This window comes from Hordeum vulgare, chromosome 5H, assembly GCF_904849725.1.
Source record: "Hordeum vulgare subsp. vulgare chromosome 5H, MorexV3_pseudomolecules_assembly, whole genome shotgun sequence".
Taxonomy (NCBI): Eukaryota; Viridiplantae; Streptophyta; class Magnoliopsida; order Poales; family Poaceae; genus Hordeum; species Hordeum vulgare.
In genome coordinates this window covers 301,026,646-301,098,734 of record NC_058522.1, presented here as the reverse complement: position 1 = coordinate 301,098,734, position 72,089 = coordinate 301,026,646, and the positions used below count along the sequence as shown (strand labels likewise).

Genomic DNA, 72,089 nt, shown 5'->3' with positions numbered 1-72,089 from the left:
GTAGATTGATACGGTGCCAAAATAGAAACTTTGATGTCCAGTGCAGATGTTTTTTATTTTACTGGAATATATTTTTAATATAATTTTTTACATATAATTAATATACAAATTCCCTAGGACTTCCTAATTTTTCAGAATTGTTTGAGTTACATAAGTATGGAGTTTGCGTTGATCATTGCAGAATGTTCTGTTTTAGACAAATTCTGTTTTTGCTTGCATAGTTTGCTTGTTTTGATGATGCTATAGATTTTATCGGGGGTATAATCCATGGACAAGTTATAATACAATATCTTATGAAATAATTAAATACAAATCAATTAATAACAGTACCTAAAGTTTATGATTTGCCCATTATACTAACAGATATCATGAGGTTTCTATTAAGTTTTGTGTGATTGAAGTTTTCAAGTTTTCGGTGAGATACCGATATGAGGAGAATAAGGAGAATCAAGACCCTAAGCTTGTATATTTCCAAGGAAATCACAAGACAATATCCAAGGAATACTCAAGCGTCTAAGCTTGGGGATGCCCCGGATGGCATCCTCTCTTTCGTCTTTAACACTATCGGTATATCTTACTTGGAGCTATATTTTTATTCGCCAAATAATATTTGTTTTTCTTGGAGATTAATTTTACTTTGCTAGTATTTTATTAATGTAATTTATAATATTGTATTTAAATATATTTTTTTTCCAAGAATTGCCTTTAGAATTCTTGAATTGCATGTGGGAGGTGTGTTGTATAAACAGAAACTTTTCCTGTACTATTTGAATTATGTCATTTTACTGGAACGTGGAAAGTTTCTGAAGTTTTTACATGGTACTACCATACAAATTGTTTAGATTTTTCTAAATTTTAAGAATTTCTGGAGGTACAGAAGTACATTGTTTAAGTGAATTTCTACAAACAGTTCTGTTTGGACAGATTGCTAGCATAGTTTTGTTATCTACTTATGTTAGAGTTTTCATGGCTTGTATTGGTAGGTATAAATTGTGGAAATGATAGTATACGGTACCTAATATTTTTAAATTATTATTTTACTTATCTTGGCAGTACATGATGTGTAGATTTATTCTTATGTGTATTAACCTATCTCATGAGTTCTTTTCAAGTTTTATGTGGATGAAGTGCTTGAGACTTAGGTGAAATCGTGATATGAGAGGTTTGAACATGATACAAAATCTCAGCTTGGGAATTCTCAAGGCACCCCAAGTAAATATTACAACAGTTTTGAAGCATCTAAGCTTGGGGATGCTAGCCCAAAAATCCGCACTAAGTAGAGATAGTACTTGTGCATCCATAACCATTAAACCTAGTTTCTTGCCATAAGAGTCCACAATACCTACCTATGGATTGAATAAGATCCTTAAAGTAAGTTGTCATCGGTGCATAAAGCAATAAAAATTGCTCCTAAACATGTATGATCTTTTATTGTAAGGCAAAATAAGCTTTGTATGATCTGGTGATGGCAAATAAATAAAAGTGATGGACTGCATAATAAAGTTTGCTATTACAAGGGGCAATATAAAGTGACGTTCCTTTTCATTAAGAAATTGCACATCCAAAAATAAAAAGTGCATGACAACCTTTGCTTCCCTTTGCGAAGGGCTTATCTTTTAATTTTATATTATTACTTTTATGCAAGAGTTAATAATGTTGATCCCTATTCCAATCTATTAATTCAATAGTTGGCAAGCATCATGAGATGGGCAAAGATCTAGGCACGTATATCGAGTTGGATATAGGTGATCACAATTCATTATTATTGACATTATCCCTGAGATAAACAAGTTGGGAGGCGGAACATTAAGCTCCTATCTTCCAATGTGTTTGACTAAAACTTCTTATTCTAAAAATATGCCTTGAGTGTGAGCAATCATGGAAGACTAAATCATAGTTGAGTACGTGGAATTTGCTAAATCAAATCTCTTACATAGACCCTTCGTGAAAATAAGATGGATTGTAATTGTTTCATGACTGAAAACATAGTTTGCTAGTTTTCAAGAAGGTTTATTGTCTATACTTTAACATGTGAACAATTTGTTACTTAATCATGAGATGTTCTATCATAAAAGAGTTGTTGTTTCATGATGCTAGAAAAAGTGAATGGAAGTAACATTGATTAAACTTATATACTATGCTAGCATTCACACTTCATAAATTATTTCTTTTGTCATTTACCTACTCGAGGTCGAGTAGGAATTAAGCTTGGGGATGCTGATACGTCTCCAACGTATCTATTATTTATAAAGTATACATGCCAATATTATTTTTTGGGACTAACTTACTTACCTAGTGCCTAGTGCCAGTTCATGTTTTTTATTTGTCTTTTGTTTCGCACAAATTCCCTATCAAACAAAATCCAAACGCGATAAAATTTGTGGAGATTTTTTTGGAATATGTTTGAGTTTTTGGAAGCACAATCAACGCAATACGGTGCCCGAGGGAAGTACAAGACAACAGGGCGCGACCAGGGGGGTTGGACGCCCCCTGATAGCTTGTGTCTCGCCCTTAAGTAGGTTGGGAGCCTTCTTTCACCGCAAGAAAGCCTAGCTCACTTGGCTAGTGGATTGGATGTACAACCGAGCCACCAAGGTTCAAGTCCCCACGGACGCAAATTTGGGTTCTTATTATTTAAAAAAACTAGTTGTGGGGGTTTCCCTTATAGTTTTCCTTCGAAAAAAATTATATTTTCCTGATAAAAAACCCCTCAAAATTTCAGCCCGATCGGAGTTACGGATCTCCGGATATTGAAGAATCGGTGAAGGGATAGAAAACAGAGTGAAAAAAGGAGAAAAACACAGAGAGAGATCCAATCTCGGAGGGGCTCTCGCCCCTTCGAGAGCCATGGCGGCCAAGGACCAGAGGGGAGAAACTCTCCCCATCTAGGGACATGCCATGGAGGAGGAAGCCTAAGGGGGGAGACTCTCCCCCCCTCTCTACTGGTGGCGCCGGAGTGCCGCCGGAGGAGCCATCGCCATGGTGATCGTCTTTATCAACATCACTGTCTCCATCACCTAACTCATCTCTTTTCAGCGGTCCACTCTCCCGTACCCCATTGTAATCCCCTACTTGAACATGGTTTTTCATGCCACATATTATTAATCAATGATGTGTTGTCATAGTATGATGTTTTAGTAGATTTATGTTATCCTTTGGATTGATTGATGATCTTGATTGATTTGAGTGTATGTTTTATTTTGGTGTTGTCCTATGGTGCTCTTAGTGCCGCGCACATGTGAGGGAATTCTCACTGTAGGGTTTGCAATATGTTCATGATTCATTTATAGTGGGTGGCTAGAGCGAGAGAAGCTTATACCCGAGTAAGGAATTTGTTTGCGCATGGGAGTAAAGGAGACTCGATGTTTAATTCCATGGTGGGGTTTACCTTAATGATTTGTAGTAGTTGTGGGTGCTTTCTAGAGATCCAATCATGAGTTCATAAGATCCAAGTACGAGAAGTATGTTAGCTCATGCCTCTCCCTCATATAAAATTGCAATAATGATTACTGATCTTGTTATCAATTCCCTAGGATGATTCCGCACACCATAATCATTATTCCACACTCGTTGTTTATAATATATTGTAATATATTCTAACTTTATTTAGGAAGCTATTATTTTCATATTTTTTTTTCAATTTCATGCAAAGCTATCCTCTTTATACCCACGACACAATTTTATTTCTCGTTACTAGATAGAAGCAAATGTTTGGTGTCTGTAGAGTTGTATCTGTGGCAGATGGGACTTGAGAGAATATTGTTCTTACCTTTATATCCTTGTGGGTTCGACACCCCATACTTATCACCTCCATCTTTGGAAAGTGCTAAGATGATTCTTTGCACTTGGGGGTTATTAAGCTCTTTTCTCGCACTGTTGCAGCGGCACCCACACCGTCCTCTGCGACTAGAAGGACGCGACACGTGCCCTCGCACACGCCTATATGGCGGTGTTGGAAATATGCCTAGAGGAAATGATAAATTAGTTATTATTATATTTCCTTGTTCATGATAATCATTTATTATCCATGCTATAATTGTATTGATTGGAAACTCAAGTACATGTGTGGGTACATAGACAACACACTGTCCCTAGTGAGCCTCTAAGGACTAGCTCGTTGATTAAAGATGGTCAAGGTTTCCTAACCATAGACATGAGTTGTCATTTGATAACGGGATCACATCATTAGGAGAATGATGTCATGGACAAGACCCAAACTATGAACGTAGCATGTGATCGTGTCAGTTGATTGCTACTGTTTTTTGCATGTCAAGTATGTGTTTCTATGACCATGAGATCATGCAACTCCAGGGAACCAGAGGAGTGCCTTATGTGTATCAAACATCATAACATAACTGGCTGGCTATAAAGATGCTCTACAGGTATCTCCGAAGGTGTCTATTGGGTTGGCGTGAATCAAGACTGGGATTTGTCACTCCGTATGACGGAGAGGTATCTCTAGGGCCCACTCGATAATACAACATCATAATGAGCTTGCAAGAAATGTGACTAAGGAGTTAGTCACGGGATCTTGTATTACAAAATGACCAAAGATACTTGACGGTAACGAGATTGAACTAGGTATGGAGATACCGACGATCAAATCTCGGGCTAGTGACATACCGGTGGACAAAGGGAACATTATACAGGATTGATTGAATACTTGACATTGTGGTTCGACCAATAAAGATCTTCATAGAATTTGTAAGAGCCAATACGGGCATCCAAGTCCCAATATTGATTATTGACCGGAGAGTGTCTCACGTCATGTCTACATAGTTCTCGAACCCGCAGGGTCTGCACACTTAAGGTTCCGTGACATTTCGATATAGTTGAGTTATAGGTGTTATGATATGCCCCTAATTGTATTTTGGTGTTAATGACAACACATACATAGGAAACTAATCATATTTGTTGATTGTATCTCAGGACGTCAAGTACTTTAGTAGATTAAGATTTATGTGCCAAAGGTTGCCTGAAAAGATTGGTGAGTTATATTTCGAGAAGACTCGGGATTAAGAAGAGATGCTGTAGAATAGTATTTTGAGTTTACTGATATTGAGTATAGGGATCCCGAACTATTAAGAGGGGATCACAGGCTTTGCGAGAAACTTGCTCATACCACATCTCTACAACCATATCAAACATCACATATTGTCCACTCTCTACAATTCAACATATGTCCAATCTCCTCGGACATCCGGCTCCCTCCGGACGTCCGAGGGCCGGACGTCCGGCTAGCTTCGAAAATCCGCAGCCAGACACCAGTAGTTTGAAGGAACTATATCTCGGAAATCTGGCTCCCTCCGGACGTCCGAGGGCCGGACGTCCGGCCAAGCTCCGGAAATCCGGAGGTCAACACCAGTAGTTTGTGTGCACTATATCTCGGAGATCCGGCTCCCTCCGGACGTCGGAGCACCGGATATCCGACACCCATCGGAAATCCGGAAGCCACCACCAGTAGAAAATGTGTTGTATAACACGGACTTCCGGGCCACTCCGGACGTCCGTATGATGATGTATTCAAACATGTTCAGGCACATCTACAGGCCTCGGACGACCGACCCCTGTCGGACGTCCGGCCGCTGACAAATTCAGAAGAGTTCCAGTCATGCCTACAGGTCTCGGACGTCCGACCCCCGTCGGACGTCCGGTCCCTCACGGACGCCCGGACTTCCGACAAGTGTCGGACGTTCGGACCCTGTGTGACTTATTGCACCTCCAACGGCTGGATTTCACTCCACACTATAAATACTCTTCTCCCACCTCGTGAAAGGTTGTTCAACACTGCCAAGATACATCCAAGAACACCTTTCCTCTCACTCACTCTTGTCTACACTAAATCCTAGATCCCAAGAGCATTTGTGAGTCCTTTAGAGTGTTGTTCCAATCAAAAGATAGATCGTCTCCCTCTCCTCCTTCCCACCAAAGTGATTTGTGATTTGAGCAAGTTTTGAGCAATCCCCGTGATCTTGTTACTCTTGGAGGTTGGAGACTCCTAGGCGGTAGGAGTCTTCGGAGAGGAATCAAACCATTGTGATATCCCCAGGAAAGTTTGTGAAGGTTTGGAAGCCACCTCAAGGCTTACCACTAGTGGTTGAGAAACGCCTTCGTGGAGTTATCTCAAAGGGAGAATAGGGTGAGCCTTCGTGGCGTTGGTGTGCCTTCGTGGTAACATCCGCCCCTCTAACGACGACGTAGCTTCCCTCCAAGGAAGTGAACATCGGGATACATCCTTGTCTCTCTCGGAGTTTCGGTTATTCCTAACCCTATCTCTCTACTTGTGTTAATCCTCATTACATACTTGTATTTTCTTATTGTTTACCACTTGCCTTGATTCACTCCTAATAGCTTACTCTTTGTCATAGAAATTATTAGGCTTACACTTATATTCCGCACTTTAGCCTAAAATTGCTAAGTAATTGTTAAAATTTGGATTTGTACCTATTCACCCCCCCCCCTCTAGGTCCATCTCGATCCTTTTCAATTGGTATCAGAGCCTCGTGCTCCATTTGTGTGGCTTAACCGCCCTAGAGCGAGATGGACATGGATCCAGCTGTAGTAGCTCCAGTGCAGAGGGACGGGACTTCCGCGGAAGTCAAGTCTTTCACCTCTGAGGACCTGGAACGGGCCCTTGCCAAGCAAAAAGAGGAGCATGATGCTTATCTTGAGTCCATAATTCAAATGAGACTAGCAGCACTAACCACGGGGACAACCACGTCCCCGAGGGCCTCAAGGCCCCACGTGCACGGTACTTCATTTGGCCAACCTCCTCCGGAGAGGAACCAAACCAGTGTTCCATGGCTTTATGCTAAGTATCAAATTGAGAAACCTAAGTACAATCCTGGAGGAAAGCCTCCCTTGCTTGATGACAATTCCGATTTTGCTTTGTGGAGAGTTGGTATGCAGGATCATCTTAGGTACGCCAATGATGAGATGTTGGACATCCTCGAGCATGGGTACAATCCTGTTGATCCAAGATGCCTCACGCCCAGAGAAACTTATGACAAGCATCTCAATGACACTGCGATCATGTGCATAAGAAAGGGGATGAATGACAAGCAACAAAGACCTTACATTCACATCACAAGTGCCAAGGAATTGTGGGACAGCATCATAAGGACCAAGACCGGTACCTCCACTCTTCAGCTTGCTCAATATGAAATTGCCAAGGGGCAATTACAGAATTTCTGTATGGAAAAGGGTGAATCTCCCAAGCAACTACTAGAACGGCTCATGACTCTCACCGCAGACATTGAGTCATGTGATTGTGACAAGACGCAAGATGGTTTCAATCTGACCAAAAGATTTCTTGTGGACAAGTTACTTCACGCTCTTGCTCCATATCACCATCAAATGGTATGGGACATGAGGCAGCATCATGCTTTCAAAGAAATGACTCCAGATGACATCATCTCCACTTTCCAATTATTTGAAGAGTCAAAGGCTAATGCAACAAAGCACCTAGCCATGCATGGCAGTTCAACATCAAAGATCAATCTTGCTTTGAAAGCCAAGCATGAGTATGACGAAGAAGAAAGTGAGGAAGAAGAAGGTGATGATGACTGTCAAGATGGTGATGATGTTGACTCTGATGAAAGCCCATCGTTTGAGGACATTGCCCTCTTTGTGAAGAAGTTCAGTGCAGGGAAGTTCAAGGGAAGATTTCCAAAGAAGAAGGTAAGGAAATGCTATAACTGTGAGGAAACCAACCACTTCTCCAACGACTGCCCTTATGAGAAGAGAGAAGACAAACCAAGGTTTCCAAAGACCTTCGTAAAGAAGAAGTTACCAAACCCTATGAACTCCAAGTCCAAGAGGACAGATGGAAGAGCAATGGTTGCTCAAGAAGAATCAGATCCAGAAGATGTTGGTGGAGTTGCCGGAGTAGCTCAAGATAGACAGAGTACCTTGAGGCTAGTCAACAAAAGTGGTGATGTTGTTCACTACAACTATATGAAGGACTACAAGGGCAACGCTCACAAGTGTCTGATGGCAAAGACTGCCATGGGAGATGGGGAAGCCCAAAGCTCCCATGATAAGGTTAAGGTAACTCCACGGTTAAACTCTTTCAGTCTAGCTTCTACCCCTTCTGATGAGTATCTTGATGCAGAAGATCATTATGAGGATAATGATTTAGATCATCCCATGTTTGCTAAAATGAACAAATTTATGTGCTCTCTTAAAGGAAAGAAGCTCACTATGTTTCGCATACTTATGGAAATGGTGAGTAAGCACACCAATACCACCAAGGAACTCGAAACCCTCGTCACTGAGGAGAAGGAGATAAATGAACTCCTTGAGAAGAAAGTCCTTTATGAGGAAGCGCAAAATGATGCATTATGTTCAAAAGTAGGTGAAAACCTTGATAAAGATGCTAATGATCTTGCCTCCTTGAAAAAGGCAGAAAATGTGTGTAGAGAATTACTAAATGATAAAGATCGACTTGTGAACTCTCATGCTTCTCTTTCTAAGGACTATGAGCGTCTATCCTTGTCCCTCAAAGACAGGGAAGAGAAACTCACTGTTCTTACAAAGAGCTTTGAGGCACTTAAGGTCACTTATCTTGACACTCTAGCTAAGGCCTACTCCTCACCTATTATCAATGTTGATACCTGCACTACTAACCCTAGTAGTGAACTAACATCTATTCTTGAGGAAAACTATTCGTTAAGGGCACAGCTAGACAGAGGTCTCATGACATGTGCGCAAGGACAAAAGACTCTTAATGAGATCTTAAGTCGACACAATGGAGGTGTTGCCAAGGAAGGACTTGGGTTCGACCCAAGCACTGCCAAGAAAAGTGCATCTCCTCTGAAGTGTACCACTCCTCTTAAGGAAATATTTGTACGAGAGGGACACACGGAGAAAGGTAAGGTTGTGAGTGGATCGGCCACTAGGGGTCCGTCTATTCACAACAAGACAACCGAATTCATGCCGCCATCCTATGTACTACGCAAATCAAAGGAAGGAGGGGGTCTATGCTAAATTCATTGGTCCCCGTAATGCATTTAGATTCTATGCTATCTGGGTCCCTAAGACTCTTGTAACTAATGTGAAAGGCCCCATGACAAAATGGGTACCTCAAACCAAGTCTTAATTCTTTACAGGCTATTTTCTCCGGTGGAGCAAAATGGGTGATCGGCAGTGGATGCACCAATCATATGACCGGAGATAGTAACTTGCTCTATGACTTCATGCAAGCCATTCGACCATACATGAGCATTGTATTTGGTGGAGGGTCGAAAGGGCAGGTAATTGGGTTGGGCAAGGTGGCAATCACTAATGACATGTCTATTGCAAATGTCATGCTTGTCCAATCCCTTCAATATCATTTACTTTCAGTTCGCCAACTGGCTTCCGTCGGTTATGACACACTATTTGGACTAACGGATGTGAAAGTCTTTAAGAGAGACACTCTTGAAGTGGCTTTTGTTGGAGAGTTGGATGGCAACCTTTACACGGTTGATTTCTCGAAAGAGAGCACTTTCCATACAACTTGTCTAATGGCCAAGGCCGACATGGAATGGCTGTGGCATCGCCGGCTCGCCCATGTTGGCATGAAAAATCTTCAAAATCTCTTAAACGGTAATCACACTCTTGGACTAACAAATGTATCTTTTAAGAACGATCGTGTGTGCAGTGCATGCATAGCTGGGAAGCAACATCAATCAAGACATTCACCCAAGAACGTCGTATCCACTTCGAGGCCGTTAGAGCTCCTTCATGTGGATCTATGTGGGCCTCCTTCATGGGCAAGTCTTGGAGGGAAAAAGTATGGCCTAGTCATTGTTGATGATTACTCAAGATATACATGGGTGTTCTTCCTCAAGTCCAAGGACGAGACAAAGGTCACTTTCATTGATTTTGCCAAACAAGCCCAGCGGAAGTTTGACAAGGACATTAAGGCAGTAAGAAGTGATAATGGCTCTGAGTTCAAGAACTACACCCTAGAAGAATTTCTGAGTGATGAGGGGATTGAACATCAGTACTCCGCACCTTACACTCCCCAACAAAATGGTGTGGCAGAAAGGAAGAACCGGACACTTGTGGAAATGGCGAGGTCCATGTTAGATGAATACAAGTCGCCACATAGCTTTTGGGCTGAGGCCGTCAACACAGCATGTCATGCATCAAACCGGATCTTCCTTCGATCAATACTGGAGAAAACTCCATATGAGCTCCTAACTGGGAACAAGCCCAATGTTAAGTAATTTCGTGTGTTTGGATGCAAATGCTTCATCCTCAACAAACGGGAACGGTTAGGGAAATTTCAATCCAAAACAACTGAGGGGATTTTTGTTGGCTATGGGTCAAACTCTCACGCTTACAGAGTCTACAACAAATCCACTGGATGTGTTATAGAAACCTGTGACGTGACATTTGATGAATTTAACCGCTCCCATGGGGAGCAAGTTGATCTAAATGATGCAGGTGAAGAAGACTCCCCACAAGATATCTTAAACATGGGTGTAGGTGCACTTCTGCCTATGGAACAAAGACCCCATGATGATGATGAAGATGATGAGAACATCTCGCATCCTCAAGACGGTTCACTACCCGTGCCTCCACAAGATACTAGCACACCCATCATGCCAGTTGTTGAGGATCAAGTGGGAGATGACACTCAAGAAAAAGTTGATCCTCAAGAGGTAGACCAAAGTATGGGTATGCTTGATGATGAACCTCAACAGGTGCAACGCGAAGAGGAATATCTTCCTCTGCACATAAATGATCCATATGTTGAGGACATTGATGATGGAAACGAAGTTGAACCTCGTGAAACCTTGACCTCCATCATGCCCGTGTGGCCGGTCGTGTTGATATTGATCAAATCCTCACAGGCGTATGGGAAGGTAGAGTGACTCGTAAACAATTAACAAACTTTTGTGCTCACTTTTCGTTTGTCTCTAGTACCGTGCCACACAGGGTTCAGGATGCGTTATGTGACAACAACTGGCTACTTGCTATGCAAGAGGAGCTAAACAGTTTCACACGCGACGAAGTATGGTCATTGGTAGAACGACCAACTGAGGAACATAATGTTATTGGAACTAAATGGATTTTCAAGAACAAGGAAGACGAGAACGGGACTGTTCTACGCAACAAGGCAAGGTTAGTAGCACAGGGCTACTCCCAAGTTGAAGGTTTGGACTTTGGTGAAACTTTCGCCCCTGTTGCTCGTCTTGAGTCCATTCGCATTTTATTGGCCTATGCTGCTTTCAATGGTTTTACCTTGCATCAAATAGATGTGAAAAGTGCTTTTCTTAACGGTCCTCTACAAGAAGAGGTATATGTATCACAACCACCTAGGTTTGTTGACCCTCATCACAAAGACCATGTATATAAACTTCACAAGGCACTTTATGGTCTTAAACAAGCACCCCGTGCTTGGTACGATCATCTTAAGAAGTTCCTACTCGATGATGGCTTTGTGGTGGGGGTGATCGATCCCACTCTTTTTACTAAGAGGGAAAATGGTGATTTGATCTTATGCCAAATCTATGTAGATGACATCATTTTTGGTTCTCCTAACATCCATTTGTGCAAGAAGTTTGCGGCCTCCATGACCAAGACCTTTGAGATGTCACTCAACACGGACTTGAAGTTCTTTCTTGGTTTTCAAACACAACAATTTCAAGAAGGGATTTTCTTGTCTCAAACTAAGTACCTCAAGGACATTCTTGAGAAATTTGATATGACAAATGCTAAACCAATGAAGACACCCATGGCCACCGATGTAGTTCTAAATGAAGACTCAAACGGTATTCCTTTTGACCCATCTACTTATCGCTCCATGATTGGTTCGCTGCTTTACCTTTGCGCATCTAGACCGGACATCATGTTAAGTGTAGGAATATGTGCTAGATTTCAAGCTTCCACTATGGAAAGCCATCACACGGCGGTTAAGCACATTCTTAGATACCTTGTTCACACCCCAAAGTTAGGCTTATGGTACCCTAAGGATGCAAAGTTTGATCTTATTGGGTATTCTGATGCGGATTGGGCCGGTGATAAAGTGGGACGGAAATCCACTTCCGGTGCATGTCAGTTTCTTGGACGCTCGTTGGTAAGTTGGTCCTCGAAGAAGCAGAACTGTGTTTCTCTCTCCACGGCCGAGGCCGAATATATTGCAACCACAAGATGTGCTACTCAATTGCTATGGATGAGGCAAACACTGAAGGATTATGGTATCATGTATCGACACGTTCCTCTTCTCTGTGATAATGAAAGTGCCATAAAGATCTCCGTAAACCCCATTGATCACCCTCGCACAAAACATATTGATATTAGGTATCATTTCTTGAGAGACCATGTGCAAAACGGTGACATTGATATTACCCATGTGGGTACCGACATGCAGTTAGCCGAAATTTTCACCAAGCCACTTAGCGTAGCTAGGTTCTGTCAACTTAGGCGTGAACTTGGTATCTTGGAGCTTGACAATATATCTTGAAATCTTGCACACATACATACACTCACATTATGGTTGTGTCTTGATGTGCGCATATATTTAGGGGGAGTGCGTAGTAATTCTATGTGTTTTAAGCTTACAACATACGCACAGATCATTTCATGCATGTAATGCTTCTAGGAAAATAGTGCTCATAGCTTGTTCTATATATATTTAAACCATGCAAGTCATCATCATCAAAACACCCCTCTCCTCCCTCTCTCTCTCGGACGTCCGGCTCATCTCGGACGTCCGGCGCCAGAACATCCTCCGGACGTCCGACGCCTCGGGGCCCCTATATAAAGCTGGGCGCGGGGCTGGGCCTTTTGCCCTAATCCCCTGCGCTCCCTTTTTCCCCCAGCCGCCGCTGCCAGCCCTGGGAGCTGCTCGAGGAGCACCTCCCCAGCGCCGCCACCCCCGAGATCAAGCCGATCTCCTCCGCGGATCCCCTACTTCTCCGTCCGTACTCTTCACGAGATCCATCTCAGGTTGCTCCTCCGTCTTTTCTCGCGTGGATTTGATTTATCCCATGTCTCTCCTTGTTCGTTCCTCATTTGGGGATTCTTCATCCGCGTAGGGCTCCATGGGCAAGACCAAGCACACCGCTCGGAAGACCGTGGCCGGCTCATCCTCTCGCATCCCTATGAACACGGGGTCGGAATCGGATGAGCCACACCGTCCCTTCAAACGGGCTGCCCGGCGTTCTCCGCCCCGGCGGTCGCCGTCTCCATCACCGTCTGATGATGCTGACCCCGACTTTGAGGAGGAGCTTGCTGCCGAGGAACTTCCTCAACCCGTCGCTCGAAGGTCCAAGCTCGGGTCTCGCAGGGCATCCTACATGCCACAACCGCCTCCTGCCCAGCCTGAAGGTGAAGCTCGCCGCATCTCCTTAGAGCCTCCCGCCACGTTAGGTCGTAATATCACAAACTTTACCACACTTGGGGCAGCTTCCTATCTTACTTTCCGCCGCGACGTAAATCAATAAGCGGTCGGCAGTGATTCTACGGATTCGCGTCTTCGCACAAACGTTCAGGCGGACGTCTTTTCCACGGTCATAGTTCCTAAGGGCTTATCTAATCATCTTTACATTGATATTGAGCATATTCGCAAGCACCCGGCGAAATATCCGGGTGCCATTGAGCTTATTGAGTCTTCGGGGCTTGCCGCCCCGTTTGCTTTTCATTGCGACTATAATGCTGCTGCCATCCACCAATTATATGCCACATGTCACTTTGGCTCCGACAACACTGTCACCTGGATGACCTCTGACGTTCGTTTCAAAGCCACTTATGCTACTTTTGTTGCCGCTTTGGGTTTTCCCCATTCCGGTCATAAAATACATAAGGATGATCCTAACCATGCGCCTAAGAATATTGACGTGTGTGGACACCTCCTCAAACCACTACGTGAGCTAGATGAGGATGAGCACCAGAAGGACCTTAACCAGGTATCCATCTGGCGCTCACCCTACTTCATTATCTTTCAGTGTGTCATCCGCACCATCTATCCCAAGATGGGTGATAAGGGTTCTTGCAGTGGCTATTGTATCGACATCATGTACCACTTGTTCGAGAACCCCAAGACCAAAATCAATGTGCCCCATTTCCTATGGCATGAGATTCGGCTTGCTAGCTTTCAGTTCAAGCGAGCCTTTCCTCATGCTCCTTTCATCCAGGCGCTTATTAACCACGTTGTTGATTTCTCTGTGGCTACCACTCACATCCATCGCAAGTGGTCCATTCCCGCTCACATGGCGAATGATTTTGCTCCCAAGAACGCCCCTTCTTCCTCTACTACCACTCGCCGCACTGCTGCACGGGCCGCCACTCCTTCATCTAGCTCCGCGTCTCTCGTCGCATTGCCAAATTCCTTGGCAAAGCTCACTCTGCGTTGATGAAGGTTGTCTCATTTCAGTGTGGTCAAACCCATGATGTGGTTTCCCGCTTAGTTTCCTCCCAGAATGCCCTCAAGGCTCGTCTGAGAGCCTCGGATGCTCTTGATGTGAGTGATGATGAGGCCCCTCCTGCTGCTCCTTCCATTGATTTTGGCTTCCCTTCTGGTCCTGAGTGGTCTGAGTTCTTTGACGAGGCTGGGGGCAGTGGTTTGGCTGATGATGCTGATGATGATGGTGATGAGCTCTGAGTTTGTTGGTGTTATTGATGGCTCCCTTTTTGGTACTTGGTGCCAAAGGGGGAGTAATGTATCGTAGTTAAATTTTTTATTCTTGTCATTTTTAGTCTTTGGAGATTTAATGTAATGGATAAAACTCATGTATGGCTACTTATGAATGGTTGTGATTTGCTATGATATCATCATAGACTACTATGTCTTGCTCCTTTATTTCTATGATGATCTATTATTCTTCCATGTTGATCCATTTGGAGCTTCGATTTCTTTATCATGCATATCCTAAGGGGGAGCTCCATACTAAATATCTCCTAGACTATAATGTATGGTTAATATTTTTGAGACCTATGTATATGTTGTCATCAACTACCAAAAAGGGGGAGATTGAAAGTGCATGATATGCCCCTAATTGTCTTTTGGTGTTAATGACAACACATACATAGGAAACTAATCCTATTTGTTGAGTGTATCTCAGGACGGCAAGTACTTTAGTAGATTAAGATTTATGTGCCAAAGGTTGCCTGAAAAGATTGGTGAGTTATATTTCGAGAAGACTCGAGATTAAGAAGAGATGTTGTAGAATAGTCTTTTGAGTTTACTGATATTGAGTATAGGGATCCCGCACTAGAGGGGATCACAGGCTTTGCGAGAAACTTTCTCATGCCACATCTCTACAACCATATCAAACATCACATACTGTCCACTCTCTACAATTCAACATATGTCCAATCTCCTCGGACATCCGGCTCCCTCCGGACGTTCAAGGGCCGGACGTCCGGCTGGCTTCAGAAATCCACAGCCAGACACCAGTAGTTTGAAGGAACTATATCTCGGAAATCCGGCTCCCTTCGGACGTCCGAGGGCCGGACGTCCGGCCAAGCTCCGGAAATCCGGAGGTCAACACCAGTAGTTTGTGTGCACTATATCTCGGAGATCCGGCTCCCTCCGGACGTCCGAGCGCCGGATGTCCGACACCCATCAGAAATCCGGAAGCCACCACTAGTAGAAAATGTGTTGTATAACACGGACTTCCGGGCCACTGCGGACGTCCGTATGCTGATGTATTCAAACATGTTCAGGCACATCTACAGGCCTCGGACGACCGACCCCTGTCGGACGTCCGGCCGCTGATAAATTCAGAAGAGTTCCAGTCATGCCTACAGGTCTCGGACGTCCGACCCCCGTCGGATGTCCGGTCCCTCACGGACGCCCGGACTTCCGACAAGTGTCGGACGTCCGGACCCTGTGTGACTTATTGCACCTCCAACGGCTGGATTTCACTCCACACTATAAATACTCTTCTCCCACCTCGTGAAAGGTTGTTCAACACTGCCAAGATACATCCAAGAACACCTTTCCTCTCACTCACTCTTGTCTACACTAAATCCTAGATCCCAAGAGCATTTGTGAGTCCTTTAGAGTGTTGTTCCAATCAAAAGATAGATCGTCTCCCTCTCCTCCTTCCCACCAAAGTGATTTGTGATTTGAGCAAGTTTTGAGCAATCCCCGTGATTTTGTTACTCTTGGAGGTTGGAGACTCCTAGGCGGTAGGAGTCTTCGGAGAGGAATCAAACCGTTGTGATATCCCCAGGAAAGTTTGTGAAGGTTTGGAAGCCACCTCAAGGATTACCACTAGTGGTTGAGAAATGCCTTCGTGGAGTTATCTCAAAGGGAGAATAGGGTGAGCCTTCGTGGCGTTGGTGTGCCTTCGTGGTAACATCCGCCCCTCTAACGGTGACGTAGCTTCCCTCCAAGGAAGTGAACATCGGGATACATCCTTGTCTCTCTCGGAGTTTCGGTTATTCCTAACCCTAACTCTCTACTTGTGTTAATCCTTATTACATACTTGTATTTGCTTATTGTTTACCGCTTGCCTTGCTTCACTCCTAATAGCTTACTCTTTGTCATAGCAATTATTAGGCTTACACTTATATTCCGCACTTTAGCCTAAAATTGCTAAGTAATTGTTAAAATTTGGATTTGTACCTATTCACCTCGATCCTTTTCAGATGTTCCAAATACTTGTATTTGGATTTGGATCTGTACCTATTCACCTCTAGGTCCATCTCGATCCTTTTCAGATGTTCCACTACATCAACCGCGTTATATACGCTTCCGCTTAGCGATCTACAAGGGCATGTAGATTCATTCTCCCCTCTCATAGATGATCATCACCATGGATAGGTATTGCGTGTGTGTAGGAATTTTTTTGTTTCCATGCTACGTTCCCCAACAACAAGATCTCGGGTGGGTTCACCATCCTCATTGGTGCTCCTCCCATGATGTGTGAGTAGTTCATATCAGACCTACCGGTCCGTAGGCAGTAGCTAGATGGCTTTCTCTCTCGTTTTGTTTCTCAATACAATGGTATCTTGGAGATCCATATGATGTAATTCTTTCTTTTACGGTGTGTTTGTTGGGATCCGATGAATTGTGAGTTTATGATCAGATCTATGAAAACATATTCATTCGTGATTATTATAGCCTCACAATTCTTCTCCTATATTTGTTTTTTGTCTGGCCAACTTGATCTTTTGTCTTGCAATGGGAATAGGTGCTTCGTGATGGGTTCGATCTTGCGGTGCTCAATCTCAGTGACAGAAAGAGACATGACATGCATGTATTGTTGCCATTAAGGATAAAACGATGGGGTCTATTCCTGCATGAATAGATCTTGTCTACATCATGTCATCGTTCTTAAGGCATTACTCTGTTTCTCAATGAACTCAATACACTAGATGCATGCTGGATAGCGGTCGATGTGTGGAGTAATAGAAGTAGATGCAGCAGAAGTCGGTCTACTTATCTTGGACGTGATGCATATATACATGATCATTGTTCTTGAATATCATCATAATTATTTGCTTTTCTATCAATTGCCCAACAGTAATTTGTCTACCCACCGCTTGCTATTTTCTCAAGAGAATCCACTAGTGAAACCTACAGCCCTCGGGTCTACTTCACATCACCTATTTGCAATCTCTACTTTGCTATTTGCGTTTCTACTTTATTTTCTCTTTTGTTTTCAGATCTATGTGATCAAAAAAAACACCTTGCTGCGTTCTATTTGCTATCACTCTTATTTGCATCTATCAATCTATCCTTACCTTACCCACGAGGGATTGAAAACCCCTTCATGCATTGGGTTGCGAGGATTTGTTATTTGTGTGCAGGTGCTACTTACATAGTCTTGTGGATCTTCCTACTGGATTGATACCTTGGTTTCTTAATTGAGGGAAATACTTGTCATCGCTATGCTACATCACCCTTTAATCTTGGAGGGAAACCAACGCACCTGGGAGGAGTCAGCCGACTCCTGCCTACACCTATTACTATTACTCTACTCATCAACCGCTATCCAGCATGCATTTAGAGTATTAAGTAAAACAGAGTAATGCATGGAGAACGATGACATGATGTAATCAAAGTAAACTCAAGCAATATGAATAAACCCCATCACGTTATACTTAGCAGTAGCAACGCAAAGACACATCTTGTCCCCTTCTGCCACTAGGATACTACAATGCACCCCTCTCACCGAAGAAATATCAATCTAGTTGGCCACACTATTTCAATAGATCGGAGAGAATTACGAAGCTATCATAATCATGCACATAAGAACCATATTAGTATTCAGAGAAGACTCAAATATTTATCATGAATAATCTAAACATAAACCCACAATTCATCAGATCCCAACAGACGCACCGCACAAAAGGATTACATCATATGGATCAAAGCAAAGATGCGATGTCATTGTATTGAAGATCAAGAGAGAGAGAGATTGCCATCTAGGTACTAGCTATGGCCCCGTATGTATGTGGTGAACTACTCACACTTATCATGAGGGCAACAAGGTTGATGAAGAGGCCCTCCGTTACTGATCCCCCTCCAGCACGATGTCAGGAAGGAGCTCCAGATGGCCCCCCATCGGAACAGAGACTTGCGATGGCGTAAAAAGTGTTTCGGGATAGCCTTTAGGCTTTCTAGGATATATGAGAATTTATAAGACAGAGAATGCAGTCTGGTTGGCCTCGAGGGGCCCACAAGCCATCACGGCGCCCCCAAGCCGCGTCGTGTTGGCTCATGTCTACTACACAACTTGTTCTTGTAGACTCTTGTTGGGCCTCCAAGTGCAGAGTTTTGTAGGACATTAGCAAATTTCCCTCAAGTGGATGACCTAAGGTTTATCAATTCGTGTGAGGCTTAGGATGAAGATGGTCTCTCAAACAACCGTGCAACCAAATAATAAAAAGTCTCTTGTGTTCCCAACACACCAAATACAATGGTAATTTGTATAGGTGCACTAGTTCGACGAAGAGAGGTGATACAAGTGTAGTAATGATAGTAGATATAGTTTTTTATAATCTGAAAATATAAAAACAGCTAGGTATCAAGTGACAAAAGTGAGCATAAATGGTATTGCAATGCTTGAAAATGAGGCCTAGGGTCCGTACTTTCGCTAGTGCAATCTCTCAACAATGCTAACATAGTTAGATCATATAACAATCCCTCAACGTGCGACAAAGAATCACTCCAAAGTTCCTATCTAGCGGAGAACATAAGAAGAAATTGCTTGTAGGGTACAAAACCACCTCAAAGTTATTCTTTCCGATCAACCTTTCCAAGAGTTCGTACTAAGATAACAAGTTATCCTTTCTGATTGATCTATCAAGAGTTCGTACTGAAATAAAAGCATAACAAATTTAGATTCATAATATTCAATCCAACACAAAGAACTTCAGGGAGCACACCAATATTTCTATCGGGGAACATAGTATGAAAACATGTAATCAACCCGTATGCCTAGATTACCCCATTGTCACCCCAGGAATCCGCGAGTTGATGCCACAACATATATCAAGTGAATCACTTGAATACCCCAATGTCACTATGATTATCCTCGTGCAAGACATATATTATGTGCTCTCAAACCTGAATATTCAATCCTACATAACTAGATCTTAAAATGAAAGACTCAATTCATGACAACAATAACACGGGACAAACACCATATGATCCAACTATATTAACAAGGCCCATCATATATCAAGATCATGACATCTCAAGAACACGAGAGAGAGAGAGAGAGAGAGAGAGAGAGAGAGAGAGAGATTAAACACATAGCTACTGGTACAAACCTGTTGGAATTATGCCCTAGAGGCAATAATAAATATAGTTATTATTATAATTCCTGTATCAAGATAATAGTTTATTATCCATGTTATAATTGTATTGAATGAAGACTCATTTACATGTGTGGATACATAGACAAAACACCGTCCCTAGCATGCCTCTAGTTGGCTAGCCAGTTGATCAATGATAGTCAGTGTCTTCTGATTATGAACAAGGTATTGTTGCTTGATAACTGGATCACGTCATTGGGAGAACCACGTGATGGACTAGACCCAAACTAATAGATGTAGCATGTTGATCGTGTCATTTTGTTGCTACTGTTTTCTGCGTGTCAAGTATTTATTCCTATGACCATGAGATCATATAACTCACTGACACCGGAGGAATGCTTTGTGTGTATCAAACGTCGCAACGTAACTGGGTGACTATAAAGATGCTCTACAGGTATCTCCGAAGGTGTTAGTTGAGTTAGTATGGATCAAGACTGGGATTTGTCACTCCGTGTGACGGAGAGGTATCTCGGGGCCCACTCGGTAATACAACATCACACACAAGCCTTGCAAGCAATGTAACTTAGTGTAAGTTGCGGGATCTTGTATTACGGAACGAGTAAAGAGACTTGCCGGTAAACGAGATTGAAATAGGTATGCGGATACTGACGATCGAATCTCGAGCAAGTAACATACCGAAGGACAAAGGGAATGACATACGGGATTATACGAATCCTTGGCACTGAGGTTCAAACGATAAGATCTTCATAGAATATGTAGGATCCAATATGGGCATCCAGGTCCCGCTATTGGATATTGACCGAGGAGTCTCTCGGGTCATGTCTACATAGTTCTCGAACCCGCAGGGTCTGCACACTTAAGGTTCAACGTTGTTTTATGCGTATTTGAGTTATATGGTTGGTTACCGAATGTTGTTCGGAGTCCCGGATGAGATCACGGACGTCACGAGGGTTTCCGGAATGGTCCGGAAATGAAGATTGATATATAGGATGACCTCATTTGATTACCAGAAGGTTTTCGGAGTTACCGGGAATGTACCGGGAATGACGAATGGGTTCCGGGAGTTCACCGGGGGGGCAACCCACCCCGGGGAAGCCCATAGGCATTGGGGGAGCCACACAAGCCCTTAGTGGGCTGGTGGGACAGCCCACAAGTGCCCAATGCGCCAAGAGAAGAAAAAATCAAGAGGAAAGAAAAAAAAAAGGAAGGAGATGGGAAGGAAGGGGGACTCCTCCCACCAAACCAAGTCCAACTCGGTTTGGGGGGGGAGTCCTCCCCCCCTTGGCTCGGCCGACTCCTTGGGGGTCCTTGGACCCCAAGGCAAGGCCCCCCTCCTTCCCACCTATATATACGGAGGTTTTAGGGCAGATTTGAGACGACTTTCCCACGGCTGCCCGACCACATACCTCCATAGTTTTTCCTCTAGATCGCGTTTCTGCGGAGCTCGGGCGGAGCCCTGCTGAGACAAGATCATCACCAACCTCCGGAGCGCCGTCACGCTGCCGGAGAACTCTTCTACCTCTCCATCTCTCTTGCTGGATCAAGAAGGCCGAGATCATCGTCGAGCTGTACGTGTGCTGAACGCGGAGGTGCCGTCCGTTTCGGTACTAGATCGTGGGACTGATCGCGGGATTGTTCGCGGGGCGGATCAAGGGACGTGAGGACGTTCCACTACATCAACCGCGTTCTCTAACGCTTCTGCTGTACGGTCTACGAGGGTACGTAGATCACTCATCCCCTCTCGTAGATGGACATCACCATGATAGGTCTCCGTGCGCGTAGGAAATTTTTTGTTTCCCATGCGACGTTCCCCAACAGTGGCATCATGAGCTAGGTTCATGCGTAGATGTCTTCTCGAGTAGAACACAAAAGTTTTTGTGGGCGGTGATGTGCGTTTTGCTGCCCTCCTTAGTCTTTTCTTGATTCCGCGGTATTGTTGGATTGAAGCGGCTTGGACCGACATTACTCGTACGCTTACGAGAGACTGGTTTCATCGTTACGAGTAACCCCCTTTGCTCAAAGATGACTGGCAAGTGTCGGTTTCTCCAACTTTAGTTGAATCGGATTTGACCGAGGAGGTCCTTGGATGAGGTTAAATAGCAACTCATATATCTCCGTTGTGGTGTTTGCGTAAGTAAGATGCGATCCTACTAGATACCCTTGGTCACCACGTAAAACATGCAACAACAAAATTAGAGGACGTCTAACTTGTTTTTGCAGGGTATGATTGTGATGTGATATGGCCAACGATGTGATGTGATATATTGGATGTATGAGATGATCATGTTGTAATAGAAGTATCGACTTGCACGTCGATGGTACGACAACCGGCAGGAGCCATAGGGTTGTCTTTATACTAACGTTTGTGCTTGCAAATGCGTTTACTATTTTGCTAGGATGTAGCTTTAGTAGTAATAGCATAAGTAGCACGACAACTCCGATGGCAACACGTTGATGGATGATCATGGTGTGGCGCCGGTGACAAGTAGATCGTGCCGGTGCTTTGGTGATGGAGATCAAGAAGCACGTGATGATGGCCATATCATGTCACTTATGAATTGCATGTGATGTTAATCCTTTTATGCACCTTATTTTGCTTAGAACGACGGTAGCATTATTAGGTGATCTCTCACTAAAATTTCAAGACGAAATTGTGTTCTCCCCGACTGTGCACCGTTGCTACAGTTCGTCATTTCGAGACACCACGTGATGATCGGGTGTGATAGACTCAACGTTCACATACAACGGGTGCAAAACAGTTGCGCACGCGGAACACTCGGGTTAAGCTTGACGAGCCTAGCATGTGCAGACATGGCCTCGGAACACATGAGACCAAAAGGTCGATCATGAATCATATAGTTGATATGATTAGCATAGGGATGCTTACCACTGAAACTATACTCAACTCACGTGATGATCGGACTTGGGATAGTGTAAGTGGATCATGAACCACTCAAATGACTAGAGAGATGTACTTTTTGAGTGGGAGTTTAGCATGTAATTTGATTAAGTTGAACTCTAATTATCTTGAACATAGTCTAAGTCCACTTTGAATATATTTGTGTTGTAGATCATGGCTCACGCAACAGTCATCCTGAATTTTAATACGTTCCTAGAGAAAGCTAAGTTGAAAGATGATGGAAGCAACTTTGTAGACTGGGCTCGTAATCTTAAGCTAATCTTACAAGCTGGGAAGAAGGATTATGTCCTTAATGCTGCGCTAGGAGATGAACCACCCGCTACGGCTGATCAGGATGTTAAGAACGCTTGGTTAGCACGTAAGGAGGACTACTCAATAGTTCAATGTGCAGTATTGTATGGCTTAGAACCGGGACTTCAACGTCGCTTTGAGCGTCATGGAGCATTTGAGATGTTCCAGGAGTTGGAGTTTATCTTTCAGAAGAACGCCCGGATCGAGAGGTATGAGACCTCCGATAAATTCTATGCTTGCAAGATGGAGGAAAACTCGTCTGTCAGTGAACATGTGCTCAAAATGTCTGGGTACTCAAACCGTCTAGCTGAGATGGGGATTGAACTCCCGCAAGAAGCTATCACTGACAAAATTCTTCAATCACTGCCGCCAAGCTATAAAGGCTTTGTGTTGAACTACAACATGCAAGGGATGAACAAGTCTCCCGGCAAGTTGTTTGCGATGCTGAAAGTCGCAGAGTCTGAACTCCGTAAAGAGCATCAAGTGTTGATGGTGAGCAAGACCACTAGTTTCAAGAGAAACGGCAAAGGCAAGAAGGGCAATTCGAAGAAGAGCGGCAAGCCTGTTGCCAATCCGCCGAAGAAACCCAAGGCTGGACCTAAGCCTGAAACAGAGTGCTTCTATTGCAAGGGTATGGGTCACTGGAAGCGCAGTTGCCCCAAGTATCTGGCAGATAAGAAGGCGGGCAAAGAAAAATCAGGTATATTTGATATACATGTTATTGATGTGTACTTAACCGGCTCTCGTAGTAGTGCCTGGGTATTTGATACCGGTTCTGTTGCTCACATTTGCAACTCGAAGCAGGAACTGCGGAATAGACGAAGGCTGGCGAAGGACGAAGTGACGATGCGCGTAGGAAATGGTTCCAAGGTTGATGCAATCGCCGTCGACACAATGTCACTTCAGCTACCATCTGGATTAGTGATGAACTTAAATCATTGTTATTTAGTGCCTGCGTTGAGCATGAACATTATATCTGGATCTTGTTTATTGCGAGACGGTTACTCTTTTAAGTCTGAGAATAATGGTTGTTCTATTTCTATGAGTAACATCTTTTATGGTCATGCACCGAATGTGAGAGGATTATTCATATTGAATCTCGATAGCGATACGCATAGACATAACATTGAGACCAAAAGAGTTAGAGTAAACAATGATAGCGCCATATTTTTGTGGCACTGCCGCTTGGGTCATATTGGTGTAAAGCGCATGAAGAAACTCCATGCTGATGGACTTTTGGAGTCACTTGACTTTGATTCACTTGACACGTGCGAACCATGCCTCATGGGCAAGATGACTAAGACTCCGTTCTCCGGAACAATGGAGCGTGCAAGTGACTTGTTGGAAATCATACATACCGATGTGTGTGGTCCAATGAGCGTAGAGGCACACGGCGGATATCGTTATTTTCTCACCTTCACTGACGATTTAAGTAGATATGGTTATGTCTACTTAATGAAGCACAAGTCTGAAACATTTGAAAAGTTCAAGCAATTTCAGAGTGAAGTGGAAAATCATCGTAACAAGAAGATCAAGTTCCTACGGTCTGATCGTGGGGGTGAATATCTGAGTTTCGAGTTTGGTGCTCACTTAAGACAATGTGGAATTGTTTCGCAGTTAACACCGCCTGGAACACCACAGCGTAATGGTGTGTCCGAACGTCGTAATCGTACTTTGTTAGAGATGGTGCGATCTATGATGTCTCTTACTGATTTGCCGTTATCATTTTGGGGTTATGCATTAGAAACAGCTGCATTCACTTTAAATAGGGCACCATCAAAATCCGTTGAGACGACACCATACGAACTGTGGTATGGCAAGAGGCCAAAGTTGTCGTTTCTTAAAGTTTGGGGATGTGATGCTTATGTCAAAAAGCTTCAGCCTGAAAAGCTGGAACCCAAAGCGGAAAGGTGCGTCTTCATAGGTTACCCAAAAGAGACAGTTGGGTACACCTTCTATCTCAAATCCGAGGGCAAAGTGTTTGTTGCTAAAAACGGAGCTTTCCTCGAGAAGGAGTTTCTCTCGAGAGAATTGAGTGGGAGGAAGATAGAACTTGACGAGGTTGTAGAACCGCTCATCCCTCTGGATGGTGGCGCAGGGCAAGGGGAAACCTCTGTCGTTGCAACGCCGGTTGAGGAGGAAGTTAATGATGATGATCATGAAACTCTAGTTCAAGTTTCTGTTGAACCACGCAGGTCGACGAGATCACGCGCTGCTCCAGAGTGGTACGGTAATCCCGTCTTATCAATCATGTTGTTAGACAACAATGAACCTGCAAATTATGAAGAAGCAATGGTGGGCCCAGATTCCAACAAATGGCTAGAAGCCATGAAGTCCGAGATAGGATCCATGTATGAGAACAAAGTGTGGACTTTGGAGGTACTGCCTGAGGGCCGCAAGGCTATTCAGAACAAATGGATCTTTAAGAGGAAGACGGACGCTGACGGTAATGTGACCATTTATAAAGCTCGACTTGTGGCGAAGGGTTTTTCACAAGTTCAAGGGATTGACTACGATGAGACATTCTCACTCGTAGCGATGCTTAAGTCCGTCAGAATCTGTTTAGCGATAGCTGCATTTTTCAATTATGAAATCTGGCAGATGGATGTCAAAACGGCGTTCCTTAACGGTTTCCTTAAGGAAGAGTTGTATATGATGCAACCCGAAGGTTTTGTCGATCCTAAAAATGCTGACAAGGTGTGCAAACTCCAGAGATCCATTTATGGACTGGTGCAAGCATCTCGGAGTTGGAACAAACGCTTTGATGAGGTGATCAAAGCATTTGGGTTTATACAAGTGGTTGGAGAATCTTGTATTTACAAGAAAGTGAGTGGGAGCTCTGTGGCGTTTCTAATATTATATGTAGATGACATATTACTAATTGGAAACAACGTAGAGCTTTTGGAGAGCATAAAAGGTTACTTGAATAAAAGTTTCTCTATGAAGGACCTAGGATAAGCTGCTTACATTCTAGGCATTAAGATCTATAGGGATAGATCAAAACGCCTGATAGGACTTTCACAAAGCACATACCTTGATAAAGTTTTGAAGAGGTTCAAAATGGAACAGTCCAAGAAAGGGTTCTTGCCAGTTTTACAAGGTACGAGATTGAGTAAGACTCAGTGCCCAGCAACTGATGAAGATAGAGAGCATATGTGCTCCGTCCCCTATGCTTCAGCCATAGGTTCTATCATGTATGCGATGCTGTGCACTAGACCGGATGTTAGCCTGGCCATAAGTATGGCAGGTAGGTTCCAGAGTAATCCAGGAGTGGATCACTGGACAGCGGTCAAGAATATCCTGAAGTACCTGAAAAGGACTAAGGAGATGTTTCTCGTGTATGGAGGTGACGAAGAGCTCGCCGTAAAAGGTTACGTCGATGCAAGCTTTGACACAGATCCGGACGACTCTAAGTCACAAACCGGATACGTATTTATTCTTAATGGGGGTGCAGTAAGCTGGTGCAGTTCCAAGCAAAGCGTCGTAGCAGATTCTACATGTGAAGCGGAGTACATGGCTGCCTCGGAGGCGGCTAAGGAGGGTGTCTGGATGAAGCAGTTCATGACGGATCTTGGAGTGGTGCCAAGTGCACTAGATCCAATAACCTTGTTTTGTGACAACACCGGTGCCATTGCCTTAGCAAAGGAACCACGGTTTCACAAGAAGACCAGACACATCAAACGATGCTTCAACCTCATCCGCGACTACGTCGAGGAAGAGGACGTAAATATATGCAAAGTGCACACGGATCTAAATGTAGCAGACCCGCTGACTAAACCTCTTCCACTGCCAAAACATGATCTACACCAGAACTGTATGGGTGTTAGATTTATTACAATGTAATTCACATGGTGATGTGAGGGCTAGATTATTGACTCTAGTGCAAGTGGGAGACTGTTGGAATTATGCCCTAGAGGCAATAATAAATATAGTTATTATTATAATTCCTGTATCAAGATAATAGTTTATTATCCATGCTATAATTGTATTGAATGAAGACTCATTTACATGTGTGGATACATAGACAAAACACCGTCCCTAGCATGCCTCTAGTTGGCTAGCCAGTTGATCAATGATAGTTAGTGTCTTCTGATTATGAACAAGGTGTTGTTGCTTGATAACTGGATCACGTCATTGGGAGAATCACGTGATGGACTAGACCCAAACTAATAGACGTAGCATGTTGATCGTGTCATTTTGTTGCTACTGTTTTCTGCGTGTCAAGTATTTATTCCTATGACCATGAGATCATATAACTCACTGACACCGGAGGAATGCTTTGTGTTAATCAAACGTCGCAACGTAACTGGGTGACTATAAAGATGCTCTACAGGTATCTCCGAAGGTGTTAGTTGAGTTAGTATGGATCAAGACTGGGATTTGTCACTCCGTGTGACGGAGAGGTATCTCGGGGCCCACTCGGTAATACAACATCACACACAAGCCTTGCAAGCAATGTAACTTAGTGTAAGTTGCGGGATCTTGTATTACGGAACGAGTAAAGAGACTTGCCGGTAAACGAGATTGAAATAGGTATGCGGATACTGACGATCGAATCTCGAGCAAGTAACATACCGAAGGACAAAGGGAATGACATACGGGATTATACGAATCCTTGGCACTGAGGTTCAAACGATAAGATCTTCGTAGAATATGTAGGATCCAATATGGGCATCCAGGTCCCGCTATTGGATATTGACCGAGGAGTCTCTCGGGTCATGTCTACATAGTTCTCGAACCCGCAGGGTCTGCACACTTAAGGTTCGACGTTGTTTTATGCGTATTTGAGTTATATGGTTGGTTACCGAATGTTGTTCGGAGTCCCGGATGAGATCACGGACGTCACGAGGGTTTCCGGAATGGTCCGGAAACGAAGATTGATATATAGGATGACCTCATTTGATTACCGGAAGGTTTTCGGAGTTACCGGGAATGTACCGGGAATGACGAATGGGTTCCGGGAGTTCACCGGGGGGGCAACCCACCCCGGGGAAGCCCATAGGCATTGGGGGAGCCACACCAGCCCTTAGTGGGCTGGTGGGACAGCCCACAAGTGCCCAATGTGCCAAGAGAAGAAAAAATCAAGAGGAAAGAAAAAAAAAGGAAGGAGGTGGGAAGGAAGGGGGACTCCTCCCACCAAACCAAGTCCAACTCGGTTTGGGGGGGGGAGTCCTCCCCCCCTTGGCTCGGCCGACTCCTTGGGGGTCCTTGGACCCCAAGGCAAGGCCCCCCTCCTTCCCACCTATATATACGGAGGTTTTAGGGCAGATTTGAGACGACTTTCCCACGGCTGCCCGACCACATACCTCCATAGTTTTTCCTCTAGATCGCGTTTCTGCGGAGCTCGGGCGGAGCCCTGCTGAGACAAGATCATCACCAACCTCTGGAGCGCCGTCATGCTGCCGGATAACTCTTCTACCTCTCCATCTCTCTTGCTGGATCAAGAAGGCCGAGATCATCGTCGAGCTGTACGTGTGCTGAACGCGGAGGTGCCGTCCGTTTCGGTACTAGATCGTGGGACTGATCGCGGGATTGTTCGCGGGGTGGATCGAGGGACGTGAGGACGTTCCACTACATCAACCGCGTTCTCTAACGCTTCTGCTGTACGGTCTACGAGGGTACGTAGATCACTCATCCCCTCTCGTAGATGGACATCACCATGATAGGTCTTCGTGCGCGTAGGAAAATTTTTGTTTCCCATGCGACGTTCCCCAACAAAACCCTCAGCCCCGAGGGTGGACTACTCCCTCCTCGTCATGGCCTCCGTCGGGATGATGAAGATGGCCACCGGAGATGATTTCCCCTCTCCGGCAGGGTACTGGAACGTCTCCAGATTGGTTTTTCATGGATACAAAGGCCTAAGGCAGCGGAGCTTCTCGTCTAGGGTTATTTTTGGAGATTTCTACATTTATAGGATTTTTGGGCGTTGGAATCACGCCAAGATGGGACACGAGGTGCCCACTAGACATGAGCCCACACCAGGGGGTCTGGCACGACCTGGTGTCTAGTGGGCACCAGGGGGGCCCTCTGGTGGTTCTTTGATCCAGTATTTCTCTTTTCTTCCAAACAAGTCGTCGAAAAGTTTCGTCCAATTCCGAGAACTTTTATTTCTGCATAAAAAACAACACCACGGTAGTTCTGCTGAAAATAGCGTCAGTCCAGGTTAGTTCTAAATAAATCATATAAAGTGCAGCAAAACCATATAAAAGTATTGTAAGCATAGGCAAACATGGCATGAATACTTCATAAAATATCGATACGTTGGAGACGAATCATTGGCTTGTGGGGCCCTCGGGTGGCCTCCATCCTTCTTCCCATGCTCATTGGTCTTCTTTTGGTCCAAAAAAATCTCCAAAAAGTTTCAAGTCAATTGGACTTCGTTTGGTATTGAAAACCTGAAAAGTGAAAAACATGTAGAAAACAACAACTGACAGTGGGCATTGGATCAATAGGTTAGTGCTCGAAAATAATATAAATTGGTAAATAAATACCCAAAAATTATCCTAGAATGATAATATACCAGCATGGAACAATCAAAAGTTATAGATATATTGAAGATGTATCATGGTTCTTGTGAAAATGATTTTGAAGTAGCGAGAGCTCTAAGAGCAGCTCCAACCGGGCGACCCAAACAGATGCGTGGTTTGTCTGCTTTTTATCCGTTTGGGTTGGCATGTCCATCCCAATTTTTGTTTGGGTCGGTAGTGCGCCCAACGCGCCGACCCTTTTTCGTCCGCATGGCTCGCTTGTGGCCATTTTTTGATCGTTTTGTCAGGTATGTATAAATATAAATATTGCATAGCTCGAATATCACATAAAATATCTCATAGTTTAGAAGCCAAATAAACATTAAATTATCTCAAATACATTTGCAAGAAAAGGTAGCTGACACATCTATTGGTTGCCAACATGAACCCACATATGCTCAACCAAATCATTTTGCAGCTGCATGTGAGTTTCCCAATCATGCATGTGATGATGAAACTCGTAAAATGTGCAAATGTTGCCGCTCCTCCATGCTCAGGCACAACATTGTCACCCTAAAACTGAACCCCTTGATCGTAGAGACGCTTTGGGCGCTCATCCTCTACCATCATGTTGTGCATGATCACACAAGCAGTCATCACGTCTCAAAGCTTCTGGGTGCTCCAAGTTCTTGCAGGATACCGAACAATGCCCCATTGAGATTGCAGAACACCAAATGCACGTTCAACATCCTTCCTATCACTCTCTTGCTCTTGGGAAAATCTCTTTCTCTTCTCTCCTACAGGGTTGGGGATTGTCTTGACAAGAGTAGTCCATTGTGGATAGATACCGTTAGCTAGATAGTAACCAATGTTGTAGGTCATTGATCTCAACATTGACCTCTGTGCAATTGCCTTTTGCCATCCTAGCAAACACTGGAGAGCGCTAGAGCACATTGATATCGTTGTGAGATCCTGCCATACCGAAGAAAGAGTGTCAAATCCAGAGATCTTGTGAAGCAATGGCCTCAAGTATGACAGTGCGAGCACGGACATGGCTCTTATACTGCCCCTGCCAAGCAGAAGGGCGGTTTTTACACTTCCTGGCATTCATTGCCAACAACCATGTTGTATCAGCAACAGTTGGCTCTCTGAAATACTCCGGACCAAACACAGCTATGACAGCCCTATCTTTACCTAATAATAAAGAGGCTATTGCTTCCGTCGGAAAACCCACCGAGGTGGTTTTACAAAAAAGCCCTTACTGTTTATGACATTAAACTCGCAGTATATATTAAATATTTTTTAAAATACTCATATCTTTTAAACCGTAACTTCAAATTTAACATATTATACATGGAATTTGATTAGAAAAATATGTAGAATTTAAATATGATATTATTTTATGTGTTAAACGTTTAATAAAAATACTATCTAGGGTGCAATCTTAATAAATAAGTCATTATTCGTCTTTCTTTCATACCGGTACTCATCCGGGTTGGGGATGAACACGTCAACAAAATCAGGATTAGAGATGAAACTGAAGGTCACTTGATTGATTCTTTGTACGTATTAAATCTACATGCAAGCCGTGTTAAAATAGAAGACTTGTTAAATTTTAAACTGCATTTTTGTAGGATAATACCATCTTTATTTGTATCGTAACTATAAATTCTCAAATTGTAGACATTTTTTATAAATTAAGAGCGTGTGCCGTGTGGTATTTCTTTCTCCCGTTGCAATGCATGGGCCCTTTTGCTAATAGAACCTATACATGGACTCAAGGCAGGTGGACTCTCTCATCGGGACATACTCATAAATGATATTACGTGAAACTCCGCATATGAGCATTCGTATGATAACAATGCATTTTTGATAAAAGAAGAAGTCAATATTTCCAAGGGCCTCCAAAGCCCGGCCCGACCTTGTTGGTGAGCTCAAAACTCACGCCCAAGCCCGTCCCACGGGCAAGCCCATAGGGCCTAGGCCATGGATTTTGGGGCCGACCGGGCGGGGCTGGAGATGCGAGGTATAGGAGAAGGGAGAGGAGATATGGCGGTGGACGATGGTGGCTGGCTAGTGCGTGTTCCTATGCTGCAGCTGGGGCCACCCATATTATTTGGGAAGAGAAGTTGAACCACTAGGGCTTGATTCGGCCTGGCCACACAAATGGGACCAACCATCTGCCGTACAAACAATGGGCGATGGGAACCCAAACGCCATCCCTTTCAAAAATCAAAAAGGAAAGAAAGTAACAGAACAGCCCGAAGTACTAAGGAAAGACATAAAGGCGGTGATCGCCCCATGTTCCTCCCTCCATTTTCTCCGTAGAAATAGAGATAGAAATAGAAATAGCGACCCTGAGCCTGAGGTGAGCAGGTCAGTCTGGGTTTTTCAAATCTTGAATCCAAACACCCCTCTTCCTTCCTTGCTGAATCTGCGATCCCAGTGTGTGAATAAACAAGGGCAAGGGCGGCAACTTGCCATTTCCTTCCTTCTTTTTCCTTTAGTACCCCGTACCAATATTACTAGTACCTGTAGTATACCTCGAATCCATCGCGGCGGAGGCAGGGGCCAAGTGGTGGTGCTCACGAACACCCGCCCCATCCCCCAACCCCCTATCTTGGCTCTGCTCCGGCCGAGCGAGCGCAGGTGCAGCCATGGAGAAGTACCTGCAGGACAACTTCGACCTGCCGGCCAAGAACCCCTCCGAGGAGGCGCAGCGCCGCTGGCGCTCCGCCGTCGGCAGCCTCGTCGTCAAGAACCGTCGCCGCCGCTTCCGCCACGTGCCCGACCTCGACCAGCGCCACCAGGACGACGCCAAGCGCCGCTCCGTCCAGGTACCAACACTCGCTTTACTTCCTTGCATAACCTACAACTACAGTAGTATGCTCTGCTTGCGGCTTCCAACCATGCACGACCTCCCCCCCCTGCATCTCACATCTCTCTCCTACAACTCCTATTTCTTTCTACCGCATCTCGTGACCGATCCGTTGTTTTCATTTTTCAATCTTTGCATTTATTTGCTTATGGAAATGACCCGTTGTTTCCTTCCTCCAACCGGATGCGCCATTTCTTGCCATCAGATCACTACAGGGATGGATGTACACCTTCCCTAATTACCTTAAATCTGTATTTCCGTACTGAACGCACATTGACTTAGAGAGAGAGAGAGAGAAGCAGACTGTTCTTGCTGTAATGGCAAGCCTGTTTAGCGGTGGCCTAGTGGGCACCATGCGTCCGTATCATGTTGACTTGACCGTCCGGCCATGGAGGACCGAGGGAGGGACCGCCCAATGATCTCACTTCCCTGGGCGGCCAAGCTGACCGCGACCGCCCCCACCTCTCTCCCCACGAAGTTTCCGGGAAGCAGCCTTGAGGAGTCCAAAAGCCAAGCCTTATCGCCGTCTCCTGTCGATGAGGGCCCCCTTCCCTTCTTGTCACCATCTCGTGCAAGCACCCAATTGAAGACCACATCCTATTCCTATCTTATCCAGCAGCATTTATACCGCCTTCCCTCTTTTCTTTTTTGTTTGCGTTGGAGAATCTAGCATCATGTCCTGAGCTCATACATCGGTCCATAATCAAAATCATGCAATTAAACTGTACAAAAGAAAATCAGTGTTAGATACACACGTTTGAGCGACGGTTAATATGACACGGGATGAGTACCATACTTGGAAGGCCAACGAATAAAAATATTAAAGAGGGTGTTTTTGGGAAAGGAGTACGAGTGAAGAATGACGAGAGAAATGACCACATGGAAGTATATGTACTAGGCCAAAACTTTACAGGCCGGCAAATACCAGAGAGTAAGAGTAAAAAATCACGACAGGAGAACACCAGCGTGTCAAACAAAGACCCTCTAAAACCATTCATCGTCATGAAAGGAATGGCTTGTTATGTTTTGACCGTATTGTCATGCACCATTTGAAATTTGCTGACTACTCCCTCTGTACCACAATACTTGTAGCTGGGGGAACTTGTACTAGTTCTTCCCAACAACAAGTATTATATTTAGGTACAGAGGGAGTATGATACTTGATTAAGACATTTGAATAAAAGCATGGTTGATTGATACAATTTAAACAAGTGCTCCCTCCGTAAACTATTATAAGAACGTTTAGATCACTACTTTCGTGATCTAAACGCTCTTATATTAGTTTACAGAGGGAGTACAGTCGTAAAGGTGGAGGACCTATGTGTCATGGACCCCTATACTGGATCTGGATTGTCTTTTGACAATAGGCACATGCATTCTAAACCATGTAACTACAAAGTAGGGAATTTTTCTAGTCAATAGGCGGCTTAGTTTCCACTTCCCAGAGATGGAGAATAATTTAGGCAGAGATTACAGAATCTTTTGGCTGCTTTTTCTTAGAGACCATCAAGCCTCGAAAGATGTTCATTTCTTATGCCGATCAGCCTGCCAACTACTTCGGTTGTATTCTTCTTCGAGATGCTTGGCATTCTTTTTCAAACCTAGATGCTTCACGAGTCTTGATGTGGATGTAACTCCTTTATGTTTAACAGGTTAACTTAACCCAAAAAACCATAATGTTGACAGGAAAATTGCAGGCATCACATTCAGTCAATCAGTTTATCTGATTTCCTACCCAACAAACTTCCGTTTCAGACCATTTAAGCAACAACCAGTTCTTTCTTTGTCTTCGCTTCTGCACATCCCTGAAAGTAATGAGAGAGTTTATATGAAAAACAAAAGGCCTCTTTCCCACAATTTGTTTTGACTCGGTATGATGCAGGTATCTATGGCAACATAAAATACTGAGGCGGATGCTACATCCCCAACTTTTAGCCTCTAGTAAATCTTTTCCCTCTTACTTCAGTAAAATCTATATACAATTGGGCCTCTACTACAGTTTTACTTACATAAAACTTTAGATAGTAAATGCGGACTTCGACATAACTCACATCTCGGAGAAAAATGACATCCTTAACTGTGCGGAGCTACAAATCTTTGGAAACTGGGATAAAGCTTATGCTGCCATTTTTATCTATATACTGTGTCACTTTGTGTTGAAAGGACGTACACTGTACAACCAGCACCAAAAAAAAAGAGTAAAATAACAGCAGAAAACGATCTAAGCTACAAAAAGCTGCATAGGCCAAGAGAAGCTGTAGGACCAAAAACACCCCAAAAAACTGTACAACGGATGCTGTACAAACGATTTACCACGACTAAAGGGCTTGGTCAGAGAGCCTGGTGTGATGCTGTGTTTTGGAAAAGAACTTCCATGTTTCGCACCTTTATCTTCTTTTCACCTACTGATATTTATTGTTGCTCCAAATGGCTTTGATTACAAAAATGTTTTTATTATGCGTTCAAAACTAGTATTGCTATTACTTACTGACTACTGCATTGCAACTTTGTGATCGTACATCTTACAATTGCAAGAAAACAACCTGAATTTTGATGTAAAAACGTTTCCCTTGTTCGTGTTCTATTTTCCAGGAAAAAATTCGGATTGCCCTCTATGTGCAGCAGGCCGCAATCACTTTCATTGGTGGTATAAATCTACCTGATGACCCTTTATGTTATTTTTCCTTTTGTTGCATCTGTAACTCTATTTGACTTGCGTACTTCTCTATGCTCAAGGCACCAAGAAGAATGAGTACCAGCTAACAGATGATATAATCAAAGCTCGGTTTTCCATCAATCCCGAAGAACTGGCATCAATAACAAGCAAGCATGACTTGAAAGCTTTAAAGATGCATGGTGGAGTAGATGGGATATCCAAAAAAGTTCGTACAACATTCGACCGTGGTGTATGTGCTACTGACTTGGATACAAGACAAAGCATATATGGTGTCAATCGCTATGCTGAAAAGCCTTCAAGAAGTTTCTGGATGTTTGTTTGGGATGCATTGCAAGACACGACTCTTATCATTCTGATGGTGTGTGCTTTGTTATCTGTTGTAGTTGGCCTGGCATCTGAAGGTTGGCCCAAGGGAATGTATGATGGCTTGGGGATAATACTCAGCATTCTCTTAGTTGTGATGGTTACTGCTGCCAGTGACTATAAGCAATCGCTTCAGTTTAAGGAGCTAGATAATGAAAAGAAAAACATATTTATCCATGTAACCAGAGACGGTGGTCGACAGAAGATCTCGATATTTGACTTGGTAGTTGGTGATATTGTGCATTTATCAATTGGGGACCAAGTGCCTGCTGACGGACTGTTTATACATGGATACTCCCTTCTCATTGATGAATCCAGCTTGTCAGGTGAGAGTGAGCCAGTGTATACTTCTCAAGATAAACCATTCATATTGGCAGGAACTAAAGTGCAAGATGGTTCTGCTAAGATGATAGTAACGGCTGTCGGTATGCGCACTGAATGGGGAAGGCTGATGAGCACTTTGAGTGAGGGAGGAGAAGACGAGACACCATTGCAGGTTAAGCTAAATGGAGTTGCGACCATCATAGGAAAGATTGGCCTGATATTTGCCACATTAACATTTGTAGTCCTGATGACTAGATTCCTTATTGACAAAGGTTTGACAGTTGGTTTGTCCAATTGGTATTCAGCTGATGCCTTGACTATAGTGAACTACTTCGCAACAGCGGTCACTATTATTGTTGTTGCTGTTCCCGAAGGGTTGCCGTTGGCTGTGACTTTGAGCCTTGCATTTGCAATGAAGAAGTTGATGAATGACAAAGCGCTTGTCAGACACCTTGCAGCATGTGAAACAATGGGATCTGCTGGTACCATTTGCACCGACAAGACAGGAACTTTGACTACTAACCATATGGTGGTTGACAAAATTTGGATAGCCGAGATTTCAAAGTCAGTTACAGGTAACAATAGTTTGGAAGAACTGAATTCTGCGATTTCTTCAAGCGCATGGAGCCTACTTTTGCAGGGCATTTTTGAGAACACTAGTGCAGAGGTGGTTAAAGGAAATGATGATAAACAAACTGTTTTGGGCACTCCAACAGAGATAGCAATATTCGAATATGGCTTGAGCTTGCAAGGATATTGTGATGCTGAGGATAGGAGCTGCACCAAGGTTAAGGTTGAGCCTTTCAATTCGGTCAAGAAAAAGATGGCAGTATTGGTTTCTTTATCTGGCGGGGGACACCGTTGGTTCGTCAAAGGTGCATCAGAAATTATTGTTGAGATGTGTGACAAGGTGATTGATCAAGATGGAGATGTTATTCCCTTATCAGATGATCGGAGAAAGAACATCACGGATACCATCAACTCATTTGCTTCAGATGCTTTAAGGACATTGTGCTTAGCGTTTAAGGATGTGGATGAATTTGATGAGAATGCAGATAGCCCTCCTAATGGTTTTACTCTGATAATCATATTTGGCATCAAGGACCCTGTGCGCCCTGGAGTGAAGGAAGCTGTTCAGAGCTGCATAACTGCTGGCATCATTGTGAGAATGGTGACTGGTGATAATATCAATACAGCTAAGGCTATTGCCAAAGAATGCGGCATATTGACTGATGATGGCATAGCAATAGAAGGACCAGATTTTCGTAACAAAAGCCCAGAAGAAATGAGGGACTTGATACCTAAGATTCAGGTTTGTTTCGTCTTTCTTGTTCTAGTAAGTGCACTGAAAACCTTGAAAGATTAACATCTCATCAACCTTTGGCAGGTCATGGCCCGTTCATTACCATTGGACAAACATTTGCTTGTGACGAACTTGAGAGGCATGTTCCATGAGGTGGTTGCTGTGACAGGTGATGGTACAAATGATGCTCCTGCATTACACGAAGCAGATATTGGGCTTGCTATGGGCATTGCAGGCACAGAGGTACTTGTTTTCTTATGCAGTTTTGATCCTATAGTAGCATCACTAGCAACTGCAAAGTTAGATGCTTAAGCTGAATATGCTGATATTGATTCTGACTGAAGAAAGATGGCAGCATGGCCGTTGACAATGATAACCTATTTAAATATCCTATAATCCTCTTTCGGCTGTGGTTGGAGTAGACAGAAATAAACATCTGTGACAATATCTTCGATTTATGCAGGTTGCTAAGGAGAGTGCTGATGTCATAGTACTTGATGACAACTTCACAACTATAATAAATGTTGCGAGGTGGGGTCGTGCGGTTTACATAAACATCCAGAAGTTCGTGCAGTTTCAGTTGACCGTGAACATTGTTGCTTTGGTGATCAACTTCGTCTCAGCATGCATCACAGGTATGACCAACGTTTGTTATCAATTTTTTTCATTTGACAGCTTGGTTTTTTCCATGGAATGGCTCCTGGTATTCATTCATGTTTTCATTCTTACATCACAGGTAGTGCTCCTCTCACTGCTGTGCAGCTGCTGTGGGTGAACATGATTATGGACACATTGGGAGCTTTAGCTCTAGCAACCGAGCCTCCAAATGATGAAATGATGAAGAGACCGCCTACTGGGCGAGGGGAAAGCTTCATCACCAAGGTCATGTGGAGAAACATCATTGGTCAAAGTATATACCAGCTGATTGTGCTCGGCGTTCTCATGTTCGCTGGGGAAAATCTTCTCAACATCAATGGTCCAGATTCCACGACCGTTCTCAACACCCTCATATTCAACTCCTTCGTGTTTTGCCAGGTGAGTGATGCATTTTGAGACACCTTCTAGTCATTTACATCCCTGTTCCAACTGGCGAACTAATGACAATGTACTTTCGACACCAGGTATTCAACGAAGTGAACAGCAGGGAAATGGAGAAGATAAACATTTTCCGCGGTCTCATTGGCAATTGGGTCTTCCTTGGGGTAATAAGCGCGACGGTGGTATTCCAGGTGGTGATCATCGAGTTTCTCGGCACTTTTGCGAGCACTGTTCCACTCAGCTGGCAATTCTGGTTGGTGAGCGTTGGTATAGGATCCATCAGCTTGATTATTGGAGCCATCTTGAAGTGCATTCCGGTAAAATCGGGTGAGATTTCTGGAAGTCCACATGGTTACAGGCCGCTTGCCAACGGCCCTGATGACATATAACTGGAGAAGAGTAATTGAGGATGGATCAAGGTTGCATTTGCTATTTTTGGCTCTGTTGCACCGCCAGCCGCTAATTTTGTTCAAGCCATCTGTAGTGCATGTGTGCGCTGCAAGACTGCTTTTTGGTGCTGCATTTGTTTGGGAAGTCAACTCTAGCTTGAGAATCCTATTGCTGGGTTAAGATTTATTTGAATTTGAATGCGGTGTAAGGCTTTTTTGTCTACGATTTTAGCAATACTATCCTAGCAAAAATAATAAAATGATTCCCAGTCAGGTTCTTGTGGATGTTGCGTACTTAGGTTTGATAAACAGATTTTGAACCCAAAAAAAAAAACTATGACCAAAATCCAATCGCACTGAAAAACGACAACTTCCAGCAAAGAAAGAGATCAAGCATATGTGACAGCATTTTCAGAGTAACAAACCATCCACAGGTTCTATCATACACCAGTTTCCAATCTCCAGGGTATCACATTATCAGGAACGCAACAACATCACTCAAATTCAAACAAACTACACCTCAGTTGGAAAAGCATTTCGACACAAGTCGGGAACAACACAATCGAAGCTCAGTCTTTGTTTTGAACTGTGGAGCCATCATGCAATGATGAAAGGGAGCACAGTCAACATGAATGCCTCGTAACTGAAAGTTGCAGACCCGGAGTAAGCCGTGTCCTTCTCCTTGAACTTCTCAGTCAGACCCTACACAAGTATGAAACCAATTAACACGGCGAACTACAGAACGTTAATGTGTTTGTTTGTGTAGTATAATGATGGGAAATACCTTGACTGTAAGGCAACACCTGCACAGACAAACAAAGAAAGAGTTAGGACTTTATAAACCAAACTGAAGGATCCAACTTATCGAACTGTATTTCACAAAACCAAGCAGAAAATAAAGAGCACAATAGATGGACAGACGTTTGGTTTGGAAGGCCGTTTCATCAAAAAAAGATAGATGGACAGATATTTTTTCATTTTTGAAAGTTCAGAACAGTTGAGCGCATCTTTATACTAATTCAATAAACGGAAGAAATCAACTCAACAATTTGAGTTCATGAAATAATATAAGTACCAGCAAGTTACAGGCAATTGACTAATGACTGCACCATAGAGATATATGATTCCAGCATTATATTAACAAATAAAGTTAGAGTTCCTAGACGTTATCAGATTAAGCACTAACTTGAACATGAACATCATCAAATTAACAAATAAAGCTAAAGTTCTTGAACGATTTCGAACTACACTGAGCTTTGAGCATGAATGCTTCACCAATTTCAATCTCAAACAAGAAGAAACAACTGAGAAACAACACACTAACATAGAAATTTAAATCTAACTAAGTTCAACAGACTAGATATTATAAAAGCTTGTACTGCTTATTTGGAACAATTAGCCAGATTAAATTGGAGTAGTCTTACTCAATAAAGTTATCATATTCGACTGCTTTGCTCATGCCCCCAGTCTTGTCGAATTTAGACACGAGCAAGTCTAGCACAGTTGGAGAAACTGAATAACCCAGACTGAGAAGAGCATCACGCAGCTCCGATGCATCAATTTTACCACTTCGGTCACGGTCAAACCTCTCAAATATAGACTGCACAAAATAAATAGGAAATGGACAGGCATGGTTAATAAGCACTTCGTATTTCATTAGATCAGCTGATTAGTCCCCACAAATAAGTAAAGGAAAATTGAAACCATAGCCACTCACCCTCCAATTCTGAAGACTGTAAAAAACAGAAGTAAACTCCTTGGGCCCTGCAAGAATCAAAGGCACAAATTTAAAACAGAGAGAGGTCAACGAAACAAAGCTGAAATAGATAGCTCTCGCTATTTCAAGTGTCATCAGATATAAGTATCATCTGGTAATGATTCTGAATAGTATTTTATTCTTCATATGCATGCTGGTGAAGTAGTCTATAAACTATTATGAATATAAGTATACTTCAGTGTTTGAGTAAAGTTCACACCAGTGACCGCAAACTTGTCAGTGTTACAACAAGAACACCGGCTATCACACAAAATAGATATCCAGTTTCTGAGCCAGCAGTGCAAATCTTGATACAAGACCAGCCTTTTGGTGCCACATGATAGCTTGTTGCCTAGAGTGTAGTAGTGTTGTGCCCTTAATAACACCATTAGATAACATTCCCAAAATAAACAACGTTAAACTGGATGTTGAGGATTTACTGTCTCAAATACTAGCATGTAGAGAATTCACATTTCACAGGAACTAGTATTAGGAAATGCAGCTCTCTTTTTTCTCAATGGGAGGAAATGCATCTCCGAGCCTATTCTAGACCTGTGAGTGAGGATAGAAAAATAATGATATAACAATCACCTAGTGGCTAGGATTTGCTGTGAATCACATAACAACACATAAGAACTTGTGGTTTTCCTACGAGGAACTCAAATCATTGACATCCTCCTAACCAACGGATGCAATGATTCCCAGAAAGATCCTCATTATTTGATCAAACTGTGTCAAACAGCAGGGCACATGCCCACAGGCTGAAATACCAGATGAACCCAAGCTGTTGTACTGTAGTACCGAAACCTTTGTCGACAGCAAAAAAAAAAAAAAAAAAAAGTTGCAAGATGGCAGCTAGACGGAAAAGCGGAGGGGTGGTGCTAGGAAGAAGGTGGTGATTACCGATCCTGCGGACGTTGGTGTTGGTGAAGAGGTACATGAGGAGGTGGACGGTGCGGATGCTGAAGCTCTGGTTGTAGCCGGAGAGCGCGGACTGCAGCTCCTTGTCGTCGATGGTCCCGCTGCCGTCGCGGTCGGCGGCCTGGAAGCACGCCACGACGTTGGGGTCCGTCCCGGGCGGGAACGCGGACGGCACGAGCGCCGCGAACGGGCTCCCGTAGCCGCCAGCGGCCCCGTACGGCGCTGCCGCGGGGGGCGGGGCCCCGTAGGACGCCGACGAGGGAGGCGGGGCGCCGTAGGGCTGGGCGGATGGCGGGGCCCCGTAGCCGCCGCCGCCGTAGGACTGGGGCTGGGAGGAAGGCGGGGCCCCGTAACCACCGCCGCCGTAGGACTGCGGCTGGGAGGGTGGCGGGGCCCCGTAGCCGCCGCCGTAGGACTGGGGCTGGGAGGAGGGCGGGGCCCCGTAGCCTCCGCCTCCGCCTCCGGCTCCCCCGGCGCCGTAGGCTTGGGGCGGGGAGGCGTAGTAGGGGGAGGAGGCCTTGGCTTCCTTGGGGGGCTTGTCGCCGTAGGGCGGGGCCGAGGGGGCGGGCGAGGAGCCGTAGGGCGGAGGGGCCCCGTAGCCTCCTCCTCCTCCGGCGCCGCCGTAGGGGTAGCCGGACATGGTCGGGCGATCGAGCTTGGGCGGCGGTGCTTGGGGAATTGGGTGCGGGGAATCGCGGCGGGGTGGGGAGGGAGGCTTTCGAACGGTGAATGAAGGCTGGCACCAGTTTTTATGACTCGAGACGGGTGATGGGGGCAAAATGATGACTCTCGACGCGCAGGCCATGCATATCCTTGGCGCCAGGCGCGTCCCTGACACGCTCCACGCAAGTCTTTCTGAGAAACACGTCCCGGTTAAGTAACGTACAGGAGGCAGGAAGCGTCCCAGGTGGGCAGCCACGCGCTTCTTGTGTCGACTAGACGCCCGGTACGGTACCAGGGGCTGCGAATTCAGACCCGCCCACAGTCTCCCTCACCTCCTACGTCTACGTGGGGGTGGTCGGTAATATAACCATGGCCAAGCCGGCGGCCAGAGAACACATGGCCTAGTAATCGATAAGAAGAAGAAAAAGTTGATAACGTGTCAATGTACTCCCTTTGTCTCATAATATAAAGTCGATAAAAAAAGTTAATAACGTGTCAATGTACTGCCTTTATCTCATAATATAAAGTCGATAAGAAGAAAACGCTGATGACGTGTCAAGTTGAAAACGTTGATAACGTGACGACCGAAGTCTATTTTAAACCCTAAGATTGTATTGTTTGTCCTAAATAAATCCTCAATTCCAAATCTCTCAAATTTGTACCCTGTCTTGTATAATTCTGGTCACTTTTAACCCTACACTAACCCTAGACTTTTTGCAATCACAATCCCGGCCGGGATTACTCGTTCCTCTCACTGACCACCCAGATTTACAGCTAAGTACGCCTGTGTATAAACACGGAAAAAAGAAAAACGCATACATGCATGCAATGTTAGTCTAGCTAGCAAACTATGCAAGCGTGCTGAGCGGAGGTGGCAGACTGGCAGTCCAAGACAGTCCTCGTCTTCTTCCTACTCGGTGCTCACCATCTCTATGGCTGCGAACAGCGACAAGCCTTTCCTGACGACGATCACCAAGTACATTGTGTGCACGACGCTCTACACCATGCCGCTTAGTGCCTGTTGGCATGCCGCTGGTGGTCAACCTCTCCGCGCCGGCTAGCACGTCACCGTGCAGCAGGCAGATGACGATTGTGGCGCCTTCTTCCAACTCTAGGGACGACACTCTAGGCAACAACTAGCCGTCCCCGGTCTCCTCCGCTACCTGCGGGACCACCCCCTCAAGCGTCGTCGACGTCGTTGGGGCCTGGCTCCTCCGGTGTCTCGTTCGTGACCCATATGGCCAGCGCAAAAAGGTGTCCAACTTGTTCGCACTCTCACTCCCAGACGACGACAGGAACGGGTTCAGCGTGAACGGCGTGGGTGCGGCCATATTCGACGACGGCCCGTTCTTCCTCGTGCCCTGGGCGGGTCGGCCGTTCATCATGACACTCCTCTTCAATGACTTCCCGCTCCACCAGCCATTAGCCGGGAATCCGGCTACGTCATGACCGGCAACAACGACATCACCATCGATGGAACGCGTGTGTCCGTCTCCAGCTCCAGCGCACTCATGGACGGCCTCGCCACCACGATCGCCAATAGCAGCAGGTGTTCCACCATGGACGCGCTACCACCATGGGTGTAGCGCGAGCTGTCCGGCTTGGGCGTTAAGGGAGACTGGATAGGTCATTACTTGCAATTAGGCGGAGAGAGATGATGACATCCGTGGATTGAACATTGAAGATGTACATGACATGTGGGGCACTTTAGTAAGTGAGAGTAAAGATTGATCCCGACCAAGGTCATTCTTTTTCCCAATGCGCCAAACGAGGTTAGGGTCGAGATAGGTCGGGATCAGTGAGTACAGGGTACATATTTCAAGGATTTAAATGTGGAGGTTCATTTACCACGAGCTTTACAACCTGAAGGTTTAAAACAGACTTCACTCAACTTGTAGAGAATTAAGAAATATAGTCTTCTTTCCCTCACGCACCCGCGTCGCCTAACCAAGCGACACGGGCGGCGACTTCCTACACGCCGCCACCGGCTCCTTCCACCTGCTCCTCCCTCCTCGCCGCCGTCGGTGACCATCGTATGGCAAAGCCCGATGCGGTGGAGGCAACGACGGGGTATTCTTCAATCATGCGGCCCATTGGTTCGTGACGGTCGCGACGGCTCACACGTCGGAGCTGCGTTCTCCGTTGGCGGGGGAGGGAGTGAGCAAGCAGCTCGTGGCTGGATCCCGCGGGGATGGCTGGATCAGTCCCTCTCAATCGTATATGGCTCCCCTTGTCCCAACCGTTGCATGGTGGCGGTGCTGCAAGGATGGCTAGATCAAATCGGATTTGGCTCCGCTTGGCCGTTGCATGGCGGAAGTGCATACATGTTCGTGGCTCATAGGCACTCGTAGGTATGTGATTGCCATCATCAAGCAGCACTCCGACCGGTGGAGGGGCTCGGGCGGCGGTTCATGGTCCTAGGGTTCCTCTTACGTCAAGACGAAGATATGCCTAACGTTTGTCCTTCTGATCTGGCTGGAGCGTCGGGTTCCGAAAGGCTCTGCTCGCGAACTCCCATGAGCGCGTTATGCGTGGAGACTACTAGATCTGGTGGGATTCGGTTCTGCCCATTGATCCTCCGTTAAATAGGGAGCGGCGCGAAGTTCTCTATCTCTTGCCATCAAGAGCTATGTTTTGCTCCATGGTGAAGTCAGAGGCACATAATGTCATGGAAGCGGAGGTTGGAGGAGTGGTAATGGTGATTGGAGTCTGCGGTGCTGAGGAACTTGCTTGGAGTTTCATGATTCGTAGCGGTGGTATGTAAGTGGGGGCGACATCACATGTGCATTTTCAAGGTCTTACCTTTCAGGATGAAAATCCAAGGCCTGGTCTTAATTGATTGTGTGTGGCAATAGCCTTGCTGAAGGCATTGTTTTTTAGAGCAGGAACTATCTTCATGGTGAAAACCAAGATCTACGATCGGGTGACGACAGCGCTTGTGCACTGTTTCGTTCTTTGAGCCGTCGCTTTTGGAGAACTTGAACCTCAGGTATTGTTTTCGTGGTGGTTGTACTGTTGCTGCAAGGACTGGAACTCTATAGCGGGGGCTTTTTTATCTTCTTCTTCTTCTTTGAAAGCACATATGCTCCCTTGGTGGTTTTGATAATTCATGACAACATACATTGTCTCTTGGACTAACACTTTTACCTGGTATATTTGAGGTATAGTCCATAGAGAGCATTGGCTAAAGGATTGTGAGGAGAAGCCCCTTGATGAAGGAAGGAATAGGATTGGCTCAAGCTTCAAGCAAGAAGACTCTACATTTTACATTTGTGAGAAATCACTTTCAATCCATAGGAAAGCCAATACTATTAAAAGGGGATGAGGTATTATGATGAATTGGTTGCTCAAGTGCTTAGAGATAGCCACCAAAAATACTCAACCACATAAGCAAAATCGGTGCCACCAACATTTCCAACTCAGCCCTACCGATTTTACATTTAGACAGATCCTATGCCAAACCCACCATCTCGGTACAACCAACATTCCTACCGGTGCCACCGAGATTGTGTGACCAACTTTATGTTGAGGAGATTTCAAGTTCAGAATTTTCGAGTTTGAAATCTGTCTCGCCGAGATTTGGAAACCAGTCTAGGTCATCGTATCGGTACCACCGAGATTCCTATATCGGTCTCACCAAGAATTCAAAAGTTGCCACATTTAGTGCAACTCGGTACCGCCGAGATTCATTTCGGTGTCATCGAGTTGGGCAAATAATGTTGTAACGGTTGGATTTTGGGAGATGCCTATATATACCCCTTCACCTACTTCTCATTCTTAGAGGAAGCACTCAGAACACACTTACACTTGCGAGATCCCTTTTTCCGAGAGAGAGCCCCCTACTCATGTGTTGAGATCAATAGATTCCATTCCAACCATTTGAACCTTGATTTCTAGTCTGCCCAAGTTGCTTTCCACAAGGTCAATCTCTCCTACCCATGCCAAATCGGTGAGAGGGTGATTGAGTGTTGGGGAGACTATCTTTTGAAGCACAAGAGCAAGGAGTTCATCGTTTTACCACATCCATTACCTTTTGGAGGGTTGTGCCTCCTCGATTGGTTAGGTGTCGTTTGGGAGCCACCTACTTCGTGTTGTAGAGTTTAACCAAGATGCTTGTAAGGGCAAGTAGACCGCCTACTTCGTGAAGATCTAACGTGAGTGAGGCTAGTCCTGTGTGGACGTAAGTCGTGGTGGAATAGACAAGGCCACTTCTTCGTGGACCCCTTGTGGGTGGACCCCCCTGTGGACCCTCGCAACCGTTACCCTCTGTGGGTTGAAGTCTCCACTAACATGGACGTACGATAGCGCCACCTATCGGAACCATGTTACATGTCGCCGTGTCAATTTCTTCGCGTTTGATCTTCCAAATCTCTAATCCTTACTACATGTGCAAAGCCTTTACTTTCTGCTGCCATATTTGTTGACCAGCATATGTAGGGTGCACTAGACTTGTTAGAATTGCTAAAATCTACCAACCATTAAATTGGGAAAAGGCTAGGATTTTAATTTATGCAAGTAGTCTATTCACCCCTCCCTCTAGACACCTCTTCTATAGATCTCACAATTGGTATCAGAGCAAGGTCTCCAAAACCTTGGTTTAAACACCATTGGAGGAAGATGGATGTGCCTAGTTTAGGGAATATTAGTTGTAGAGTGCCTATTCTTGACGGGGAATATTTTAGACAATGGAAAAATGAAATGCTTGATATATTTGATGAATTGAGTTTGTGCAAGTATGTTGAATATCCCTATGAGCCTCCCATTGATCATTTGCATCCTTTGCATGATGAAGAACTTGATATGCTTGGTAATCTTAAAACCGTAAATCTATATTTGATGAACTTGATAGCTAATCATTAGAGGACTGCCAAGAAATATGCTTAATCAATTGCAAAATTTTGAGTGTGCTCACACTTTGTGGAAATACTTAGAGAAAAGACATCCCGACTATTCACTGAAAGATCTTGAGTTCATTTTCCATAAATGCATTGCCTTTCACAAAATGACGCCAACCGATCCTAATTTTGATAAATTCCTATTTGAGATTTGTGACCTCATGCGTGCTAAAGGAAATGTCATTACCGTTATCAATGACATTGTTGAAGGCATTCGCATGCATAAATATGAACATTGTCATAGTCAAAATTCTGATGAAATTCTTGTTTCTTATGACGAGGATATTTCGTTCGACGATGACAATGTGAAGCATGGCTACTACGATGAAGATGAAGAGTTTGACATCTAGTATGAGAAGACCATGATGAACCTTAGTCTTATGGTGAACCTTAGAGACTACATGGCGGGTGGAAAGGAATGGGTTCTCGACACTGGATGCACCGATCACATGACCGGAGATAAAGACATGTTCCATGAGATCACACCAAACCGCGGACCTCGAAGGTATGTGACTTTTGGAGATAACTCCAAGGGTAAGGTACTTGGTCTTGGTAAGGTGGTCATATCTCATGATAGTTCCATTCAAAATGTCATGCTTGTTGAATCCCTTGGCCACAATCTTGTTTCCGTATCTAGACTAGCACACTTTGGTTCCAATGTGCTATTTACGAAGTTGACTATCAAGTGTTTCATAGCGACAACCATAACATTGTCTTTACTCGTATCCGTAGAGGTTATCTATACATTGTCGATCTCACTAAAAAATCCAAAGGTTGGTTATGACATAGAAGGTTAGGACATGTAGGTATGCGTAACCTTGACAGGCTAATCAAAGGTGATCATATTCTTGGTGCTAGAGATGTTAACTTTGACAAACATAGACTTTGTAGTGCTTGTCAAACACGAAAGCAAGTCGGTGAAAGTCATCCCATGAAGAACATCATGACTACAAGAAGCCCACTCAAGCTGCTTTACATGGATATTTTTGGTCCCAATGCTTACAAGAGCGTCGGTGGAAATTCTTATGGTTTAGTCATTGTTGATGATTTTTCTAGATTTACGTGGGTATTATTTCTTGATAATGAGTCGTGGGTACAAAACATCTTCAAGAACTTTGCTCGTAAAGCTCAAAATCAGTTTGAAGTGAAGGTCAAGAAAGTTCGAAGCGACAGCGGAGCGAAATTCAAGAACACTAATGTGGATACTTTTCTTGACGAAGAAGGTATCTCACATGAGTTCTCGACGACGTACACACCTCAACGAAATGAAGTCATTGAGAGGAAGAACCAGACTCTCATAGAGATGGCGAGAACGATGACTGACGAATACAAGACATCAAGACACTTTTGGGCAGAAGTCGTTGAAATAGCTTGTCGCGCCATAAACCGACTCTACTTACACAAGCTTCTCGGTAAAACGGCATACGAGATAATCACCAGTAACAAACCCCAAGTTGGATACTTTTGAGTATTCGGCTCTAAGTGCTACATTCTTGACAAGCATTGATGTCTACTACACAACCTTCTTCTTGTAGACTCGTGTTGGGCCACCAAGCGCAGAGTTCTGTAGGACAATAACAAGTTTCCCTCAATTTCATGACCTAAGTGAAAGGACGTGGATATCGCGTAGAGGGGGGGGGGTGAATATGCGCTTTAAAATAATTACGGTTTAGGATTGAACAAATGCGGAATAAAACTAACGTTTAATTTGTCAAGCACAAAACCTAAAACAACCAAGATCACCTATGTGCACCAACAACTTATGCTAAGCAAGATAAACAACTAAGTGATAGCAACATATATGACAAGAAACAATATGGCTATCACAAAGTAAAGTGCATAAGTAAAGGGTTCGGTAAGAGATAACCAAGGCACGCGGAGACGACGATGTATCCCAAAGTTAACACCCTTGTGGATGCTAATCTCCGTTTGGAGCGGTGTGGAGGCACAATGCCCCCCAAGATGCCACTAAGGCCACCGTAATCTCCTCACGCCCTCGCACAATGCAATATGCCGTGATTCCACTAAGGGACCCTTGAGGGCGGTCACCGAACCCGTACAAACAAGGTTGGGGCAATCTCCACAACTTAATTGGAGGCTCCCAATAACACCACGGAGCTTCACCACAATGGCATATGGCTTTGAAGTGACCACAAATGCTCGGGGAAATCTCCACAACTTAATTGGAGACCCCGACGCTTGCCCGGAGCTTTACACCACAATGATTGAGCTCCGAGGCACCACCAAGATTCTAGGGGTACCAAGTACCCAAGGGTAATGAGCTTCTCAACTTCTCACTTCCACGTATCATCGTGGAGAACTCAAACCGATGCAACTAATGCAATGGCAAGGACACACGAAGTGATCAAGTCCCTCACACTCAAATCCCTCCACAACAACAAAAGCTCTGGAGAAATATGAGAGGAAGAACATGGATCTCACAAAGAACTTCAAGATCAAGATCCAAGGGTTCCCCTCACATAGAGGAGAAAGTGATGGGTGGAGATGTGGATCTAGATCTCCTCTCTCTTTTCCCTCAAGAACTAGCAAGAATCATTGGAGGGATTGAGAGTTAGCAAGCTCTAAGAAGGTCAACAACGGGGGAAGAACACGAGCTCACCACATAGATAAGGTCCAATGGGGAAGAAGACCTCCTTTATATAGTGGGGGAACGAATCCAACCGTTACCTCCACTCACAGCCCGACTAGAGCGGTACTACCGCTGCTCGGAGCGGTACTACCGCTCCCAGAACGTCCGAGGGAGCGGTACTACCGCGTGTGAGCAGTAGTAGGGCGGTACTACCGCTCCAAGAGCGGCACTACCGGTGGATACTGAAACTGCTCTAACTTTTGCATACAAACTCTGAATCGAGCAAACTCAAGCTTGTTGAATTCACAACGACAATAGCTATCCTACAACGAACTCCGAATCGAGGAAAATGTTAAGAACATGCAGTTAAAAATGCCAATGATATAGAGAAGTGAGACCTCTATGAAGGAAGAACCGACAAAAACTTCCAACATCGAAAACATCATAGAAGATGCATATGGACTCCATTTTAGATGAACTCGAGCTTGTCATGAAGATGACCATAAGCTCTAAAACTCACAAAGAGAAACACCAAACAAGAACCAAGAAATATGATGCAAGGATGAAAATGGTTGAGCTTTTAACGAACGATACAATCAAGCTACTCACTTGAGAGCCCCCCTTGACAGTACGACAATCTATCCTAAAATAGAAAACCTATCAAGGGCAAACCAATACCTTGCACCTAGTCCTCTTGAGCTAGATGATGATGATCTTGGCTTCCTCAAGATGGATCACCTTTCTTGATTGCCTTGGTTTGACGAGGACTAGTTGATTGATCCCCAATACTCACTATGGGTGAGCCACTCTTCAGCACATCTTCAGAAGTCCATTGCCACCACAATGGACGGCAAGCTTCAAGCATGATATCTTCGTGATGCTCCACTTGAAATTGCACAGCGCAATCTTGATGACGATCACCACTTGATGTCATCCTTCATAGGTTGAATGAGATCTTCCTCTTGACGCAAACCCATGGAGACACACCTAACCCCACATAGAACTCTCACAAGGACCATGGGTTAGTACACAAAAGCGTTATGGACAATGCTTACCATACCATGGGATCACTTGATCCCTCTCGGTACATCTTGTTCACTTTGTGTGTTGATCATCTTGATTTACTATTTGCTTAGTCTTGATCAACCTTGTGTCTTTATGACCAATCTTTGGATAATACCTTGAATACCACCTTGGTCATCATATAGACTCCTTGACACCAACAGATGGACTTCAAGAAGTGCATATGGACAAATCTTTCGAATATAACTTAAGGTAACCATTAGTCCATAGGGATTGTCATCAATTACCAAAACCACATATGGAGAAATATGCTCTAACACTAAGGTTTATCAATCCATGGGAGGCGTATGATGAAGATGGTGTCTCTCAAGCAACCCTGCAATCAAATAACAAAGAGTCTCTTGTGTCCCCAACACACCAAATACAATGGTAAATTGTGTAGGTGCACTAATTCGGCGAAGAGATGGTGATACAAGTGTAATATGGATGGTAGATATAGGTTTTTGTAACCTAAAAATATAAAAAACAGCAAGGTAAAAAATAGTAAACAACAAGCAAAATGTTGTATAAATGCTTGGAAACAAGACCTAGGGTCCATACTTTCACTAGTGCAAGTTCTGTCAACAATAATAACATAGTTGAATCATATGTAAATACCTCACGTGCGACAAAGAGTTCACTCCAAAGTCACAAATAGGGGAGAACAAACGAAGAAATTATTGTATGGTACGAAACCACCTCAAAGTTATCTTTTTCGATCAATCTTATGAGCTATCCCTATAAGTGTCACGAACATCCCTAGAGTTCGTACTAAAATAACTCCTTAATATACACATCAACCGAAACCCTAATGTCACCTAGATACTCCAATGTCACCACAAGTACCCATTGGCTTGATTATATGATATGCATCACACAATTTCAGATTCATCATGTTCAATCCAACATAAAGAACGTCAAAGAGTGCCCCAAAGCTTCTACCGAAGAGTCAACACGAAAATGTGTGCCAACCCCTATGCATAGATTCCCAAGGTCACGGAACCCGCAAGTTGATCACCAAAACATACATCAAGTGGATCAATAGGACACGCCATTGTCACCACGGATATCCCATCGCAAGACATACATCAAGTGTTCTCAAATCCTTAAAGACTCAATCCGATAAGAAAACTTCAAAGGGAAAACTCAATTCATCAAAAGAAGATAGAGAGGGGAAAACTCCATATGATTCATCTATATTAATAAAGCTCGTGTACATCAAGATCGTGACATCTCAAGAACACGAGAGAGCGATCAAACACATAGCTACTGGTACATACCCTCAGCCCCGAGGTTAAACTACTCCCTCCTCTTCATGGAGACCGTTAGGATGATAAAGATGGCCTCCGGTGATGGTTTCCCCCCTTCGAAAGGGTACCAGAACGTGCTCCCGATTGGTTTTTCGTGGCTCTAGAGGCTTGCGGTGGTGGAACTCCCGATCTAGGTTTATTTCTGGAGGTTTCTTGATTTATAGGAAATTTTTGCGTCGGTCTCACGTCAAGGCGGTGCACGAGGGCCCCAAAAGACAAGGGGCGCGCCCCTAGCTTGTGGCCAGGTGGTGGACCCCCTCCGGTTAATTCTTTTGCGAGTATTTTTTATATTTTCCAAAATATATTCCGTAAATTTTCAGCCCATTCCGAGAACTTTTATTTCGGCACAAAAACAACACCACATAGTTCTTCTGAAAACAACGTTAGTCCGGGTTAGTTCTAATAAAATCATACCAAAATCATAAAAAAATATTGTAAACATGGCATGAATACTTCATAAACTATAGATAGGCTGGAGACCTATCAGCATCCCCAACCTTAATTCCTGCTCGTCCTTGAGTAGGTAAATGATAAAAGAAATAATTTATGAAGTGTGAATGCTACCAAGTGTACAAGTTTGATCAATGATACTTCCAATCACTTTTTCATCAATATAAACCATAAACAATATCTCATCTCATAAAACTTCTCATGATCAAGTAACAAGCTATTCACATGTTAAAGTATACACCAAAAGTTTCTTGAAAACTAACAAACCATAATCATAGTCATTGCACAATTGTAATTCATCTTATTTCCAGGAAGGATGTATGTAAGAGCTTTGACTTAGCAAATTCCACATACTCAATTATCATATAGTCTTCCATGATTGCTAACATTCTAAGCATATTTTTAGAGCAAATAGCATCCATCGAACAGAGAGAAAGATAGGGGCTTAAAGTTTCGCCTCCCAAACTATTTATCATATAGATAAGTGTCAACAATATTAATTCATGATCAAATATATTTGAATGGCCATAAACCCCACCACATGATGCTTGCCAAGAGAAAAAGGAGAAATATAGGAAGTGGTGCAGATCACCATGACTCTTGTATAAAGGTAAGTACTAGAAAGTAAAAGATAGGCCCTTCGCAGAGGAAAACATTGATTTGCAGAGGTGCCAGAGCTCATCCTTTTAAAACAATGACAAATAATAATTTTGAGAAGTATGCTTTAATTTCAACATAACAACCAAGAGATCTCGGTATCTTCCATGCTAGATACATTATAGGCGGTTCCCAAATAGAATGGTAAAGTTTTTACTCCCCCTCCACCAATCAATCACACTCCATGGCGAGCCGAATCCACGGGTACGGTCCACACAAACAACAATCCTGGGGGAGTTTTGTTTCATTATATTTTGATTTGATTTTTTTGTTGAGCATGGGACTGGGCATCCCGAATACGAGCCACTTTCTCATGAATGATAGTGAATCAACACATATCGTGAGAATAACTCACCTAGCATGGAATATAGCGACAACCCCCAGTCACTATATTGAGCAATTCGGGCATACAAAACAGAATATTATTTGAAGGTTTAGAGTATGGCACATGCAAATTTACTTGGAACGGCAGGTAAATACCGCATATAGGTAGGTATGGTGGACTCATATGGAACAACTTTGGGTTTAAGGGTGTTTGGATGCACAAGTAGTATTTCTACTTGGTGCGGAAGTTTTGGCTAGTATGAGGTGGAAGCAAGCACCACATGTTGGAGGATTCATAACAATATAACTTCTATACAAATATACCCAAACATAACTCATTACGTTTTCTTCCTTGTCCAACTTCAACTAATTTGCTCAAGTTTGAAAATAATTAACGGGTATTCACAATCATAGAAGATTTCCAAGATAGTATATTTATATATTAAATCTCTCTTCCTTCAATATTCTTTCATGAATTGTTCAAGTGAGGAATGCGGTGTTTGCTAACTTTCAATAATTTTTACCACCTATACTCCTTATATGTGAAGTCATTACTCCCCATGGGATAAGTATATGAAGCATATTTAATTTTAGATTTATGATATTCAATTCATTCAACCATTTACTCATAGGATATAAGTGAAGCACGAAAGTAAATGACAAAACTACTCCAAGACATATAAGTGAAGATCAATGAGTAGTCAAACAATTAAGTAGCTATGTATGACTTTCTCTCTCTCTCTTAATAAAGATTTTCAGATCTAAGTATTTTATTTAAACAACAAGTAAAATAAAAAGGGATTTTTTTATTTCTGTGCCCCTGGTTCGTTAGTTCTACTCATTCATCCCCTCGCTCTTAACTTTTGCTTACTTTCCCCACTTCCTTGCCCGAAACCCTTAGAACTGGTCACAACGGACGTTGCCGTCGGGTCAATGGCTTGAACGTTAACTCTAACTAGTGGGGCCCATAGGGCGGAGTACACATTTTGACCGTTACGTGGTAACCATTGGGGCCGCGATACTGACACTCACCTGAATCAGATCCAGTCGCTTCCGCGCTGCCCCCTCCGCCGCCATCGTGCCGCCTTCGCCGCCATTATGCCGCCTCTGCTGCACTCTTGCCGCCTCCGTCGCAGTCGTGCCACCTCTGCCGCATCTACCCTCTCTCCCCATCTAGGATTAGGAAGCGATGTCGGGGGGCACCCCGTCCGGCCCATCAACCGTGGAGATGATTGGGTCAAATCAGAGGCTGATAATTCATTGATTCCACCTGCGTAAACATCGTTTTCCCCTCAAATTGATTAGGAGATCCGTAAATTAGGTTGTATTTGACCATCGTTGGCATGAATCAGCGCAATTTATGTGAAAAGTTTAGGCCTAACTGCGCCCTTTATCTTATTTCAAACGAATAGGGTTGATCCTGCACTTGCTTTTTGGCTCGCGGTTAGAATGGAAACTAGCGAGCTGCGTGGAACTAAACCATATGCGTATTCTGGATTTTTCTATCCTAAAGTGGTAGAAACCACCATTTTGTTCAGAGATTTCGGCAAGGCACTCTGTTGTGAGTATCCGTGGAGCCCTGTCGATGCTGTTGAACTAAGATATTTCGATAGTACCGAGCAGAGATTTCTCCCATTAACCTGTGATGAGAATCTGGGATTGCTATTTAGTTTGAATGCCGACAACCGTTTCGGTAAAATCCATATCGGTGTGCTTCAGGCACGCAAACAACGTATCCCGAAGGGTGTTCATACATCATCTGTCTCTGCTAATAGTGAGCGTCCTCGCACTCCTTGTAGGTCGAGACCAAGTAAACCTAGTGGTTCTGAAAGCCACAACATTTCGGCTGCCGCTAATTCTGCCACTTCTCCTCTTCCTTCTGCACCTGATGTAGAAGTAGATGCGGAGCCTGACGAGGAAGTGCCTCGAAATGATGATGAGGATGAGATTCTATTCTCTGAACTGGTAGATAGAGTCAGTCAAGAGGCAGTGGAAGATGAATATGCAGAGGAGCCTAGCAGTCATGCTAGATTTGATGACACTGATGATGAAGAGAGGGAGGAGAACATCGACTCCGTAGTTTTACAAGAATAGGATGGTAAGGACATGCCAACAATTGAGTGGAACAGGGAGAATCCTCACCTTACTCCAAGAACCGTATTTGAATCGATGGTGGACTGTCGTAATGCAGTGACTGCATATTGCATTGTCACTAAAAACTCTTATGAGGTTGATAGGAGTGAGCCAGGAAGATTCACTGTTCATTGCCCTTATGATAGGTGTAGGTGGAGGTTGCATGCATTCACTATGTGAAAGAGCAAATTGATTCAGGTATTACAACTCAATATTAATTGTACTGTTTGTTAATTGTATTTGACATCATTTTCATTTTGTTTCAGATAAAAAGCAACCCACATGGGCACACTTGCCCACCTGGAGGGGGAGGGGGAAAGGACAAATCTAAGCTTGCGAAGACTAGGTGGGTGGCAGATGCAATCTTGGATTGGGTGAGGGAAACACCAACAGGTGGTCCAACAACACTCCATGGGAAGCTATTTGAGAAGTACAAGATTAATGTACAATACATGAAGATTTTCTATGCTAAGGAAAGGGCTCTTGATAGGATTAATGGTCCATGGAATGAGAGTTTTCAGTTGCTTTACACCTTCAAAGCTGAAGTGGAGACAGCTAGTCCAGGTAGTGTTGTAGAGATTGACAAGCATACAGTTAAGTATAAATTAAAAGGGAAGACAATGGATAAGGAGTGCTTCAGGAGGGCTTTTGTTTGTTTCAAGGCTTGCTGGAAGGGGTTTCTGAATGGTTGTAGGCCCTATTTGGCTGTCGATGCGACTTCTTTGAATGGAAGATGGAGAGCCCATCTAGTAGCAGCTTCTGTAGTTGATGGACACAACTGGCTATTCTCAGTTGCATTTGGTGTGTTGGAGGTAGAGAGTGAGGAGAGTTGGGTCTGGTTTCTACAGCAGTTGCGCAACATTATAGGTACACCCTCAGGTTTAGTTATACACACAGATGCTTGCAAGGGTTTAGAAACTGCAGTAGAAATTGTATTCCCTTGAGTGGAACATAGGGAATGTATGCGACACCTAGCGCAGAATTTTAAAAAGAAATTCAAAGGCAAAGTTTATGACGAGAAGCTATGGCCAACATCAGACACATGCAGCTTGAGGAAGCATGAGCACCATTTGAGAGTGTTGTATGCTCATAATCCTTTGGTGAAGGAGTACATGGATGAACATCATGGAAAGCTCTGGTCAAGAAGCAAATTCAATGAAATCTGCAAAGTAGACTATGTGACCAATAACCTCGCTGAGTGTTTCAATGCAAAGTTCAAGTCAGTGAAAGGGCTTTTGTTGTGGCAAGCATTTGATAAGATTAGGCAGATGATCATGGTAAAGATGGCTCTTCGTAAAAGAATTGCAGAAACACAATATGTTGGCCATCTTATGCTCAAATCTTTGATTAAGGCATTGCATGCCAAGGCAAGAGGACTAAGAATTCGACCGTCGACATACGAGGCTCAGGTGACATACACTGACAGTAAAAATAGGGAATGGAGATATCAGTGAACCTTGCAACCAATGAATGCAGCTGTAGGCAATGGCAGATCCGTGGGAAGCCGTGCATACATGCCCTACATCTCATGAGTGTTATTGGAGGTGAAGATGGTGAAGTTGATCAGTATTGCTCTGAATATTTATGTGTTGCCAAATTTAGGGCTGCTTATGTCGAAAATGTGCCTGCACTCTTGGGAAAAGACCAATGGAACATAGTAGACCCAGGGTTCAAACTCCATTCTCCTCTACTGACTAGACCACCAGGAAGACCAAGGAAAAACAGGATAAGAGCTGGTGAAGAGGGTCATGTAAAAAACATCGTAAGTGAAAAAGATGTGGTATCTTAGGGCATATTTCTAGGCGTTGTACCAATCCAGTTGATGCATCATTTGGAGAAGAGGAACAATGGGCAGCAGCAAATGCAGAGGAGCATGCAACAACAGAGGAGAATGCAGCAAGTTTAGAGGATAATGCAGCAGCAGAGGAGAATGCAGCAAGTTTAGATAATGAAGCAACTGAAGTAGCTATAAGAGAGGAGGAAGTTATTTTGTCTATAAGAGAGAAAAGACCTAGAGGGGAAGAAACTTTGGTTGAACCATCATCTAATGCAGAATTTGAAACCATGGCTTATGAAGGTTTTGAATCTATAAGAGAGGAGGAAGTTATTTTTTTTGAAGTTCCTTTAAAGATTAGTGAGCTCAGAGATGACCGTCAACTGGTTATCAGTTGCTCGATCAGTCAAAGCTCAACAAAACTGCCACCACCAGAAGTGAAGATCGGAAGCAACAAGACAAAGCTTTCAAAAGCACAAAATATTCCAGCCAGGGAAACCAGAAGCAAGATGGTTAACCCATCCCGGAACACAAGGAGCAAGGCAAAGATTTGAATTTGAACTTGAATGCAAGTCATAAACTTTGAATAATTTGTAATAATGATTCTGTCGTCAATTTGAAGTACTGTGAAAACTTGTAAGGTGTAATAATTCTATATGTAAACTTTGAATTTGAACCAACACTTCAGTCCATTCCCTTGTGGTGTGAGTTGCCCAGTTTGCTGAACTATTATAAACGTTAGGTGATCAATCTGATCTCTTTTGCGTCTACAAAACTTGTAGTCATGAGAAATGTGCTCCAAATGAGCTCCCAAGCAAGGGTAAACAGCCCCATTTGTAATCAAGTTTTTTTGGACCTACTCCAAATGAGCCAAATATTTTTTATTAAGACCAAATCAATCTATATAGTGTAGATTCGAAGAATCACTATTTATTGAATTAATCTTTCTACTTGTACAATTTTTTTCAGAAAAATATACTTTAATAGAAAAACCATTAAAAACACGTTTACAATATGAAAATGGAAAACTAAGTTCAGATCCTTCTTATTCACTTTGAAATCAAGCTTTGGTGATTTTTTTGATTTTTTTAAATTTTCAAAAACCGAAGGGAAACCCTACCTCCTCTCCTTGGTTTCTATGAAATGTTGTACATGATAGCTCATACGTGTGAAGGTTTTTTCATGAAAATGTCCATAGACAAAGTTTATGATTTTTGGTTGGGAACATGTCACACAAGACAACATTGTGCGCATGTTTCATTTTTTTTGTTTTTTTTAAATTAATGGTGCTCATTTTACCTCGATCGTGCGAGTTAGGGTTTTTTCATGAAAATGACCATAGACTAAATTTAGTATTTTTCCTCGTTAGTGTGTCTTATAAAAAACGAACGACGAAGGTTTCATATTTTTCATTTTTTAAAATTAGTTATGCTCAGTGAAAGCTTTCATAACCCCGTTGACCAGATCAAAACCCCTCTAAACCCCGCGGGGTTTCGCCTAACCCTAGCTCCCAACGTCAGCCGTTCGATCATACCCTAGCGCCAAGCGAAAACCCTCAGATGTGGTCTTCTAGAAGTAATTCGAGGGCAGGCTGCGAGCATGCTCCGCGCCATTGGATCACATGGACGGCTCCGCATCGTTGGACCGTGGGGCGATCCGTGAGGCTTGTTGGTTGTGCCTCCCCTTTCTTCTGGTACCCCTCCTCTGCTTCTTCTTCTCCGGCGACGAGAGGAGCCACTCCTCTGCTTCTTCCTCTCTGGCGACTTTGGGCGATATGTTGAGCTCCACTTCAGCCACCCGCCCCTAGTGGACCCAGTATAGTCCACTTCCCTTGGAGCGATGTCCTGACTGCCCACGCAGCACACCACTGATAGGTTGACTTCGAAGGAGCTCAAGAATGGCAACTATGGGCGCGAGTTCGTGAAATGCGAGAGCAAGCCAGAGGGGCAGGTTATATCTCATGATTTTTCTCTGATTTATTTTTCTATTTGCTTTTAATTCTTTTTCGGTCTGGGAATTAGGGTTCATGTTTTCGTTTCAGATCCTGAAGAAATGCACACACTTTGAATGGCTGGATGACTATGTTAAGCGGATTCAATTCAATGGGGCCCCAACCCGGGAGCTCAATCTGCCGTCAGCAACAACGAATTTGGTCTCTGAAAGTGCTACTCTGACAGTTGGGGATGCAGATCTGAAGGGGGGAAATAAAGAAGATGAACAAGAACTTGAAGAGATGATTCAATTGAACAAGCAGGCGAATCTGATAGCTTTAGGATTTTATCCCTTTTATTTATGCGTAGTTGCTCTAGGATTTGCTTACTTGTTGGTCATCACTCGTTAGAGATGTTATTAGTGTGGTGTCATGTGCTCTAGGATTTGGTCAAATTTGTGGATCATGTGCTCTATGCTCTAGGTTGCTTAATTTGTGGATCATGTCAATTTCGGGTACCTGTCAGTTTCGTCACTTTTGTAAACTTTCAGTTTCTTCAGTTTCATTGCGTAGTGTCATTGCGTCTGGTTGGGCCGTCTCATTGCATTGAAACTAAGCTCTGGTTGGGTCATCTCATTGCGTTGAGTGTCGAAGGCCCACGCGCTGGCTCTGTTTTTTTCCTTGATTATTACCATGGTAAATCCATTTATTGCCATGCCGAACAAAAATAGTGCATGATGGTAAATCGATTTATTGTTGGACTTGCACATGTCAAATTTATTTGTACTCCACATATCATGGCAATTTCCTTCTGTATATTGCCTACGACACAACACTTTCCTTTTTTGACTGCGGGTATTATAAACAAGTTTTTGTTGCAAGAAAAATGTTGTATACACGATTTTTTTGTTTTTGTTTTTTATTAAGAACATGTCAGACTTAATTATGTAGATCATGATATCCATCTGAAACCACGTCTAAAATAAGTCCGGTGGCACCATTATCCAGCATATCAATCTAGAGAGCATGTCTAAGCTCGGCTATGGCACCATATCTATCTAGAGAGCTTGTCTACGGCTCGGCTATGGCACCATATCCATCGAGCGATATCTCACGTACTCCATAACATAAAAAGTAGCTACCATAGCATACTTCTTACATAAAACATAGGGTACCCTAAACTATTCAAAAATTAGCTTGTTTTTGTTCATACAATATACGGAATAGGGCCACCAACAATTCAAAAAAATTAGCTTTTCTTCTTATTATTTTCAACATCAACATGGCTCATTTTTCTAGCTTTAGTTTCCTTTTTGACACTTCAACTACTCCATTATCCGCGCATTCGAAAACTTGACCCTACTCTAAATGGGCGAAAACTTGCTGGTTTCATTGAGGAATGCACAAGGGCTCGTGTACGGCACCATATCCATATAGCGATTTATCTCACGTCAAATAAGATAGAAATAGCAAGAAAAACACTGATAACCAACGACATATCAAATAGGGATAGAAATATATAGCAAGCATAACCAAGTTCGCGGTATAACCAACGACATAATTAAGTTAAAAATATAAAAAATATAAAAAGCCCTAACACCTTAGGGCAAGACCGGGACCGGGACTTCACCACCATCTTCACTGCTCCCTCTCCATGCCGTCCTGGCCGATGTAGTAGGGGAGGCTGTGCATACTACCGCGGGTGGGGAAGATGCAGTCAAAGTTTGTGTAGATGTTGTGGGTTGTGAATGCGATGAATTCGCATCCACACCAAAACACCTTGCCGAGGAGGTAAGACGCATCAAAACTGTTGGTGAAGGTGACGGTGAGTGATACGCCTCCGTCGTATCTACTTTTCCGAACTCTTTTGCCCTTGTTTTGGACTCTAATTTGCATGGTTTGAATGGAACTAACCCGGACTAACGCTGTTTTCAGCAGAATTGTCATGGTGTTGTTTTTGCGCAGAAATAAAAGTTCTCAGAATGACCTGAAAATTTACGGAGAATTTTTCTCGAATTAATGAAAAATACTTGCGCAAGAATCATCCAGAGGGGTGGAGGTGTGAGCCCACAAGCCCACCAGGTGCGCCCCCCCTTGCCGCGCCTGGTAGGCTTGTGGGGCCCACATTGCTCCACCGCCTCCAATCTGAGCTCTATTTAGCCCGTCTCGCACGGAAAAAAATCAAGGAGAAGAGTTCATCGCGTTTTACGATACGGAGGCGCTGCCACCTCCTGTTCTTCATCTGGAGGGCAAATCTGGAGTCCGTTCTGGGCTCCGGAGAGGGGAGATCATCGCCATCGTCATCATCAACCTTCCTTCATTGCCAATTCCATGATGTTCTTCACCGTTCGTGAGTAATCTCACCGTAGGCTTGTTGGATGGTGATGGGTTGGATGAGATATATCATTTAATCGAGTTAGTTTTGACGGGGATTGATCCCTAGTATCCACCATGTTCTGAGATTGATGTTGCTACTACTTTGCCATGCTTAATGCTTGTCACTAGGGCCCGAGTGCCATGATTTCAGATCTGAACCTATTATGTTGTCGCCAATATATGTGTGTTTTAGATCCTATCTTGCAAGTTGTAGTCACCTACTATGTGTTATGACCCGGCAACCCCGGAGTGACAATAGCCGGAACCACTCCCGGAGATGACCATAGTATGAGGAGTTCATGTATTCACCAAGTGTTAATGCGTTGGTCTGGTTCTTTATTAAAAGGAGAACCTTAATATCCCTTAGTTTCCATGAGGACCCCGCTGACACGGGAGGGATGGACAATAGATGTCATGCAAGTTCTTTTCCCTAAGCACGTATGACTACATACGGAATACATGCCTACATTAGATTGACGAACTGGAGCTAGTTACATATCTCTCTGTGTTATAACTGTTGCATGATAAATCACACCCATCATAATCATCCATCACCGATCCAATGCCTACGAGTCTTTTACTACTGGTCCTTGCTACATTACTTTGCTGCTACTACTGTCACTGCTGCCACTGTTACTTGGCTGCTACTACTGTCACTGCTGCTACTGGTTACTGTTGCTACCGTTGCTATCACCCTACTTTGCTACTGATACTTTGCTGCAGACACTAAATCTTTCAGGTGTGGTTGAATTGACAACTCAACTGCTAATACTTGAGAATATTCTTTCGCTTCCCCTTGAGTCGAATCAATAAATTTGGGTTGAATACTCTACCCTCGAAAACTGTTGCGATCCCCTATACTTGTGGGTTATCAAGACATTTTTCTGGCGCCGTTGCCGGGGAAGCACATCTATATTCTCTGAGTCACTTGGTATTTACGTCTGCTGGTCACTATGAGGAATCTGATAGATCCAAGAACTAAAGTCTTGCCCTCAACTACGAGGACAAGTAAGGAACTGCCATCTAGCTCTGCACTTGATTCACCTTCAGTTATGAGTAAGTTTGCGACATCACCTCATGCTAGAAATCTTGATATGTCGCCTGTGCTTGATGATGCTACTTCTGCTGCCCATGATGCTTATGATGATTCTATGCTTGATACCCCTTTGCCTGATGATGCTATGCTTGATACTGCTTTGCCACTGGGTGCATTCCTTGATGCACAAATTGCTAGAGTTGCTGCTAGATGTGATGATACTTCTGAAACTGCTGATACTATTGAAGTAGAACCTGCTATTATGCCTGAATTGCCTGATATGCCTGAGCGTTATGTTATGGAGGGAGAGATATCTGAGGATTTTTTTGCGTGTAAGGATAGCTATGATGTTAAGAGATTACTGCGCAAGTGGAAAGAAAAATATGTGAACGCTAAGATGAAATACGACCCGAAGTTTGTTACTTCGCCTATCTTTGTGACCGATAAGGATTATGAATTCTCTGTCGACCCTGAGTTAATCACTCTGGTCGAATCTGATTCTTTTCACGGTTATGAGTCTGAAACGGTTGTAGCCCATCTTACCAAACTGCACGATATAGCCACCCTATTCACTAGTGAGGAAAAGATCCGCCACTACTATATCCTCAAGCTGTTTCCTTTCTCACTAAAGGATGATGCTAAGACCCGGTTCACTTCTCTTGCTCCTGGTTGTGTGCATAGCCCCCAGGATGTGGTCTACTACTTCTCTGAAAAATATTTCCCTGCCCATAAGAAGCAAGCTGCCTTGCAGGAAATATACAACTTTGCTCAAGCTGAAGAAGAGAGTCTCCCACAAGCTTGGGGGAAGCTCGTCCAGCTACTGAATGCTTTACCTGATCACCCTCTTGAGAAGAACGAAATACTTGATATCTTCTATAATGGACTTACCGATGCTTCTAAAGACCACCTAGATAGTTGTGCTGGTTGTGTTTTTAGGGAACGAACCGTAGAACAAGCTGAGATTCTATTGAATAACATCTTGTGCAATGAGAATGCTTGGACTATTCCCGAACCACCTCCTAAGACAACTCCGAAGAAAAGAGGTATTCTATTCCTCAGTCCCGAAGATATGCAAGAAGCTAAGAAATCTATGAAAGAGAAAGGCATTAAATCCGAAGATGTCAAAAAACTACCACCTATCGAAGAGATCTATGGTCTTGATAACCCGATACAGGTAGTAGAAGTAAATTCTCTTCGTAGATTCGATGAGAGTGATATTCCTTTTGATAAACCTTCTAGCCTATGCATGGATGAATTTGATAACTTCGTTGCCAAACAACAAAGTTTCAATGATTATGTTAGCACACAATTGGAACAGAATGCTCGTATGCTTAGTCATTTAAGTGCTTGTGTGGACAGAAACGTCAATGATCTTAAGCTCTCGAGTAAACATGCCTCTATGGTTACTACTCAAGTAGAACAAGTACTTAAAGCTCAGAATGACTTGCTCAATGAGTTGAATGACAATTCTGTCAGAGTCGTCACTAGAGGCGGTAGAATGACCTAGGAACCTTTGTATCTTGAGGGTCACCCGAAGAGAATTGAACAAGATTCTCAAGGAGTTAACACTGATGCACCTAGTCATCCTAGAAAGAAGAAGAAATATGATAGGAATTTGCACGCTAGCAACCCTGTTGCTGTTACACCTGAGAGTCCAAATGATGTCTCTGTCTCTGATGCTGAAACACAATATGGTGATGAACATGAGCCTAATGATGATATCAATAGTGATGTTCACGATGATGCTCAACCTAGCAATGAAAAGGATGTGGAGATTGAACCTGTTGGTCTTGATTACCCACAGCCTAAGAATAGAAGATACGATAAGAATGACTTTGCTGCTAGGAAGCATGGTCAAGAAAGGGAACCATGGGTTCAGAAATCCATGCCCTTTCCTCCCAAACAATCCAACAAAAAGGATGATGAGGATTTTGAGAGATTCGTTGAAATGATTAGACCTGTCTTTCTGCAAATGCATTTGACAGATATGCTCAAAATGTCTCCGTATGCTAAGTACATGAAGGATATTGTGACTAATAAGAGGAGGATACCTAAGGCTGAGATTTCCACCATGCTCGCTAATTATACCTTCAAGGGTGGAACTCCTAAGAAACTAGGTGATCTCGGTGTGCCCAGTATACCTTGCTCCATTAAAGGCAACTATGTTAGAACTGCGTTATGCGACCTTGGAGCCGGTGTTAGTGTTATGCCTCTCTCTCTTTATCGTAGACTTGAACTGGATAAGTTGACACCCACTGAAATCTCTCTGCAAATGGCCGACAAATCAACTGCTTTCCCTATCGGCATTTGCGAGGATGTGCCTGTTGTGGTTGCAAACGTCACTATCTTAACAGACTTTGTTATTCTGGATATCCCCGAGGATGATGCCATGGCGGTCATCCTTGGAAGACCCTTTTTAAACACTGCAGGGGCTGTTATAGATTGCAACAAAGGCAATGTCACTTTCCTTGACAACGGTAATGATCATACAGTGCACTTTCCGAAGAAACAATATCGAATACATTGCATCAATGCTATCGAAAAAACTTCATCGTTTCTTATTGGGAGCTTTGAATACCCTATTCCTCCTGTTAAGATGAAGTATGATTTGCTTGTTGGGGAGATTGACATCCGCACTAAGGTTACCTAGTGACTATTCGAAAAAATTCCGTCTTGTTTTGCGATTCGAGAAAGTTTGTCAAAGAGACATGATCAACCTCATTGACGGATTTCTTTCGATGACCATGAGATAGATGAATCGAGGAGTCACAAACCTCTGTTCCAAGCTTTCACCTTCGGTTGCTTAGAAGAAAAAATGATAGATTTAGTTTAGTTTTCCCTGTTTTCTGTTTTAGCGTCCCGTGGAAAAGTACCCCGAAAATAAAAGTTCTCTGAACGTCCTAAAAATCAAGTATGATTTTTTCTGGATTTTTTGAAAAATACTGGGAATAAGAGCTAGTGTGGGGGCTGCACCAGTAGGCCACAAGCCCTGGAGGCGCGGGCACCCCCTTGGCCGCGCCTACCTGGCTTGTGGGGCCCACATGCACCCCCTCCACTCATTCTAGCTCTCATCTGCTTCTCCCACCTCCAGAAAAAAAATCGTTTCGCAGCTCAAACCCGTGTTCTTGCTCTTCTTGCTGGGATTTTCGATCTTCTTGCTCAAAGCACCATTCTCCGAACTATTTTGGGGAAATTACTCCTTGGTAAGTGACTCCATTGGTCCAATTAGTTTTTGCTCTAGTGCCTTATACTTCGCGTATTTTTGCTCCCTTGGTGACCCTGTTCTTGAGCTTTGCATGCTAATTTTAGTTGGTCCCAAGTAGTTTTGATGCGTAATATGGCCTCTAGGCACTTGTGGGAGTAGTTGCTACAAGTATAGTTGAGCCTTGTTCACTTTTCCTTTGGGTCACTGAAAATTTTAGAAAAGGAAGATGTTCAGGAGAAACTATCATGGTGGTTCCTCAAGCAAGAGAGGTCCCCGTCCTGCGATCCGGGAGCCCGATCCTTACCAACCGAGGAACGCATAGGTACAACCATGTGAATGGCCTTCTGATGAATTCATGATTGAGGCAGGTTTCAAATACGAGTTTGATGCACTTGTTCACAATGTCGGACTCGAAGAATTCATGTTCGATAAATGTGAACAGTATGTTGCTCTCATTGCCTCTTTTGTTCGCAGATTCAAATTTTCAGTTGGCCGTGAGACATTTGTACTCTTTGATCTCTATGACAAATCGTATACCATGGATTTAGAGGATTTCAATAGAATTTGCAAGATACCTATTTGGGGTAGTCTCAATGATCCTCCTAAATCTTCGGTTAGAGATTTTTTCTCTGGTATAACTGTCGGAGAAACTAGAGATATTACACAGGCTGCCATGGGGAGCATTCATTTTCCTGCCTTGCATTATTTTGCCCTCTTCATAGGCAAATGCATTAATGGCAAGATTGAGCATTGTCACCTCTGCGCACCCGACCTTAGTATTCTTAAGAGCACAGTAACGGGTGATAAAAGTTTCAACATGGGAGCTATTATAGCAAGGAGGCTGAATAATAATGCTAATGAAGGGGATTTCTTTGGTGGGATCTATGCCACTCGCATAGAAAATTTTCTTGGAGTACCCATCCGCGAAGGAGATCCCCTGCTTCATATAGCTTTCCTTGATCGCACCGCTTTGACACGCTATCAGTTCCTTGAGAGGGATGATGAATCCCTCCTAGACCATTTGATATTTAACCGGCAGCGTGTTTTCCATATTACCCTTCCTGCTCCTGCCTTTTTGACTTTCAGGTAAAATGGAGATATTACATAACCAGAGGAGAAGTAGAAGAGTATGAGAGGGAGGCAAAGGCTGCTCGTCTCCGTGAGGCAGCTATTTAGGCAGTGGCTGTAGCGCTCCCGTACAACCCTCATTATGATTTTGGGTATCGCCCAGACCATCCTTGGGAGTAGACCAACTTAGGCCCAAAAGCCTAAGCTTGGGGGAGTACGTGTTCTCACCGACTTTACATTCTTGCTTATGCTTTCACTTTGTTCATCGGTGTTCACACTTTGCCACTGTATCATCCATGCTAGTTTATTTTCTTTTTCTCGTTTTCCTTTCGTGTGTCTGTCTAGTTTGAGAAAACCCAAAAAGATTTCCTTTTTCTTCTTTTGCTTGTTGGGAGCTTTCCCGTGTAAATAGTTTTCTTTTTCTTTGGGTCAAGGTAGAAGACCATGGTTACAATGTTTAGTGGCTCTCGCATGCATACGTGTTTAGCTGTCATAGAGCCATATTACTTTGTATTCTCCTTTGTGTTTGCTTGCAGATTCCAGCTTAGTCCAATGCATGAGCACTCTTATTATTGTTCACATCATTTGATCGTGCAAGTGAAAGGCAATAATGACGATATATGATGAAGTGACTGAGCCTGGAAAAGCTGGTATGAACTCGATCTATTTTGTTTTTGAAATATGACTAGCTCACTGTTCCTAGTTCAGCTTTGTTGTGAGAGAAACATGTTTCCAATGACAACTTAGAGATCGTAGTTGCTGATGCCATGCTTAATTAGCTAGGAGCTTATAATGGTTTGTCTTGGATGCCAACCTGAATTTTGAGATGACTATGATGTAGTATGATAGGATGGTATCCTCCTTTGAATGATTCAAGTGGCTTGACTTGGCGCATGTTCACACATGTAGTTGAAACAAAATCAACATAGCCTCTATGATATTCATGTTCATGGTGATTTATGTCCTACTCATGCTTGCACTCAATGTTAGTTAATCTCAATGCATTTTGATGACTATTGTCGCTCTCTAGTTGGCCGCTTCCCAGTCTTTTGCTAGACTTCACTTGTACTAAGCGGGAATACTGCTTGTGCATCCACTTCCATACCCAAAGTTGTTCCATATGAGTCCACCATACCTACCTATGTGCGGTATCTACCTGCCGTTCCAAGTAAATTTGCATGTGCCACTCTCTAAACCTTCAAGAAATGATCTGTTTTGCATGCCCGAACCGCTCATGTGGTGACAGGGGGCTATTAGTATCTTCCATGCTAGGCGTGTTATCCTCAATATGTGTTTATTCACTATCATTCACGAGAAAGGGGCCGGTAATTGGAATTCCCAGTTCCATGCTCAAATCGAAAGATAATTGCAAACAAAACTCCCCCAGGATTGATGTTGGTATGGACAATACCTGAGGATTCGACTAGCCGTGGAGTGTGATTGATTGGTGGTGGGGGAGTCAAAACTTTACTTTTCTGTTTGGGAACCGCCTATAGCATGTGTAGCGTGGAAGATGTTGAGAACTCTTAGTCATTGCGTTGACAATGAAAGCATGCCACCCAAAATTATTATCTTTGTTTTCAAAGCTTGAGCTCTGGCACCTCTGCAAATCAATGCTTCCCTCTGCGAAGGGCATGTCTATTTATGTTCCTGTTGAGTCATCCTCCTCTTATAGAAGCACCAATTAGAGAGCACCTCTGTCATTTTTATGTTTTGCTTTTAACTGTGTTGAGTATGACTATAACTGGATCTTCTTGTCCATGAATTACAATGTTTAGTCAGCCCTTGGTCTTTGAAGGTGCTCTGCATTTATGTTTTGCGGTCTCAGAAAGAGCTAGCGAGATACATTTGTTCGTACTGCTTCATGATTGTTTTGATTGAAGTGTTGACATTTTAGACTTATTATTATCTGCTCTCTAGTTGATTATGCCATTGATATGAGTTTACCGTGAGACCTAGATGTCGTTTGCTTATGTGGTTTGCTTGTGATCTTGCTGAAATTCTGGATATGAGTTAGACATAGTTGCAACAACAAGATCAAACAGAGTTCGTCAAATTTTTTTCTTTTGTCTCTTTTAGTTTGTCAACTGAATTGCTTGAGGACAAGCAAGGCTTTAAGCTTGGGGGAGTTGATACGCCTCCGTCGTATCTACTTTTCCGAACTCTTTTGCCCTTGTTTTGGACTCTAATTTGCATGATTTGAATGGAACTAACCCGGACTAACGCTGTTTTCAGCAGAATTGCCATGGTGTTGTTTTTGCACAGAAATAAAAGTTCTCAGAATGACCTGGAAATTTACGGAGAATTTTTCTGGAATTAATGAAAAATACTAGCGCAAGAATCAACCGGAGGGGTGGAGCTGTGAGCCCACAAGCCCACCAGGCGCGGGCCCCCCCTACCCGTGCCTGGCAGGCTTGTGGGGCCCACGTTGCTCCACCGCCTCCAATCTCTGCTCTATTTAGTCCGTCTCGCCCGGAAAAAATCAAGGAGAAGAGTTCATCGCGTTTTACGATATGGAGGTGCCGCCACCTCCTGTTCTTCATCTGGAGGGCAGATCTGGAGTCTGTTCTGGGCTCCGAAGAGGGGAGATCGTTGCCATCGTCATCATGAACCTTCCTTCGTCGCCAATTCGATGATGCTCTTCACCGTTCGTGAGTAATCTCATTGTAGGCTTGTTGGACGGTGATGGGTTGGATGAGATCTATCATGTAATCGAGTTAGTTTTGACGGGGATTGATCCCTAGTATCCACTATGTTCTGAGATTGATGTTGCTACTACTTTGCCATGCTTAATGCTTGTCACTAGGGCCCGAGTGCCATGATTTCAGATCTAAACCTATTATGTTGTCGCCAATATATGTGTGTTTTAGATCCTACCTTGCAAGTTGTAGTCACCTACTATGTGTTATGACCCGGCAACCCCGGAGTGACAATAGCCGGAACCACTCCCGGAGATGACCATAGTATGAGGAGTTCATGTATTCACCAAGTTTTAATGTGTTGGTCCGGTTCTTTATTAAAAGGAGAACCTTAATATCCCGTAGTTTCCATGCGCTGACACGGGAGGGATGGACAATAGATGCCATGCAAGTTCTTTTCCCTAAGCACGTATGACTACATATGGAATACATGCCTACATTAGATTGACGAACTGGAGCTAGTTACATATCTCTCCGTGTTATAACTGTTGCATGATGAATCACATCTGAGATAATCATCCATCACCGATCCAATGCCTACGAGTCTTTTACTACCAGTCCTTGCTACGTTACTTTGCTGCTACCGCTATCACTACTGCTACTGTTACTTTGCTACTACTGCTGTCGCTGCTGCTACTGGTTACTGTTGCTACTGCTGCTATCACCCTACTTTGCTACTGATACTTTGCTGCAGACACTAAATCTTTCAGGTGTGGTTGAATTGACAACTCAACTGCTAATACTTGAGAATATTCTTTCGCTTCCCCTTGAGTCGAATCAATAAATTTGGGTTGAATACTCTACCCTCAAAAATTGTTGCGATCCCCTATACTTGTGGGTTATCAGTGAGCCCTATCAGCGGACTCCTGGAGTTTGGACCCACATAGTCGAGTCAAAACATCACCGACGAGCCCGCCGGGAGGTGGGCGAAGCCCGGATGGAGGAACCACTCGGCAAACTCCCTTGAACCCCTCCAGCGTGAGATTGACCACACGCGGAGCGTCCTCTCCACGACGACGCTTGGCGAATACAGTCTCTCCAGCACGATCGGCCCGAGCTCGAAGGTGTGGCCCTTGTACTGCATCCTCGCCTCGCTTTGAGAGTGCTCTGGGTTTGGGGGCGACGCAAATGGATGTGTGGAGAGTAGGTGGAGGGGTGGTGGTTTAAATTGGGAAAGGGGAAGGGAAGGGGAGTGGCACCGGCCGCGCTTTGGATTTGCTACGTTCGAATGAACCGTGTCGATTGATATGCCACTTTAATTACCAACATGTTTTAATTTCCACGTTGAATAGATGCGAGTGGATCGAAAAGTGTGAAACAATGCTCTCTACATCGAGGAGACACGCGTGGGAGATGATACGAACCAGCGGCAGTAACCGTCCCTGCGTCTGTGGCGGCTCGCGTGAAAGAGAGGACGGTCAGCGTCCATGGTGGCTCGCGTGAAAAAGAGGCCGGTCAACGTCCGTGGTGGCTCGCGTGAAAAAGAGGCCGGTCCGCACATCGTGGCGGCGGGCGGCGGCGCATGCAGGTAGGCTAGCTACGTGCATGCATGCAGGCTAGCTGGATATGCCGTGCATGCATAACAGCTTCTGTCGTTGCAGCGCGCGCACGACCCAATTCTAACCATGGCCCAACGGGCTAACCGCGACACCATCCGTCGCGACCCCACTCATCAGGTCGAACGGGCAACACAGTTAGCGCGGCCCCACTCGTTAGAGTTAACGGTCAAAACACTGACCCGACGACATCCATCGTTTGTGACCAGTTCTGAGGGTTTCGTCGAAGGGAGTGGGGAAAAGTGAGCAAAAGTTAAAAGCGTGGGGATGAATGAGTAGAGCTAACGAACCAGGGGAACAGAAATAAAAATCCCAAAGTTGACGAAAAGTTGAATGAATAGGACACATCATGTGAATGAATAAAAATTTAGGCTCAACATAGGCTAACCGATAGTTGACGAAGAGAGGTGGGATGCGTAGCATCCCCAAGCTTAGATGCTTGAGAGTTCTTGAAATATTTACTTGTGGGGCCTTGGGCATCCCCAAGCTTGAGCTTTTGTATCTTGTTCAATCCTCTCGTATCCCGGTTTCACCTATTCTCAAAAACTTCATCCACAAAAAACTTGAAAAGAACTAGCGAGATAGGTTAGTGCAAATAATAATAAATCAACTCTTTATATATTACTAAGACAAGTTGCATAAAAACTTCCAAAATAATCTACTATTTACTATCATTTCCACAATTTATATCTACCAATATAGGCTATGGAAACTCTAGGATAAGTAGATAACAAAACTATGACAACAATGTGTCCAAACAGAACAATATGTTGCAATTTATGAAAACAGTATACTTCTGTAAATCAAAAAAATATTCAAATTTAGGACAACCTAAATTTTTTATATGACAACAATGTGTAAAAATTTCAGAAACTGTTCACGTTCTTGTAAAATATGAAAATTCAAACACTACAGCACCAGTTTCTGTTTTTACGCAACACCAATCAAAGCATGCAATGCAAACATCATAATGCAATTGTTGGAACTTTTTATTTAAAAACAAGATTATAAATAACACCTAACACAGAACAACAAAATAAAATTACGCTCCAAGAAGAACTCATATTATGTGACCGAATAAAAATATAGCTCCAAGTAACATATACCGATAATGTTGAAGAAGAAGAGGGGATGCCTTCCGGGGCATCCCCAAGCTTAGGCGCTTGAGTATTCCTTGGATATTACCTTGGAGGTTCCTTGGGCATCCCCAAGCTTATGTTCTTTTCACTCCTGATTCTCCTCATATCGGTGCCTAATTCAAAACTTGAAAAGTTCAATCACACAAAACTTAATGGAACTTCGTGAG

At 43.8% G+C, this 72,089-nt stretch overlaps 2 protein-coding genes across 2 annotated transcripts; one reads left to right on the top strand and one right to left on the bottom strand.

Annotated features, from left to right (window-relative positions):
- Positions 1-31,717: 31,717 nt before the first annotated feature.
- On the top strand, positions 31,718-38,651 carry LOC123395433 (probable calcium-transporting ATPase 8, plasma membrane-type). Its single transcript, XM_045090434.1, has 7 exons — positions 31,718-32,243; positions 34,877-34,931; positions 35,021-36,960; positions 37,036-37,194; positions 37,415-37,586; positions 37,688-37,986; positions 38,073-38,651. The coding sequence occupies exons 1-7, from the start codon at positions 32,064-32,066 to the stop codon at positions 38,376-38,378; spliced, it is 3,111 nt and encodes a 1,036-aa protein (XP_044946369.1). The 5' UTR covers positions 31,718-32,063; the 3' UTR covers positions 38,379-38,651.
- Positions 38,652-38,786: 135 nt separating this feature from the next.
- LOC123395434 (calcium-binding protein CBP-like) lies at positions 38,787-41,950 on the bottom strand. Its single transcript, XM_045090435.1, has 5 exons — positions 41,038-41,950; positions 40,096-40,142; positions 39,803-39,978; positions 39,163-39,181; positions 38,787-39,080 (listed from the first exon to the last, which is right to left on the bottom strand). Exons 1-5 carry the CDS (start codon positions 41,858-41,860, stop codon positions 38,976-38,978), a joined length of 1,170 nt encoding a protein of 389 aa, XP_044946370.1. The 5' UTR covers positions 41,861-41,950; the 3' UTR covers positions 38,787-38,975.
- Between the last annotated feature and the right edge of the window lie 30,139 nt (positions 41,951-72,089).

Coding starts and splice junctions, on each gene's coding strand:
- LOC123395434 (XM_045090435.1), bottom strand. CDS start 41,860: ATGGCCTGCGCGTCGAGAGTCATCATTTTGCCCCCATCACCCGTCTCG. Junction 40,143..41,037: donor CACCAACGTCCGCAGGATCG/GTAATCACCACC, acceptor TGATTCTTGCAG/GGCCCAAGGAGTTTACTTCT. Junction 39,979..40,095: donor ACAGTCTTCAGAATTGGAGG/GTGAGTGGCTAT, acceptor TATTTTGTGCAG/TCTATATTTGAGAGGTTTGA.
- LOC123395433 (XM_045090434.1), top strand. CDS start 32,064: ATGGAGAAGTACCTGCAGGACAACTTCGACCTGCCGGCCAAGAACCCC. Junction 32,244..34,876: donor CCAAGCGCCGCTCCGTCCAG/GTACCAACACTC, acceptor TCTATTTTCCAG/GAAAAAATTCGGATTGCCCT. Junction 37,587..37,687: donor CGTCTCAGCATGCATCACAG/GTATGACCAACG, acceptor CTTACATCACAG/GTAGTGCTCCTCTCACTGCT.